The sequence below is a fragment of the Alligator mississippiensis genome, chromosome 2 (assembly GCF_030867095.1).
Source record: "Alligator mississippiensis isolate rAllMis1 chromosome 2, rAllMis1, whole genome shotgun sequence".
In the NCBI taxonomy this organism is placed as follows: domain Eukaryota; kingdom Metazoa; phylum Chordata; order Crocodylia; family Alligatoridae; genus Alligator; species Alligator mississippiensis.
Genome location: NC_081825.1, coordinates 57,787,501 through 57,852,500, shown reverse-complemented (window position 1 = coordinate 57,852,500; position 65,000 = coordinate 57,787,501). Strand labels below are relative to the sequence as shown.

The 65,000-nt window shown below is 43.5% G+C and overlaps 3 protein-coding genes across 10 annotated transcripts in view; 1 reads left to right on the top strand and 2 right to left on the bottom strand.

Moving 5' to 3' along the window:
* Window positions 1-15,716, bottom strand: part of LOC132248548 (OCIA domain-containing protein 1-like) — a 35,488-nt gene extending 19,772 nt beyond the window's left edge. The window contains exons 1-7 of one of the 2 annotated variants that reach the window (XM_059721730.1): window positions 15,684-15,716; window positions 14,639-14,720; window positions 12,704-12,757; window positions 11,310-11,357; window positions 7,734-7,863; window positions 5,294-5,499; window positions 3,125-3,280 (exon numbers count right to left, since the gene is read on the bottom strand). In XM_059721730.1, coding sequence (XP_059577713.1) covers window positions 3,125-3,280; window positions 5,294-5,499; window positions 7,734-7,863; window positions 11,310-11,357; window positions 12,704-12,757; window positions 14,639-14,720; window positions 15,684-15,701 — 694 coding nt within the window. In that variant the 5' untranslated portion in view covers window positions 15,702-15,716. Of the gene's footprint in view, window positions 1-3,124; window positions 3,281-5,293; window positions 5,500-7,733; window positions 7,864-11,309; window positions 11,358-12,703; window positions 12,758-14,638; window positions 14,721-15,475; window positions 15,620-15,683 lie in introns of those variants that run through there. The other variant, XM_059721729.1, reaches the window with a different exon arrangement.
* Window positions 15,717-22,067: 6,351 nt separating this feature from the next.
* Window positions 22,068-57,561, top strand: LOC102569571 (OCIA domain-containing protein 2). Of its 6 annotated transcripts, none has more exons than XM_059721725.1 (8): window positions 22,073-22,222; window positions 43,898-44,005; window positions 46,213-46,309; window positions 47,209-47,262; window positions 50,907-50,954; window positions 54,544-54,649; window positions 55,187-55,274; window positions 57,377-57,561. In XM_059721725.1, the coding sequence occupies exons 2-7, from the start codon at window positions 43,946-43,948 to the stop codon at window positions 55,227-55,229; spliced, it is 408 nt and encodes a 135-aa protein (XP_059577708.1). In that variant the 5' UTR covers window positions 22,073-22,222; window positions 43,898-43,945; the 3' UTR covers window positions 55,230-55,274; window positions 57,377-57,561. The 6 variants fall into 6 exon arrangements, with proteins under 6 accessions (XP_059577703.1, XP_059577705.1, XP_059577708.1 ...); XM_059721724.1 differs by having other exon boundaries at window positions 22,074-22,222; window positions 57,422-57,561; XM_059721720.1 differs by lacking the exon at window positions 55,187-55,274 and having other exon boundaries at window positions 22,068-22,222.
* A 6,500-nt stretch (window positions 57,562-64,061) lies between these two features.
* LOC102562483 (OCIA domain-containing protein 1) overlaps window positions 64,062-65,000 on the bottom strand; it is a 33,548-nt gene continuing 32,609 nt past the window's right edge. For both annotated transcript variants that reach the window (XM_019481222.2, XM_014594911.3), the window contains exon 8: window positions 64,062-64,519. In XM_019481222.2, coding sequence (XP_019336767.1) covers window positions 64,482-64,519 — 38 coding nt within the window. In that variant the 3' untranslated portion in view covers window positions 64,062-64,481. The remainder of the gene's footprint in view (window positions 64,520-65,000) is intronic.

The following is a 65,000-nucleotide window of genomic DNA, read 5'->3' as shown; positions in this document are numbered from 1 at the left end:
ACACACAGACACAGCACAGACAGACAGAACACACAGAGCACACACAGACACAGCACACACACACATACAGACACAGCACAGACAGACAGACCACACACAGCACACAGACACAGCACACACACACATACAGACACAGCACAGACAGACAGACCACACACAGCACACAGACACAGCACACACACACATACAGACACAGCACAGACAGACAGACCACACACAGCACACAGACACAGCACACACACACATACAGACACAGCACACACACACAGCACACAGACACAGCACACACACACACAGACAGACAGCACACAGACACAGCACACAGACCACACACACAGACACAGCACACACAGACACAGCACACACAGACACAGACACACACAGCCAGACACACCGGCACACAGCACACACAGACACAGACACACACAGCCAGACACACCGGCACACAGCACACACACACCGGCACACAGACACAGCACACACTTACACATACACACAGCACACACTTACACACAGCACACACACAGCGCACGCACACACAGACACACAGCACACACACACAGACACAGCACACACAGACACACAGCGCACACATATAGACACAGCGCACACATATAGACACAGCGCACACATATAGACACAGCGCACATATACAGACACACAGCACAGACACACAGCACACACACACGTACAGACAGACACAGCACACACACACAGAGCACACATGCACACAGAGCACACATACAGAGCACACATACACAGACACACAGCACACATGCACACACAGACACAGACAGACAGCACACAGACACACAGCACACATAGCCCCACCCACACACCCCCACCCACACACATCCACCCACACACAGAAATTTTACACAGTGCTTTGTAATTGTGAGGTAGCATGTTGCAGCTTAAACTGTGACAGGGTCATTTATAAAACAAAACACACCAGAAGGATGAAACAAAAACCACCAGAGGAAATAAGTTAAGAATGTGAAGACAGCTACTGGTATGTGGCTGTACAGACTAGTTATCTGCACAAGTAAATGCCTTCAAGATAACAAAACAAACAAATCATATAAACGAGCAGTAATCCCTCCTGACCAGCCACCCCACCATTATCATTTGGCAATTTCCTTCAGTACAGAGGTGGACTTGAGACATCCAAGAGGACACATTACTGGCATTAGGGATTAGTTCAATAAGGATATACCATGTTTAATTGGACAGCACAGAACAAAATGAAAAAGGTGCTGGCTTGAAAGAAATGGAGAGAGGCAAGAAGATGGCAGGGTAGAGGATGAATTACAATACAGTACAAAACTGAAAATTACTAGAAGTATGCAATATCCACTGCAATTAGCAGTAGAGATCTCAAACAAAAAAAATAAAGTACTATTTATGCAGTGCTAGTAATTTAGCAGTCAGGTTCTAAGAAAGATTAAACACATGAATGGAATACAGGACTGGTGATCGCTATTAAACGGAACAGTCTGCAACATATCCTCTCATATCCCTAAGCCAAGGAGGGTACAACAGGGGATTGATTACTCTAGATGTGCCTTGTTCATATGCTCTCCCTGTAAAGCAGGGTTACTGATCCCCTGCCCAGATGCAGTTTACTGTGCCACATCATCCAACCTGCCTTGCTCCCCCACTGCCAGATTTCAGACCCGTGGGGAGCCCGTGGGACTTGTGTGCTGGGATTGGGTGCCAGGTCCTAGCATATAGGACCAGGCAAGGGTAGAGCTGGGCCTGAGGGCCTATTCCCAGGGTGGGAGGCAATCTCAGCATGCAGGGGCTGTGCCAGGCCCCAGTGGCCCAATCCAGGCACTCAGGGCAGGAAGGGGTGTCAGGTCCCCAGGACCAAATTTGAGCATGGGGCTAGATCTGGTCCATAGGCTGACACTGATCCCAGTGCTTGGGGTATGGAAGGAACAGAGTTCAAATTTCTATCATTTACTGTTGTGGTAAAAAGATTTAACAGGGAACACTGTGCAAATCAATGAAGGGGCAATCCTGCTGAAATAATAGCAGTTCCAAGCAATGTGAACTTTCCCACTCCATCTCAGTCATGGCACTGGACTCCACAATCCCAGTCACAGGATCTCATGATTCCATTTCATCCAGCATCTATGCAACAAATCTGATCATTTTGCTCAAGATATTATCTCAATGACCTGCTAAGATTAGCCTACAGCTTATTTACACTCTACAAAGGGAAGGTGACTTGAACTACAAACCCTATTGAGGTTACAGAAGAATCCTCTCTCTCTCTGAAAGTGACAGTTGTTTTAAATCATCACCCAAGCATTTTGTCATTGCTTCCCTGTGATGCAGAGTACCAGGGTGTTCTGAATATAAAGCCTGAAGATTCAAAGATTTATCCAGCAGTGCCTTCCATGGCAAAAGAATTGCCCTTTAATAGAACAAAGCAAAGAACATACTTGGTTCTCAAGGATGGCTTTATGCTGAGTGAATGGCACTTGTTTTTTTGCAGGTCACTTGATTATTGTTTTAAACTTTGTAAAGTTTTGTTTTTCACTGTGAAAACAAACAATAAGTTAGGTGCCAAGTACTGTTTCCTTCCTTTAGGTTTTAGCACCGAGAAGTAAATTTTGCAAACAACGACATCCATCAAAGGTCTGCGCACCAAAGAATCCCCTAATTCTACATGAAACAATTCACAAAAAAACAGATTTAAAAAACCCCAGACACATATTCTATTTTGAGAGAACAATGCTATCTAAAACATACATGCCCAAAGGAGCGAAATTTTGCCATGAGAAACTAACTACAGAGTTAAATTGCTGCTGTGTACTACAATTTCCCTAGGGGATTAGTCAGTTAAACACAAACCAAACTTTTCACCATTGGCCTCCACATGAACAAGACAGTTATGGGACAGTAATTATAATTTGCTACAGATACTTTATTGGTTTTTGAACAAATTGGGTATCGTGAAATAAGAAGCTTGTGTAGTGTTGCCATGTAAGAATCACGCCTCCATTAGTAAAATTCATAGAAATAAATCCTTATAGGTTAAGCAAAGTTAAACATACGTCTTTTAACCCTGTTATTGGTTTTTACCATATACTGTAATAATTCAGCATCAAATTACCTTCTTTTCTAAATGGTCTTTCCTGCGAATACTGGACTGGACTCTGTTTCTCTTTTAAGGCCTCCTTATAGGGCCATGCTTCTCTATTCTTGTTCCTCAGTTCCTCATAAGTGATAGTTTTTCTTTTAGGAGTTTCTTCTTGTAATAAAACAGGTTCTTTAAAAAAAATGTGAGAAGTAGAAGCAGCATTAGCCAACTGATTTGACTGTAGTTGCAATTACTCAAATGTTTTCCAGAATACCAATGAAATGCATCTCATAAAAATACAGCTCCGCATTCAGATTTCCAAAGGTTAAGCATACAAACCAAGTTTTAAAAAAGGTGTTCCATTGAATTAAGCATACCACAGTGAAAATATGTTCTCTCTGATGGCAATGATAGAGGCTATAAGAAACAGAAGTTGTTTATTCCTTCCATTTCAAACAAAGTAAAAAAAAAAGAACCTTTGGCCAAATCTTTTTGTTCTATTTTGTCCACAGATTGCACATTACAATCTACAATTTTTACTTGTAATTATCTTTTGAAGGCCTCTTCTACATGTTACAAGTGTCACAACCCAAGGGTGTGATTTTTGTTTGTGCGCGCTTCGGCACTGCTGAATTATTTCCCGCCACTCATAGCTTTCTTTGCAGGGTGCATTTCTTCGTTGCAACAGAGAAATGCACGTTGCAAGGAATTCCCGCCATTTGTATTCAGATTTGTCCCCCACTATTGCCCAGTTCTAAATTATTCCTACGTGGCGGCTAGCGATTGGCTTGCTAGCCGTATAAGAGGCTTGAGCGGTTTCCGCCCAAGTTGGAGGACTCCACGACTATCAGGAGGAGGAGAACTTCACGTCTCGTGGAGATCTCTAAGCGCTGCGGAGCCTATCGGACCCAGTGTGTATCTCAAGAAGGCTATAGGGGTCTGATCAACCTCTCGCCTCTTCCCATCACCGCCTGATCCCTCGACGTACCCTTCCCTGCGCGCAAGTTCCACGGAGCCTAGCAAACTTCACGCGAGTGAATCCAGAGCTCTACCTAGGTTCGAGTCCTGCAGTTTTTTTCTTCCCGTCGCTGAAACCCATGTTCTGCAGGTTCAAGTTTTGTTTTGTTTTGTTTTGTAACTGCAACTCAAGCAAGTTGTCCTGCCTGCACCGCGACCATCTTCGGTGTAACTAAAATAATCTTAAATCAACCACTAAGCGTCCGTGCCTAATTCTAGCGTGCCGCCTGTCTTCCCCGACCCAGCATGTCCGGGCTGCTGGCCACAGCCCGCCGCGAACCCCCCCCCCCCCCCCCCCCGAGGGCCTCGGCCCGCTCCCGGCCCGCACAACAAGTATTGTGCAATTACCTTGTTAATTGTGCAATTACCTTAAGACCAGCTACATGTGCAAAGTACACCTCATACTATAAAAAGCTCAACCAGCTATAAAGTCAGACCTTCAAAACATGTACCAACTTTATACCTCATTGCTATCAAACTTTAATTTGCACGTGTAGCAGGGTCTCCCCTGCATCTGGGAACCCCATCAGCTGACAGGACTCCTAGCTGCAGGGGTGCACAGTGCTCAGCATAAAATCCCCAGCCCCTGGAGATTATGGCTGCCCCCAATCCCTAGGGCCTGGCTGTTTCATGCACCCCCAAGCCTTAAGGATTGCAGCTACCATGATCCCCCAAGGCTAGGGGGCATATGGGGCATGCCCACTGCTGGGAATCCCTCAACTGAGGGGGCTCCCAGCTGTAGGAGCTCGCTTCTTGCCAGTGCCAGGGGGAGCTTGGGATCAGGCTCCCCGTGCATCAGCAGTAAGGCACAATGGGATCTAATGCACAATTCCACAATCACACCTCCTGTGATGCATATGTCATGGCAGGAAGTGCAATTATGTGGATTGCACATTCAATCCCACTGCACCTTTACCTAGACATCTAGAGGGGTTTGAAAAGATATACAAAAAATGCATAGTTGGTTTTAAAGATAAATGTTACAATAGAAACAGTGCAGATAAATGTACACTGTCAGCATACTTTTTGGATTCTCAACAGTTCCTCATCAAAACCCACTGTCAGGTACAAATATGCAAAATATCATGTATGTTCTGAAATAGAGCAAATTTGAAGACAAATGCATTTTAGATAGAGATAAAAACCACTGCACTAAATCCCTAGCCTTATTAAAACAAACCATACCTTGGTCACTACGATCAGTAATTCCCGTAGGTGAAGATTCATTCAGGGAAGCACTGAATGGAACTGGTTCATAATTAGAGAAGAATTGATCTGTTGAGCTATGTTCATCTGAATAGCTGGAAGGAAGTGTGACTTTGGTTGTTGGAGCAGGTCCAAAAGCTGACTGAGAAGGTTCATCTGCAAATTGTGATTTTTTAGCAGAATAGCTGGTAAAATAATATAATTCTGTTATAAAGAATGGATATGCTTTAAACCAAAGAAATGTAACATTAAGTAGCAAGGTTGGGGTTACTCAGAGGGTTTAATATGATTCATTTTAACAACTTAAAATATTTACAGATTTAAAAAGCCCTAAAGTAACTACAATTTGAAGTATACCCAAAAGAAATATGCCCAACATGCGCGCACACCCTCGCTCGCCTCTTTCTTCATGGGCATTAATCAGAAATATGAGTCATACTTGTTAATTACATGGACTAGAGAAACAGAGTACCAACCCTGTGTTTAGCACTTTACAGACAAAAAGGACAATCCTTGCTCCAAAGGAGAGCTCAGAGAGACAAAACACATCAGTCACAAATAGTACAGGGTGTGCCCATATAAGCTGGTGGTGGCAAAAGAATGCAGCTGTGGTTATTTTGAAAAGTTGTGTGAAAGAAGTTGTAATTTAAAACCGTTCATTAGAAGTTTCCATGCCTGATCAGTGATCAATACCAAAAAACAGGCACAAATCACTGTGTGGGTGAAGAAACATCATCCTGAAGAAATGGAAGTCTAATGTTCTCTCCTGCATGGATTCGCCTAGTTATTTTTTAGCCACAGAGTGAACGGGTAAAAAGAGCTATTAAAGGGATTAAGGGGGGGGGGGGGGGAGGAGAGAGAGAGAACGAGAGATCATCTGGCCTGATGCAAATATGCCTATACATATTACTACACAAATGTAAGCATTCTTAATACGGTATTAGCATATATTTCCAATGACCTTCTAGTCTACACTATCCCTTTCACAAACTCATCTTTCAAACAGAGTAAAGATTTGCTCTTATTTGATTGTGGCATTGTTTCATATTGACACTATGCATCTTGCCTGATCTGTGTATTTATCATAATATATTTGAATGAAATTTTTAAAAGAAATAAGATACCTTTCCTTGCCTATATCTTACCTACTGGCTTAAAAGCAGGGCAGCAGTGCATTTGGGCAATACTGTAGTTTGGATAAATGTGCTACTAGTGACTGTTTACCAGATGGAGCCGTAAAACTTGTCACTGTAGGTCAACTTAAATCCAGTTTATGAAAGCAAAAGGATCTGCCGTTAACTCACAGCATCATTAAGATCTAAGAACTTTTCTTTAAGCAACTTTTTCCTGCTTCTAGTTCTTAAGCCACTATTGACAAAGATAAAATCACTCCATACTTTTACTCTTCAAAAATTATTTGTGTGTACATGACTGCCCTCAACATCAACTGGCTTTAGAACATTAAGTTTAAGAGAACACTGGTTAGAAAGGTGTTATTGAAAACTCTGCAATTTAGTAATATATGCTTGAATCTTTCAAAGTGAAGATGTCTGGTGCAAAAAATTAATAAATATTGTTTTAGAACAATTAAGAGTTTAATCAAATCTTGCTAAATGTTTTTTAAAACAAAAGTGTGATTATTACTTGCTGCTACCCAAATGATATTTTCTGAGTGGTGAATCACATAAACTGATATTTACCAAGTCACAAAGGTCTTAAACTACCTTGCAAAAAAAAAATCACAATCAAACAGAAAACACTTCAGGAACAAAACAGGAAATATTTTTAAGAACTGATGACTTTCTCATATGTAGTACATGCTTTCAGGCTTCTACACCATCATGGATTTCAAAGTTATGAACAAAACACAGTAAGTTCGTCCATCATGCTTCTTCTTGAGCTAATACTGTTTACTGAACTCTTTCCTTTGATAAACATTGGAATTATTTCCATCCTTTTCCTACTTCAGTCAAACTAAACTACTGGCAACCATCCAACAAGGGAAGCCATTTTATTTCCATTTACTTCATATCAAGAGAAAACTTGTGAAGTCACATAACTGTAAGTTCCACAGGAAACTAGGGTCTCAGTTTAGACCCTAGTACATTCTGGTCACTCAAAGCACTTTTTGCTTTATTCCACAAGATGGTCAGTTATTTATAGAGCTTAAAATACATGTTTTTAGCTGCTAAAAGAAGCTTATAATTCACAAAAAAAAAAAAAAATACAGATTTCCCTGGTGATAGCAAGTTGCTGGGAGAGAGGAGAAACTATAACTCTCAAAACCATGGCAAGATGCAAATGAAGCCCTGATCAGTCTCCGTTGCTTGCAGAGGGGCTGTAGGGGGAAGGGCAAAGGTGGGCAATGGGATGGGACAAGACAGGACACTTTAAAAGAAAAGAATGAATAGAGGCTTACTCATCTGAAAAACACCTGGGGCCTTTCTGCACCAACTCAGTTAGCGGGGAAGTCTTCAGTCTCTTAAATTTCTCCCTGCAGGCTGGCATGTAGGATACTTTTCCAGCAAAATATCCAATAATACCAACAACTTTAAGAAGGAAAGAAAAAACTCTGATGTCATTTGTATCATATCAGCATACTCTACAGAAAACTACAATAGTTGAAAAATGAAGCACACTGGGCTCCAATCCAATTAAAACCAATCAATTTTAAGTTTCAATTTAAAGAACAAAAGGCACAATTCTTAGCATCTCTGCTGTACTTTTGGCCAGAGGAAGTGCTAAATAGCTAACATGACAGCTGAACAGATGCTTCAGTGCTTCAGACAAGAAGGCAAGTATCAAATATTTTCTGTTGGCACCTGAGGGATGAATGTGGCTAAGAAAAGAAAAACAAACAAACAAAAATACCCCCTCTAATTAATATTCTGAAGGGCATCAGATAGGTCATGGATATTATATTTAATTTTATGAAGAACTGACTAGCAATAATTATAAAATAGCTATGGGAAAATTGTGCTGGAAATTATAAGGTTTCAGCCCATCAGGGGAGTAAGGTTCTGGAACAGCATTACAGTGGCTGTTAAAGACTGTGGCAGCCTTAACTAGTGTCAAGATCAAGGCCCTGGCAGACATTAAAATAATGGTGTTACGGAAGCTGCTCCTCTGGGTTGTAGCGAGCCCTGAAGCTCACCATGACTGGCACCTCAACATGCTTTGCCTTGCTGTTCCCTCGGGCAGTCCGCAGCAGGTTTCTCATTAGGCTGCACCATTAATTACCCGAACGTGTGGGGAAATTACAACTTATGGTGTGATTAACAGGTTAGCCATGTCAAGTATAATACTTGACAAGGGCCCAAGTCTGATTATTTTCTGAATGGAATTAGATGATGCAATTGCCTGCAACAACTGATAACTAGGGGCACCTATACATAAGCAGTGTGGCCAACCTAACACACTGTAATTACAGTGCATCGGAGCAGACTCAATTAATCAAGTCCGCTGTAGCATGGTAATTACTACACTCCAGCATCTCATGTATCAGCATCCCTGTGCTTAAAAATGGTGGTGGGGGCGCATTATCTAAACTTGTTAAGTGAGCTTTAGCTAAAGCACCCCCACTGCCATTTTTAAGGACAGGAATGCTGATACACAAGAAGCTCCAGGCACTTTAACTAGAGTGGCTCTCTAAAATAAATCACTTCTGGTCTTCAAACTGAAAGGTGATTTTTCAGGCAAATACAAGAGGTTTTTTTGCAGGAGGTCAGACCAAATATACTGTTCACTCTAGCCTTAAATCTATTAAAAGCTGAAGTTCTTCATTTAATCCGTTTAGAATTATAAATAGTTACAGGTTTAGTAAGTAAAACAAACTTTTCCGCTACCCTATAGCAAGAAGTCCAAGCTGCTATCATAAGGCCCAATCCTGCTTCTAGTGAAATCACTGAAGTTCTGCTGTGGACTTCAATGAAAATAGGAACGGATCCCTAGCTTATAGTATAGCAAGTATTTTCCACATGCGTGTCTAATGAAGACTTACTTTTAAGGCTGAGAAATATTACAAGGAGCATTAGTTCCCTGGGACCATTTATACTTCTAGGATTTGTCACTGAACTTTAGAAAGCTCTGTGTATCAACAGGGGAGTAGGAAGGTGATTTTCCTTTGCCTATGGGACTTGTGGGACTGCTATTTGAATCAAAGCCAGAGTTGTCCAATTTCTGAATGGTTGGGGACTGCATATGCACAGGCTATTCAACCTGAGCCACGCAGCAAGCAAACCCTCAGTCCTGACATCAACACTCCACTGCGCTAGGCCAGTGTCCCATGCTCTGCACACTGTGTCGCATGCCTTCTGCCACACCATGGCATGCTGCACAACACGCTTGCCACCTCGACCCAGGTGCAATGTTGCGTGGGCTTCCTGGGTTTCCTTGAGTCTCCTGGCCATGGACTCCCACTGGGCACACTGCCCCACCCCCCGGGGCAGAAGCAGACATTGGAAACAGAAGGAACCTGACTATGGCGACAGCAGTAGCTAGAGCAGGGAGGGAAGGAACCAGGAGCCTGAGGGCCACAGGTTAACTCTTTGGGGGCTGGATTCAGCCCACCACTTCAAGAATCCTGACGTACCCTATTCTAATCCCCATGTTTAAAAATGGATATTGAAAACAGAGAGGGTACAGAGAAGAGCCACAAAATGATCTGAAGGCTGGAAAAAGATTGTTGACAAACCTGGGGTTCCCTCTCTTTAGCATACCAGTAAGAAACCAAGGTAACTTGGTTCAATTGTGAACTTACCTCTAGACGGAGAAAATACCAGGTAATCAAGGTCTTTAAAATAGTGGAGTAAAGCGTGACAGTCAATGGATGGAAGTTGGCGACCACACTGTTTACAAACATGACTTTAAAAAATCAGTTCTGTTGTGCAACACTTGTGCAAATCCCTATTCTTCTGAAAGGTTTCCAGAGCTAGCTGACACCAAGGGAAAAATGACACACCTGAGAAAAACTAAGTGTAAAGCCGTTCCCTTGAAGTACAACTTTAACATGTATTTAAAAAGCATGTGTAGTAATGTGATCAGTTTACAAAAAATAAAAATAAAGTGGAATTTGCCTTAAACATCTGACAATGCCAATTTCTACCATTTATTTATCTGCTTAAGCATAACGTCCTCCATCATAAATTGTAAACTTGGCCTCCTCCCACTGAAGTCAGTGGGATTAGGACCTGGTTGTATGAAAGCAGACTGGTAAAATATCAATTTCCTGTTTTCCTGCCATTTAAGATTTTTTACTTTTTAAAAAAGGTAATTTTTTTCTAGTTACACAGAATGCAAAATCTATTACACGAATATTCAGTTTTCCTATAATTGTTCATGCATGGTGTCTACGAAAACAAATATTAAAACAGCTTGAACGGGACAGTGAGACACATGATTAATGACCTTCAAATTAGGAAGAGAAGGGTGGAAAGTTCTTTAGACAGATTTCACTCCAACAGGAATATGCAGTTATTACAGGAAACTGCACTTGGAATTGTAACTTTAAAACAACAGTAAGAAGTCAAAAGAAATTTAAAGGGACTCCCCGTCAATTAGAAGAATAGTAAATTGTCAAAAAGAGAAAATAATTTGTAGAAGCCTAATAAAATTCTTTGCAAAAGTGACAACACACAAACTTATCAGCTGGCAAATAAAGCTAAAAAAAATACAGAAAAACATTTTTCTTTACTCCTTTTTAGTTAAACTAACTTAAGTGATACTGTAAAAACACTAGGTAACAAAAATAAAAAGTGTGGTTTTAAATTCAGAGTCCCTATGCATCTTAGCCAAATCCTATAAACGCCTGAATACCAAATTATTATGTAGTCATTTTCTGATCTTAGTTGCATCAATACAAGATCCAAAGCAAAATCACTGAATTAAATCTGGAAAGACTCCGTGAGCTTAAGTAGTGCTGCTTTGGTTTTATATCAGGGTAAGTGATATCAGATATTCATGAAACTCAAGTTGAACTCAGGTGGTTGATACTTACATAAAAGTCTGGCAACAACACCAAATCTTGAATTAGCTGTGATAACTCCTGAAAATGAGGGAACAAAGTTATTACTTAATATATGACAAACAAGAATTAAGGTGATAAAGGAAATAAAGTGACCCATTTAACATTTAAGTTTTCATATAGCTCTAGCAGGTTAGATCTCTTGCATTACATTTCAAGCTATTCACCTATAATTATTAGGTTCCATAAGGTTAAAAATAAATTTTTATGGATTATATTCAAAGCCACTATATTTCTGACTTGCCAAGAAAACTAGAACGTTTTAAGAACCCAATCTCTCAGCTTACCCCACACAAGTATGACCTGTACTAGATACCTCAAAAAAAGATGCAAGAAACCACAGAACATGTCAAATAAAGTCTTTGAGGAAGTTACCCTCTCGATTCCTAATAGCTAAAATTTGGCTTAAACTTGAATCATAAAGTTTTACAATCCCTTCTAAATTTGTTTCAAATATTTACCTGTTTTATCTTTAAATATTCTTGATTTCCACAAGACCTCCAAATACTAGTCTTAGGCTCAACAACATTCCATGGTCTAATTGGCCACCATGTAACATACACTGTATTTTCTTACATAACATTACCTCTCCCCATCCGCAGTAGGATGTACACCTGGCTTTCAGAAGGTTGTACACCTTGCTTTCAGAAGGTGAAACGAAAACAAAAAAAATCTTTCCTTGCAAACGCATTAAAGTATTTTCACAGGGAAAATGCATGCTGCTGCTGTTGGGGAAGAGAAAGAGTAGGAAGCAAAAAACTGTGGCTGCTGTGTGAACCAGCTAGCTACAGAAAGCAGTGCCCAAACCCAAGAAGCTGCCTGGGCAATCCAGCTCCAGCAGGATCAGGACCTCTGCTCCTCACATTTCTGCACTTCAGACACACCCCCCTATGTCCAGCAGCTACTTTTCGGGGTGAAAGGTGCATGTCATATGTAAGTAAATACAGCATCTTTCTTCATCTGACTCTTTCTTCATACACAAGTTTTACTACTTTTCTGATCATTTTTGTCACCTAACCCTATAATTCTACAATGTCTTTTTTGCCATGGCAGGATCATTACTGAACACTATTTCAGATGAGGGCAAATGACATTTTTTCCATTATATTGCTTTCCTTTTCAATCCCATTCCATAACCTGCTTGATTTCTTTCCACACAACTGCTTTGTAGGATTCTCTTTATCACGTAAATCCCCATCCCCCTATATTCAACAGCTTGCATTTCTCCAATTCCCCAATTCTTCCAACTTGGAATTTCTAACCTACTTTGGTACTGTCATTTAATAAGGTCATTTAATAAGGTAACCATTTTAAGTACAAAAGTAAAACTTATTTGAGCAAAACCAAGAAAATGCTTTATAATTTACCTTTCTTCATCAAGTGCGAAGTGAGAAGCATGCTTATGAAAGAATATGGCGCAGCTGTGGAAGACATTGAGAGGAGAAAAACAAAGGAATGTATCAATTTGGAGAGAAAAAGAAATAGCATAATTTGCCGTCTTTTCAAACATGTTTAACAAAGTATAAAAATCGTCATGAAAGTGGCTAATTCTCATGAAGGCTTCATTAAGGTGGCACACTTCTATATAAATTATTCAGCACTCTTACCCCAACTTCTGTGGCAGGCCTGAGTTGTGATACTGGTTAATGGACTCACTAAGTCACTCATTAGGCTCTGTGATTCCTAAAATGGGGAAGAGAGTGGCAGACGGGAATGTATGAAGGGAGCGCTGTAGGTTAGCTACTAGAGATGGCTTCCAGCCAGGACTGCTATGCCATAAGAATATAAAATTTCACACCTCAGGGATTAGAAATTGTATAGCTAAGGGGAAAAAACCTACCTGATGTTAAGCCTTATAGGAATTAAGTTCCACTCCTACATAACTAACAAGCCAGGGGATGATAGCCACCTCCACCTATTCCTTTTCAGAAAGGGTGTAGGGACCATTCTGCCTCAGGTTGCTGAAGTCACAGTTTACTAGTACCACACAAGTTAGTGAAAGCTTTATTATAAGAGTTGAGGGTAGGAGATGCCTCGTTTCCCAGGCAACTATGCGGCTCCAATCACTGTGAATAGCTGAAGTAAAGAATGTACATGTGCTGGAAAATGGCCTGCCATTCCCCCCTTTTTACCTATAGTAAGAGCTTATTTATATTACAAAAATACAGTTGTACAGAAATTACTGGCTATGTGTAAGGATCTCTCAGATCAAGATATCTTACTCAGGAGTATACTATCTAAAAAATAATCTCTACTACAAGACACCTCATCCTTTTTGACATTAGGACCGAGCGGGAAACCCCACAACAGCACTGTTAAAATTTTAAGGGTAACTATGCTGGAAATATACATTGCAACTGCTTTACCAAAGCAGTTTAAAATACTTCAGACTTTTTCTGAATAAATTAAGGGTGCTATACCACCTTGCAGTTAGTGCAATGTATAAAAATGTCTGTCATGAAATTATAAAAACAAAGCATGACTCACAAGTGTTTGCTACGTGAGCCATATTTCATGCAATTGCTGAAGGCCAATGGGTATTAAGGCACCCAACATTGAATTCCTTGCCCCAACTGAAATAATTAACCCTGCACTGTAATTTGCAAGTAGTAAATAGGAATTCAAGAATTTTTGCCCACTGAAGCCTTTCCTTTATGAAGAACGAATACATAGGTAGTAAACAGTGAGTGAGCAATAAATAAGCAAGTAATAAATAGTCAATAATTAGTTAAAAAGGCAATTACTATTATAATTGTGTTGAGGGAAGAAACAAGAAAACATCTAGATATAGTCATGTGACCCATACACTTGTTTAGGTTATAAGGATGTTAGGGCAGGGTCTGCCTGGCCCTGCGTTTGTCCTAAATGTGGCATAGTCAAGACCTATTCCTGGTTGCTCTTTGAACACTATTTAAAAACATGATCGACAACATTACATAACTGTTATTGTGCAGACTTAAAACAAATAAGCACAAACATGCATCTGAACTTCAACACAGGATTTTAATTATACTAATTTTAAAAGGATGCTAAAAGACTAGGCCATGAGTAACTATTAATACATATACACAAAGCATCAATTTGACATTAAGGTTACAAACAGGCTTAACAGCATGTTTTGTCTGAATTTCACCATATGAATTAATTTGCTACTGAGAAAATAAGGACAAAATATTATACATATACACACACATTTATCTATATAATATTTTGTCCTTATTCACCTTGTTTTATATATCCGGAGGGAGAAAGGGGAGATTAATAAAATGGAGACAAACAGATTCTTAGGAAATTGGCCTTACATCTATAACAGAAACTCTCGAGAGTGCATTCACGCAGGAGTCTTCTTTCATCCTCGGTTGGTATATATCTCAACCACTCCTCCTATTGGAAAAACAAAATAAGGATTTAAGAAAATATTACCAGGGTGAAGTTTTCCAAAGAAAACACATTTCCATTAACTTTGAACTTCCTTAGCAGCTCTGGTTTAAGAAGCTGGTGTGTTATTCCCTCACAAAGAGCAAGCTAGACATCAAGCCTGTCTACAAAATAGACTTGAAAGCCTTTGCCAAAACCAAGAGAAGCCCATATCAGCACCCATCCTTCACAGTTGTCTGGCATGCAAGGCTGAGTAAGGAAACAGGCCTTGCAACTGGCCTTCAAAGTCAACAGATGTTGCTTACACACTGGGCAGTAGAAGCAGTAGGCTGTAGCCCGTGTGCATGACACCAGTAGCAACATTTAGCTTCATAAAACAATTCAGCCAAGGGTGAGCAATGCACTTGGTGGGAGGTGCCTCCCACTGTGAAACCTGCAAGGGGCCACTGCTGCGAGAGGAGGCAGCACTGCTGTTAGAGATCAGGTCGCAGTTTGGTACCAGCTTCTCTTCAGAAAGAGCTGCAGGGCTGCAAGCATGGTGCCAAGGGGCAGCCAAAGGGCGGGCACGCTCCGTGCGGAGCTGGCCTCCACGCTCTCCATCGAAGCGACTGCCCCACCCTGCTTGGGTTGGCCTATGTCATGGTTCCGAGACGCGGCACGGTGCGGGGGCAAATCTAGGCTGTGACAAGGGGGATGGGATCCGAGCTGCGTCTGCGGCGGCCCCACCCCGCCGGCCAAGGGCACTGCCGCAGCGGCAGTACCGGGGCTGCGTGGCTGGGCGGCTCAACGCCGGATTCCTCCATGGGGCTGGGGCTGCAGCCAGGCAGCGCGGCTCGCAGTGCGCCAGCCCTTGGCTCGGGAGCTAGACACCGGAACCCGGACCCCGGAAGAACCCTAAGGACACAGCACAAAGCGTAATGACACCGGCGTGACCCGGATGCACATGGGGCGCGGTCGGAAACCACTCACGCCCCGCTCAGTGCGCATGCACGGGGAAGCCTGTCTGGTCCGAGGCCGAACGCTGTGCGGGGTGTGCGCAGGCGCAGTGCGGGGGAGGAAATTGCTGGGACTGCGCAGGCGCAGTGGCTTCCTGCAGGGGTAGTTCCTGTTGCGCTGCGTGTGGGGAACTCCGGGCACGGGTGTTTATTAAATACTCGCTGCTGGTGCTCCTTATAGTCGCTGTTTGTGGAGCTGTTTCTGCTTGGCTGGAATGCACCATTCCCCCGGAGCCTTTCCCAGGCTAGGCCTGTCTCAGTTCTGGGATTTAAGGGAGGAGGCCTTCACAAAACCCAAACTCCTCTTCTCCGGTGACTGCACGGAGGCTTGAGAAATACTAACTCACTGCCCCTTTAAGTCAGTGTAGAGGGGCACTGGCTGAGGGAACAAACAGGCTGCATTTCCCAAAACGATCTCTCTCTCCCACCCCCCATCATCATAGAAAATTAGGGTTGGAAGGGATCTCAGGTGGTCATTTTAGTCCACTCCTCTGCTCAAAGCAGGACCAGCCCCAGTTCGATTGTTTTAGTCAGGGCTTTGTCAAGCCGGGCCTTAAAAACCTCCAGGATGGAGATTGCACCGCCTCTCTGGGTAACTGGCTAAAGATAGAGTTATAGAAAATGAGGGTTGGAAGTTACCATGAAAGAGAGAGCTGGTAGGTTTGCTTGTATTAGATGGGTAGGAAGAGAAAAGAGGCGAAAACAGATTCTGGAGTATCAGGAATTTCTGAAATTAGTGTCGAGGACAGGCTAGGAGGAGGAATATGTAGAGGCTTAGCATTCATGTTTGTCAACATTACGTGACAATGTGGGAGTGTTGCATTTTCATTTGCAGAAGACATACGTTTGTGTAGAATACTGCTCCGTAATACAAGAGACTCTAGTACCTTCCAACTCTCTTATCTGCCTATCATCCAGATCCAAGCTAATTGCACACCACCTTATATTCTTACAACAGTTATTTTTGTGCGCAGATGCCGCTTACTAACTGCCCTATTCAGTTCCAAGCCAGTTAACTTTATGCTACCCCACATTACTTAGCACATCTTTGTTTCTATATGTAGCCATCACTGCGTTTTGTACAGAGTCTGTTCTGGTAGGAATGCAGTGAGTGTTTTTACGCCGGCCAGAAGCATCAGTGCTCAAGGAGGAGTACCTTGTTTGTGGATCTGAACAGAGTTTAATCGTGAGATCGGTGCTGAGGTCCTTCTAGGTGCTGCAAAAGCAGAACTTCAGGCACCTAGGGAACTTGAGTGTTGAAAAAGGTGGCACGTCTAGAGTTTGGGTGCCTCCACAGTTAAGCAGTAACATAGGGGTTTTGAAGGTCACAGTTGTAGACTTAGATGTCTGCATTTCACCTATGGCATGTAAAGCATGGCATACTCTCTTTCTGGCTTTGGACCAGCATTTCCAGGATCTCCATCAGTTTTATTCTCTTGGATGTCCATGTGTAAATCATATTGAAACTCTTCTTACTCTATAATGTTTCCAAGCTCTGACCTTTTTGTATTTTCCACCAAAAAAAATAAAATATTAACCAGGTCCTTATCACCTAGCACTTGACTTACTACAACTTTATCTCTGACCTTCACAATAACTATCTTAACATTTTTAGGTCTATTCAAAACTTCAGTAAAAAATAACCTTCCTGTGACCATCTTCCTTTTTCTTCATCTTTCTCTTTTCTTTTTCCAACCTTCCTTTTTCTTCATCTAATGCAACATATAACAACTTCTTAACTTTAAGTGTAAGAGGGAGGTTGTAGCCATGATGGTCCAAAAAAATATGCAAGAGGCAAGGATTTCTTAGGGTGATGTCTTTTATTGGACCAACTACATAGTTGGGATACAGTTAGACAAGCTTTCCAATGAAAGACATTCTTCATTAGGTCTCTGATCAGTCACAGGTAACCAGGCACAGCATGAGAAAAACCAGCAGAGAGGGGCTAAGAGAAATTCTCAGAAGTAGCAGACACAATTAACAGTTTACAATTCTCTGTTTATCACCTACATAGTTGCCATGAGGGCATTGATGCATTGGATCGGGTATATTACATTTTGGAAAAGGCATATATAGGAACCATGTACTCTGATGTTTTGTTTTGTTTTTTTAATGGGAGGTGTTGATTGTAGTGGTAGCTGCTTTTCTTCTGTTAACTATGTTACCCCTGAGAACTTCTCTTAGCTCCTTCCCTCTGCTATTTTTGACTATGTTGTGCCTGGCTTCCTGTGATCAGAGACCTGATGAAGAAGAAAGCTTATTTAACTTTATCCCACCTACAGACTTGTGCTCTCTCTATATCAATTAGTCAGCCTCTGAATGTTCATATCTACTCTGCCTTCTGACTGTTAAGCATTAGCCAGACTGTCTGCTGAACTGTTCATAAACTGCCCTGATTAATTATCCACTTTATACTTAATATATTTACTATTTTTACCTATAAAACTTCAAGTGCATAACATGGTCTCTCCCTCCTTGGTCCCTTATTTCCAAGTTCTATTGACATCTCCCTTGTCATAGCTTCCCAGTGACTCCCTAAAATCTGCAGGAGTGAAACCTATAGTAAGTTTCAAAAGATTGTTGGATCCTTGATCCTTAGATCCTATAGACCTTGCATACCAAAACTTCTTATGTATTTGGGATTTGTTTAAAAAACTGCAAAAATAGAAGTGTTGCAAAAACCAAAAACTTTGTCTAAAACAAAATTAGCTGTGAACACCAAAAATATTATAGTAATATAATTACTTTACTCCACTTCTACTAATAAATAAAAAGTACAGGATTATCCAGTTCCCCTCCGCAACGTACTCCTTCATCACTTGCTATCATTACTTCTGATTTCTGATGACCGTCTAGCCTAAACTTTCAGGTATTCTATATTCTTTATAGTCACAAGATGCCTATCTCAACATTAAAATATTTGTATCTGATATGAATATTATATACTTGCTTTGGAGTTAGTATGCCTATCTGGTTTGTCTGTGGACTGGATTATGTAGAGTAGTAATGAGACGATGGGGTAATCAAGAGTAGAGTACCAACAAGTGGACAGGAAAACATGGAAATTCTGTCAGAAACAGGACACTATCACTAATGGTAATCAAATCTCTAACATGATGCTCATTGCTTCAAACAATGAAATATAATTCTGCAGTGCAATAATGAATGAGAAGCTGTATCTGTCAAATTTCAGTGAATTTCAGATTCTCTCTGTATGTAAAAAATGTATAGTAGTCTGGAGATTTTTATAAATCTTTATTTTCATTACTTTGAAACACTATATTTTTAGATTATGCTTCCATGTTTGAGCTGCTTGGGGAGGAGACTTAAGACATGATCAAATAAGTAGTTGAAAAAAATGAGGGGGTAGAGTTGAAGAATATGCTTATCTAGTAAGGAAAATGGCTAAAAGTTAGGGTGAATCATGTGATCTAGTACAGTAATGAGAATGTTTAGTTTTTTTAGCATGGTTCTCTGAACAGCAGCAATAGTAAAATGGAGCAGCTGAGAGTGCAACCATCTGCTTCTGTTTGTTTTGCTGCTGCCAAGAGTTAACAGGAATTAATTTGGAAGATGGATCTCTTCCGTAATGCAGAAAGAACAGAGTTTCATGCCAAAAAGAGCATATTAGAACTATCATAACAGGTGGGCAATCAGAGAAGCAGTCATTGGCCTGCAGCTCTATAGCAGCTCAATAAGAAACAGGTGTCGCTGTCTTGGTACAGTTGTGGCTCCAGACAGCAATTAGTAAAGACTTTATTACCCATATTATCAGAACTAATAATAATAATAGAAGAAGGATTTTGCATGTTCAAACTGCCTTACAAATTAACCAATCAGCTACCAAGAATATCTTGTGAAATAGGTAGGCAGGTAAGCAGCACCACCCCCTTGTCACTTGTCAGGCCCTAATTGATTTGCCACTCTGGAAAGTGGGCCAAAGCCCACTAAGTAGATCTATAAGCCCCCGCCCCTGCCCCCTTATGAGGGGGGACACTGAGGGCACATCACTAATGGCTTGGGTCAACTAAAGAACAAAATAGTCAGGAGTTAAGGTTAAAAGTTCAAAATGAGTGCACCAATGGGAGACACCAAAGCTGAATACACCAGACAGTGCCCTCAAATGAGTACAAAGAGCCAGTGGACACCACCCAGTGAAACTCAGCCTGGAGATATGAATGGATGAGGAACTGGAAAACGGCCTTGCAGACACCACTCTAGGGGGAGTAGTAGATATGCTGGAGGGTATCAAATGGAATGCCCCAGGGGTCAGTCCTGGCGCTGGGTTTGTTCAATGTCTTCATCAGTGACCTGGAAAATGACATAGAGTGCTCCCTCAGCAAGTCTGCAGATGACACTGAGCTGTGGGGAGTAGTAGATACACTGGAGGCTAGGGCTAGGATTCAGAGGGACCTAGGCAAATTGGAAGACTGGGCCAAAAAGAATCTCATGAGGTTCAACAAGGACTTAGGATGGAACAATCCCCCTGCACCAGTACAGACTGGGGGCTGACTGGCTTTGCAGAAAAGGACCTGGGAGTTACAGTGGACAATAAGCTGAATATGAGCTAGCAGTGCACCCTTGTTGCCAAGAAAGCTAATGGCATACTAGACTGCATTGGTAGGAATGTTGCAAGTAGGTCAAGACAAGTGATTCTTCCCCTCTGTTCTGCACTGGTGAGGCCACTTCTGGAGTACTGCGTTCAGTTTTTGGCCCCCCACTACAGAAAGGATGTAGACAAGTTGAGAGTCCATCAGAGGGCAACAAAAACGGTGAGGGGGCTGAGGCACATGACTTATGAGGAAAGACTGGGGGAACTGGGCTTAGTTAGTCTAGAGAAGGGAAGGCTGAGAGGGGATTTAATAGCAGCCTTCAAGTACCTGAAGGGGGTTTGAAAGAGGATGGAGCTAGACTGTTCTCAGTGGTGGCAGATGACAGAACAAGGAGCAATGGTCTCAAACTGAGGCAAGGAAGGTTTAGGTTAGATGTTAGGAATTTTCTCACAAGGAGGGTAGTAAAACACTGGAACAGGTTACCCAGAGAGGTTGTGGACTCTCCATCCTTGGAGATTTTTAGGACCCAGCTAGACCAAGCCTTGGTTGGGATGATCTAGTTGGGGATGGTCCTGTTTTGAGCAGGGGGTTGGACTAGAGGACCTCCTGAGGTCCCTTTCAACCCTAACTTTCTATGATTTCAGGCCGGAGTCTCCTTCCTGGTCAGGTACATTCCCAGCTTGGCTGGGGCCAGGGGGAGGTTGACCAGGAGGTCTCAGGACTTGGTGGGGCCATGGATGGGGAGCACAGAAACCAAAAGGTGTGGGGAGTAGCGCAGCAAGAGACTCAGTAGGAGATTTTGGAGGAGGCAGCCATGGGTGACTGGTGCCTCTTGAGTTGGGGGGGCCACATGCTCCCCCTGACACGTCAGTGACTGGGGAGGGGGTCCCCTGCAGCCGATTGCGCTGGGGAGGGGGAGACACCTGTCTCCTGGCCACTGATGTTGCTGACCAAAGAGTGGCCGTGCCGCTTCCGGAAGTCCTCCGGCCACTTCCCTTGGAGCTGGTCACCTGCTAGGATTGACGTTTTTCCCTCTTAAAAGATCAATAAAAGGCCAAGTGAAGCCACTTCTGCCAGGCTTGACCTAGGCAGCTTGCCCAGGGCCATGTGTGGGGTCTTGTCAGCCATCTCCTGACTTCCCCTCCAGGCCTCGGTGCCCGGGAGCGCAGGAGAGCCGCCCTGCAGGGACCCTGCCGCGGGGGGCGGGAGGATGCTCCCTCGTGCTGGAGACAAGGCCCCCAGGCAGCGTCTCTCTGCTGTCTGGCCCCGCTCCCTGCCCCTGGAGCCCGTATCCACGCGGGGAGAGTCTCGTGCCCGCCCCTCGCCGGAGAAGCGGGATTAGAATCGTGGATGATCCCTAACATGTCGGAAGCGATTTAAAAGGGAAGGCGCTTGGTCTCGCCAGAGCCCGACCTGCCCCCACAGCGAGCCCAGCGCAGTCGGAGCGCTCCGGAGAACTGGGTGGGTGGCTCCTGTGAATGACTTCTGTTGTGGCCAATCGACCGCAAAGGAAGCTGAGCGGAAGAACCAATAGGAAGGGCAATCCCGCCAGAGGGCTGATTGATTGGTTGAAACAATTGGCCGCCGAGGAGGCGGGGCGCTCCGGGCGGGGCGGGCGCCAGGAAGCCAACGGTAATAACTCGGGGGGGGGCGGAGCCACGCGACTGCCACCCGCCTCCGCCAATCGGCGTTTGTTCCTGGTTGAGGGCTGCGTCCCAATGGGGAGGGTGAGGGGGCGGGAGGGACGCGGCGGACAGGCGGGTGCCCGGGAGCGGAGCGGTGGGGCCGGCGGGGACCGGGGGGCGGCGGCGGCGGCGGCGGCGTCGGAGATTTAAATCGCTCGTCGGGTCCCGGCGCCTTCGCTCTTAAAGGGGCTGCAGCCGCTGGGCGAGGCGGGGCCGTGCTAGGAGCGCAGCCGGCGGCGGCCGCGGGAGGACGCGCTGGAGCCGCGGGGAAAGAGGTGAGGGAGGCAGCGCCGGGGCCTGGCCCGCTCGGTGCTGGGGCGGCGGCCGCGGCTCCCAGCGGAAATGGGGCGGAGAGGCGGCTCCAGCGGCCTCGGCCCGGCCGCTTTGTTTACTGCCGGGAGGGCGGCGGCGTCCCGAGGCCGAGGCCGGGAGCCCGAGCGGCCCCGCCGGGGCTTTGTTCTCTTCGGCGGCGCCCCCGCAGCGCAGCCGGGCCCGGCGTGGGGGGGGCTGCCCCGTACTCAGGCCTGGCCTGGAGGCTGCCCCGGCTCGGACGCGGCCGCTTTGCCCCGGCGATGCCCGTCCTGCTCTGCAGTTTTGCAGACTGACAAGGCGTCTGCAAGCTCCTTGGAAGGGGCCCTGGCAGGGGAGCAGGCACCTCGGCCCCTGGCCTTCCTGGCCTTGAACCTGCTGGGGGGGGAAGAAGCCTGCCCTGAAGGGTATTGTGCCTGGGGATAACATCCTGCCTTCAGCTGTAGAGCTGCATGCTCTGGGGTTCGTGCGTGTCCGGCGCCTTCATGCAGAAGAGCCACTTGAGCTCAGTGGGGGATTCGGGGCCCTTGTGAGCCCCCCCCCCCTTTGTCCCTGTAACAATGACATGAAATAAAAGAAGCAACTTCCTCAGTATATTGTTACAACATCTTTGTAACTATGTTGGCTTGGAGCAGGGGAGTGTCACTTTTTGAATATATTTCTTTGGGAGAGCAGAGAGCAAGTGCTGGAAAGCCACAGGTTGATTTTTATCTTGTCCTGCAGTCACAGGAAGGAAACAGCGCTCTGCTGAGCTCACTTTGCAGGTTAGTAAGTGAGGAGTTCTAGGTCAGGAGCTATTGTCTAGGCCCGTTGAAGTTCAGCTCTGTCTGAGAGTGATCTCAGCTTATCAGGGTTTGTTGTGCACTTTGAATCAACTTATCCCGCAAATTGCAACCATAACTGGCTTCCAAGTTATGCAGACAAGCCTGAGTCTGTTCTTGCTTTTGATCTCTGGAAATGGTCTTTTGGGAGCGGAATAGAGGCACAATGTACCAGGGTGGTGCTGAAGAACGGTGAATTGTTGTCGCTCACTGAACTTGTTCAGAGTTTTTACGAAACCTTTTAAAGAGGTTGGTGGCTTTTCATAGATCTTGCCTGGGGCTCACTTAAATTAAAATGGAAACAAATGTAAGAAATTAGTGTTGCCCATTACTTTAATTCAAACACAGTCTCTGTAATCTTGAAGAGTCAAGTAAGTTTGGTTTGGTTCTTGTCGTAGGTTGATGCAATTGTGCCTTTGTTTCTAGAACTGCACTTTTGCATTTAATATTAGGCTTACCCCATATTCCACGCTCCATCCGGTTAATTGCTGTTGCACTTTGGAGTAGTTCAAATGTTGGGTCTCAGCAGTCTGATAATAATGGTTCTTAAACATGATATTCACTATGAGCATACTTTATCTATCTGGGTAAAGTCAATAGCTTGCATATTCATATAACTTGATCAAAAAGCCCATTCGGTCCCAATAGCGTGACAGATATTCCATGTATCTATAGGCTGCACATGGTATAGGAAGGTTTGTTGTTGTTTTTGTGTGCGTTTAGGGCACGGGTGAGCAAAACATGGCTCATGGGCTGTATCCAGCCAGCGGGGCCCCTAAAAAATTTAGAAAAGAAATATTTATCTGCCCTAGTCAAAGATGACAGGACCCAGGGGAAGCCACAGCAGGCTTCTGCAACAGTAGGGCCTGCCCAGCCCTGCCCCAGCTGGAAGTCCGTGCCTAGCAGGGGCATCTTGCCTGGGGCCATGGGGCTGTTTGTGGCTGCACTGGTGCAGGAAATTCAGGTAAGGAGGGGAGCGGGGAGGCAAGGAAGGACCGCGGGGATTGCTCTAGTCCTCGGGGCCAGGCCAGCTCCTGCTGAGTCCCAGTCTAGCCAGAGCAGGGGGGAGTGGGAGCACGGGGCCCAGAGCGGAGCAGTAGGAGCATGGGGTGCGGGCTGGCAGGTGTCTGTGGAGCCAGTCTTGGCTGAATCAGCAGGGAGAAGGGGGAGCTGACCTGGCCCTATAGAACCCCTGCTGGCTGGGACCCCATGCTCCTGCTGTAGGCCCCGCCAGTGCTGGCCCAGGGACACTGGTGCGGGTCCCTCACTCCCGCCCGACTGCCGCTGGCTTCGGTGTGCCCACTTGCTCCCAGTGCCCCTGCCCCAGCCCCATGGTATAGGTGGGGACGAGCGTGCAGCTCTGACCCCACGCATCCCATGGTTGCCTGTATAGACAGAGCAGCAGCGGGGAACAAAATGATTCTCAACAAAGGGGGGGGAAGCAGCCCCCCTGCCCTGCTGCTAGTACTCCATACTACAGTTGGCCAGAGCCCAAGCAGGGGCCATCCTGCCTCTCCATTGTGTCACCCCAATGGAGAGCAGGCACAGACAGCCCCATGCGGGCTTCAAGCGGCTGCAGCATGGGGCACTAGCCACAGGGAGGGGGAGGCCACTTTTCACCTGCGCTGAGCACTGGTTCATTCCCTGCAACTGCTCAGTCCAGACGGGCATGCACAGGGTGTGCAGGGTCAGGGCTATGTGCTCACCCCTGCCTGTACCACAGGGCTGGGGCTGGGGCGCTGGGAGTGAGCCGGCATGCCAGAGCCAGCAGCAGCCAGGTGGAAGTGTGGGGCCCACACCCGTGTCCCTGGGCCAACATCAGTGGGGCCCAGAGTGGGGCAGCAAGAGTGCGGGATCCCAGCTGGCAAGGGCTCTATGGAGCTGGGTCAGCTCCCCCTCTCCCTGCTGGTGCAGCCCAGCCCAGCTTCACATACCCCTGCCAGCCTGCGCTCCTACTGTCCCACTCTGGGCCCCGCCAGCACTGGTCCCAGAACACCGGTGCAAGCCCTGCACTCCCGCTCACTTCCGCTCCCCTCACCCCCTACCCGCTGCTTTCCCCACTTCCTTGCCCATGCGCCAGTTGGTTCCTCTACCCTACATGACTCCCATACCCACACATACACATATCCCCACAAACCCCCATATGCAATCACTTCTGCATAATATAGCACAAATGCACACACATCAGGACAAAAATATTTAAAAAAATTAAATTAAAATATTATTAGCAGGTGTTTTGATTTTTAGTATGTAACTTATGGGTTTTTTTCCCCTGAGATGGCAAACCCTCTTCCCCAAAGGAGTACTTCAGGGGCAAGGGGAGGGACCTTCGGTGGTAAAGTTCAGAGGTTGGGGCGGGACTTCTGGCCCCGAGATGACAGGTGCCCTGCCCCCTGGTTGCCAAGTGGCAGGGCTACCCATGCGGCCCTCGCCAGCTTGCCAAAACTTGGTAAGCGGCCCTCTGCTTGAAGTAATTGCCCACTCCTGGTTTAAGGTCATAGCTCTAGTTGATTATCAAGGGAAGTGAGTTGCAAAGCAGTGTACTCCTTGTTGTGAGAAATTAGCTTGATCCCTAACCATTTAAATAGGGGTTGTTAACTGAGCACTTTATCTGATCACGACTATTGTAGTATTACACCAGGAGAAACAGTGATCTGTCAACTAGCCATTTAGGAGTAGAAAGAACAACGCCAATACTTTACATTTCACTTCGCCATCCATGTGTAGACAGAGCAGACTGTAGAACATAGTATAGCTATACTCGCTATAGGAAAGAACCCCAGCAACTAATTCATGTTTCTTGCTAGGTTTAACTCCCGGAATAGTACCTTTTTCTTTCTTTTTTTTAAATATTCTTGTCCTGACACGAGAGAGGCATGGATTACCATGGTAAAATTGTTCATCCAAAAGAAAAGCTCAAAACCTTCCCAAGTATAAATGATAGGGGGCTCAGGAAAGTGGAATTGCCCAGAGCATTCAGAGGCAACTGAGATTCCACATAATCCTTCCTTCCTGTCTTCCTTCTTCTGCTCTTCCACTTGGGAACCTAAGCAGTATATATCAGCCAGATTTACTCAGCTGAGTTGTTGGCGCTTCTGCAATTTTAACTGTTTGTTTCTCATATCCTTATAAGAATTTTCTCAGTCTTCTGTGAGTTGAATCTCATGAAGAATCTGTGTTGCACCAGATGAATTTGAATAAAGGAGTCTATAGAGCTAAGTGTTGGTTGGTTTTGTGGGTTTTTTCCCAGGTATCAAAAGTCCTAGTCCCTGCTAATGCTGTGAACACTGAACAGGAGGAGCCACAGACTACAGCCCCATAGAGCCTTGCATGAGAAAACAGAGCAGTTACTCAGTGCTGCCCACTGGAATCAGTCAAAAAAAAAAAAAAAAAGGTCAGAACCACTCGAGCAACTCTGTCCACTCCAGCTGGACTGTGCAGTCATACTAACTGCTATGGCTGCAGTCTCTTTAAACAATTAATCTTTATTCTTTACTTGTTTAAAAAATGCATGACAGCCATTGTATTAAAAATTGTATGCCTACAGTTAGGATCCTAAATTCATACTCAAGTGCTTTAAACAAATCGTTTTACTGAAAAAGTGCCAAGCACTCAGTAACATCAGTTGATTTTTCAGTGGAAGCTGCTGGTAGCCTATAGCTCTTGAAAAACAACTTTTTAAAACATCCTCTTTTAAAACTGTAGCAGTGATGCTTAAGAAAATTCAGTGACTTTTAAACTGCACTTAGAATTGTGTTACAAGAGAGATTTGTGTTCAACATGATTTTTGTCTTGTGGATGAAATCTGTAAGAACGTCAGTAAATCAATCTGCTTCTGAAGCTGAGGCTACAGCGGATCAAAGTAGGTGCCTTTTCTCGGGTAAAACCATACGGCAAGAGACCTCTTGAATCTTGTCCTGGTAAAGTGTTCATGTTTTCTCATCCTCTTTTTAGTGAAGAAACAACAGTGAATTAAAGATTCCAACCCCCACTTCTATCCCAGCCTTTTAAAAAAAAAATAAGATGGGAAGGGATGTTCTGTGCCATTGTCGCCAACCGCATCAAATAATAACGTTCTTAAACTGATTTGTCACAACTCAGAGTTGTGGTTTTTGTTTGTGTGTGCTTTGGCACCACTGAATTATTTCCCGCCAAATTGCAGCTTCTTTGCACGGTAGAGTTTTCCGCTGCAAAGGAGAACCCCGGGTGCAAAAGAAGTTCCTGCCGTTTTGTAGCTTTCTTTGCAGGGTGCATTTCTTTGTTGCAGCACAGAAATGCTCGTTGCAAGGAGTTCCTGCCATTCGTATTCAAATTTGTGCCCCACCATTGGCTAGTTCTAAATTATGCACATGTGGCAGCTATTGATTGGCTTGCTAGCAGTATAAAAAGCTTGTGTGGTTTCCGCCCAAGTTGGAGGACTCCACGAACACCAGGAGGAGGAGACTTCACCCAGTGTGAAGATCTCTAAGCGCTGCGGATCCTCACGGACCCAACGCGTCTCAAGCAGGCAATAGAGGCTTAATAATCGAACCCACGGAGCTCTAACTACTCCGGAGGGAAAAAGGAAAAAGAACGAACTGCCTCTAGCCTCTCTCCGTTGCCGAGCGCAATCCCAGACGTCCCTTTCCTGTAAACCCAATTTTCGAACCCACGGAGCCTTAACAACTCTGGGGGACCAGGGAACCAAACCGAGCCCACGGAGCTTCAACAACTCCTTGGGAAAGAATTGCCGAACCCGCGGAGCCTAAACAACTCCGTGGGAAGGAATTTGTCGTAGTCCTCCAGCGAGGATTTAAGCAGAGCTGCACCTGGAAAGCTGTCCAGCCTACACCACTACCATCTTTGGGTGTAAGTAAATAATCTTTTCAATCAACCACTACGCGTTTGTGACCGATTCTAGCTCGCTGCCGGTTTTCTCCAACCCCGCGTGCCTGGGCTGCTGGCCACAGCCCGCGTGCGCAAAAGACGGGCCGCGGATCGCCCCTCCCGACTCGCACTTGGCGGCGGGATTGGGGCCCGGCCCACACATAATTAAGCTTAAACGTTCTTAAACAAATTCTTTGCCTCCATTTTCCTGTGCAGGGACCGGGACACCCCCCCCCCCCCCTGTTTCCTGGGGAAACTGTTTGAGAAGATCATCAAGGAGCACATCTGTGATGGGCCAGCAGCAGGGGTGATGCTCAAGGGCAACCAGCACAGTTTCATTAGGGGCAGGTCCTGTCAAACCAATGTGATTGCCTTCTATGATCAGGTCACAAAAGCATTGGACACAGGTGTTGCTGTGGATGTAGTCTTTCTGGATTTCAGCAAGGCCTTTGACACTGTCTCCCACCCCATCCTCATTAAAAAACTAGGCGACTGTGGCACTGATGCTTACGCAGTCGGATGGAGTGCAAATTGGCTGAAGGGTTGTGCTCAGAGGGTAGTGGTGGATGGGTCTTTTCCCACCTGGAGGAAAGTGGGCAGTGGAGTCCCCCAGGGCTCGGTCTTCGGGCCCGCATTGTTCAATTTCTTTATTAGTGACTTGGACGACAGGGTAAAAAGCAGCCTGTTTAAATTTGCTGATGATACCAAGATTTGGGGTGAGGTGGGCATGCTAGTAGGGAAGGACAGATTACAGCAGGACCTGGACAGGTTACAGGGGTGGGCTAATGAAAATAGGATGGTTTTCAATACTGACAAGTGCAGGGTGCTGCACTTGGGCAGTAGGAACCAGCAGCACACTTATAAGCTGGGAAACTCCCTTCTTGAGAGCACGGTGGCAGAAAGAGATCTTGGAGTCGTTACCGACTCCGAGATGAACATGGGCAGACAATGCAAGGTCATGGTCAGTAGGGCTAACTCTACCTTGTGCATCCACAGATGCATCTCAAGCAGGGCCAAGGAGGTGATCCTCCCCCTCTGTGCGATACTGGTCAGGCCTCAGCTGGAGTACTGTGTTCAGTTCTGGGCGCCACACTTCAGGAGGGGTGTGGACAGCATTGAGAGAGTCCAGAGGAGGGCCCACCCCACCCTCATGATCTGGGGACAGTAGGGCAGACCCTACGAAGAGAGGTTATGGGACTTTAACTTGTTCAGCCTTTGCAAGAGAAGGCTGGGGGGGACCCAGAGGCCATCTATAAACTCACTAGGGGGGACCAGCAGGGTTTGGGAGAGACCCTATTTCCCCTAGTGAGTTTGTAGATGAGTATACCCCACCCCCCAGGGTAACAAGGAATAATAGCCACAAATTAGTGTAAACCTACTCTCTAACAGACATCTGAAGGCACTACTTCACAGTCAGGGTGGCTAGAATCTGGAACCAACTTCCAAGGGAAGTGGTGATGGCTCCTACCCTGGGGGTCTTTAAGAGGATGCTTGACGTCTACCTGGCTGGGGGGTCATTTGAGCCCGGTTTTCTCTCCTGCCCAGGGCAGGGGGTCAGACTTGATGATCTACAAGGTCCCTTCCCACCCTACTTCTGTGAATCTCTGACTCCATGAAGCTCCTTAAAATCAGTTAGGTTATTTTACTCTGCTACCTCTGTTTTAAAACTATATTCTTCTGATGCTTAGAAATCTTTCTCTAAATGTATTCCTGCCAGTTCATACCCATTTGTTCTTGTGTCAGCATTGGTCTTGGCTTAACTAGCTTTTTCTGTTTCTTCCTTTACTCTTTTTGTTTTCTGTCCTCCCCTTCTCTCCCCACCCCCCCAATCCTCCATGTTTCCCCTTACCTAGTGAATTTATAGTTATGTTTTTGTTGAGCCAAACAATCAACCCCTTTTAGTTTCCTTCTGTATGGTAGATGCTCAGTTTGTCTGATTATTTTAGTAGCCTTTCTTTGTACTTATTCTACTTTAATCTTTCTTGAACATGTGTGTCCAGAATTTTACATAGTATTCCAGATCAGCTATTAGTAGGGCACAGTAGCATTAATTATCCCTTGTACTTTTGCAAGTATTTTGCTTGATACAGCCAAGGATTAAATTTTGTTTATTTTATTTTTTTATTTCATGGCCGTATTGCATTGGAGATCTGTAGTTGTTTTATGATTGAGAGGGGCCTGAGTGTATCATTTGGCTTTGCTGTTTCCAACTCATAAGCCCCCCAACTTTTTCAGGAGGTTTTACTGTTAGTGTCTGAGTGCATGACCCTGTATTCCATGCTATTCAGTTTCATCTTCCTTCTGTTACACCACTTCTCAAGGTCTCTCTTTCCTTCTTTAATATTATCTGTTTCTCAACTATAAGTGAGTCATCTTTATTTTCTAGTGGTGAAATCCACTAGAAAAGTAAAAAGACTTGGTTATTGTCACAATGGCAGTTGTCCTATGTACACACTTGTACTGTATGAATCATTGTAGTATAAATATAGTCTTCTTAGAGCAAGTTAAATGGAATGAGCAGCATTCTTTGTACCTCTGTGCCTTTGAAATTTCTATAATGTTTTGTTTGTAGTCACCTCTACTGCTAGTACCTGTTTGTCCCACCATTGAGCTGAGCCCTGTGGCTGCAGTACCAATGCTTAGCCAGCCAGCAGGTCTTACTGGTGCTTGTGGTTCTTTCCTCTTGGAATCAAGCCTGGATGGCCTTCTTGAAACCAAAGTATTATTTTTGATGTTTTCCTGTTTGGTTTGAATGGGGAGGAGGAAGGGGTGGTAGTGGAGGGATTGGGAAAGTTTACAATAACAGGGAATCTACATGCACATCTCCCCTATCAATAGACTTTCCAATCCTTGTTGGTAATCCAGGCAGGCCTACTTCTACACAAGCCTATGGGGAGCTGTTCAGACTGACAGGCACTTGACAAGCGCCACCTCCTCTTTTGAAAACACAGGTCTCTTAGCCAGCCAGAGCTTCCATGTTCTTGGCAGTTTGTGGGCTTTTTGCTTTGTTCAGCTGAACCAGTTGAGGATATGAAGCCATAGTTCAGAAGGTCAAGCCATAGTTTGGGAGAACTGTCCTTCCTAAGTGCTTACTGTTAGGTGACTTTACAAGCAGTAGAGGAATGCAGTAGCTCAAGGTTTTTTGCAATAGCGCTCTCTCTTTTACCCAATAACTAAGACAAACACAATTATTCCTGAAGTATGACTAAGTTGTTTCTGTCGCACCTCTAACCTTCAAGGGAGATTTACTGCCATATATTATTTTTATTCCTTTGTTTTTCTTTCTTTCTGTCTTTGCCTTATTCCTACTAAGGGGTCACAATCTGTTACTAGTCCAGTTTAGAGAAATACTGAATGTGATGTTGGGTATGTATAAAGCAATAAGAGACAAAGCAACTGAAGAAACATAGATACTCCTGTGTCCTACAGGCAAAGCCTTGGTGATCTGGAGGCAGGAGAATCCTAGATGAGTCCTTTTTATTTTGCATTTTCTGTTCATTTTGGGAATGAACAGAAACCAACAGAGTTAGTGGGGGATGGGAGAGAGGGGAGTGTGGAAGGCTAGGCAGTGTGCAATGGTAGCCCCAGAGAAACCCTTCCATACTTGAAGCAGACATAGATTCTTAGATGCTAAGGTCAGAAGCGACCTCAACAGATCATCAAGTCTGACCCCCTGCCTAGGCAGGAAAGAGTGCCGGGGTCTGATGACCCCAGCCAGTTGCTTATCCATCCTTCTCTTAAAGACCCCCAAGGTAGGGGGCAGCACCACCTCCCTTGGAAGCCCATTCCAAATTTTGGCTACCCTTACTGTGAAGAAGTTTTTCCTAATATCTAGCCAGATTCGTTCTGTCAGTTTGTGACCGTTGTTCCTTGTTACCCTTGTTAGTGTAATGTCTAATTTCTCAGTGGTACTCTTTCATATTGAAGAACTTGGTAGTATTGCCATTCTCTTTACAAAAGACCTAGGAGTAGAAGGTAGGGGTTGCTTGAAGATGAGGATGGTATCTATGTGGAAAGAAATTAATGTGTGGTCTGTTTGCCAAGCCAGTCTTGGTGCTGTCTTTCACACACATCTAGCTATTGAAAAGATAGTGGATTACTGCTTAATTCAACTCTTGTTGGTACCCAGTAGATATGCTAGAGTCTTCTCATTTCATACTATTAACAACAAACTGACCTGACCTGCCTTGTCTCTTGTACAAATCAGTTTATTAAAGAATGAACAGATTTCTACTTTTTATGTTAAACTGCAATGGTATCACTTCCTTCACCCCTGATCATGAGTTAGTATTAAAACCAATGACTACAGATCCTTTAAACAGGACATCAACCTGACATTGACTGACTATCTGTATCATACGAGCATAAACAATTGTGCTTATACATAGAATAGATTTTGTTTTCAGTTGTATTCAATCTCACAAGCTCTCAGAAGCTTTACAGTGTTGCATGCTAGAAAAGGTGTTGGAGACTGATACTCTTTGCAATCATGAGTATAAATATTCTTAATGATTGTTTTATAAGGAATTTTGTGGTCCTGGTTCTTCTTCCTCACTTTTATAAAATGTGATCAAACTGTATGAGACTCAACTTTTCTTAATTCACTGTAAATTCATGAATCAGTGTTCCTTACTGTTGCATCATTCAGTTCTAAATGTCCTCATATGTGTTCATAATTTGGCAGAAGGTCATTTGGAAAATGCAGATTTTATCTTGAAGGACTTTGGGGTGGGTTGGGGTGAATGATGAAAGGAGGGGCTTCTTACTTTCCCATTAGCAATGTTATTGCCATAGAAATTTGGAGAATATTTCAGCAATTCATTAGTAGCCTACTACAGTTATGTTTGAGAGTGCCAAAGTTTTCTAGATCTCTTTGACAACCAAACTGTCAGGCTTGCACAGTTTTGAGTCAACCTGCATGTGGATTTTTAAGTCAAAAGTTCCCATCAGTTAGTATCCTTTGGGTCCGACCCTGGAGCTATTTCCCCAGCCATTGGACTGTGAGATGGATGGTTGAGGCCACAGTTCCCTGGCTTGGTCGTGAGGACATCGTGGGAGACCAGGTCAAATGATTTCTTGAAGTCCAGATAAATAACATCAACTTAGTCTCCCTTGTTCAGGCAATGTGTCATCTGGTCATAGAAGGAGATGAGGTTGGTCAGGCAAGACCTTCCACTAAAAAAACCATGTCGGCTGGCATTCACTAGGTTGCCTTCAATTAGCCTGTTGCAGATGGATCCCTTGATAATTTTCTCCAAGACCTTTCCAGGGACAGACATAAGACTGATAGATCTGTAATTCCCTGGATCTTTTTTCATCCCTTTCTTGAACATTGGGACCACATTGGCTCTTTTCCAGTCTTCAGGTATATTACCTAAGTGCCACAAGCTTTCAAATATCTTGGCCACTGGGCATGGTATGATGTCCGCCAGCTCATTTAAGACTCTTGGGTGTAATCCATCTGGGCCCGTGGATTTGTGGATGTCAAGCCTCTCGAGATGTTCTGCCACTTGATCTACATCAATTGTGGGCCCATCTCCCGAGCCCTGGTTGCTTTGCATATTGTCTGACTGCATGAGCCCCTTGGGTGAGTGGAAAACTGACTCAAGGTAATGGCTTAGGAGATTGGCCTTTTCTTGGACATCAGATGTCAGCTGCCCCATTTGATCTCACAGGAGGCCAGTGTTGCTTTTGTTCTTCCTCCAACTTCCCACATATCTGAAGAATGGGTTTCTTGGGTTTGTAATCCTAAATTTAGGATTCCTGTGCCTTACTTATAGTGAAAATACCAGCACATAACCTCATCATTAACTCCATTTTTTAAAATGATTATTTTTGTCTTCAGAAGGAAAACTCTTTCATTTACACAGACTTGTATCTTATGCTTAGGAGCAGCCCAACAACACTGAAATAAATGTTCTTCCTTACAGTTCAAATGTATTATTCTGATATGGTCTAGTTACACTTAATCCTACAGTTGCCAGGGTCTGTTTACCAACAAATCCCTCAAACAAACAAATGAACAAAACCCCCAGAGCATATTGAGTCACCATTCTTTTTTCCTCTCAATTTTTAATTTCTCCAGTGTCAAGGAGTAGTTATTTTCAGCTGCAGTCACAGCTGCCAAGAGTCTCAACATGACTGCTGAGATGCCTTTTTTCTTTAGTGAGATGAGAAGTCAAATTTTGAATGTTCAATTCAGTTTACTTTCTAGAAAAACTTCTATTTTTGACAGTAAGTGAAACACTGAGCAGAAGATTTCAGACTCACCTCTGCCCACCACTAAAATGCTGTCCAGAACTCCACGTGTAGTTATATAGCCTGAAGTTAATCCTATTTATTGTTCATTAGCTCTGTGAGCATAGAGACATGATTTTTAGAAGAGCTGGGTTTTGTCAAGCTTATTTGTTTTCCTTTTCCCCTTCAGCATATTGACAGCTGTCTGAGAACTTCAGCCATTTTGTCTTAATGCTCTTTCTATAGAATCATAGAAGTAGGGTCGGAAGGGACCTTGTAGATCTTCAGGTCTGACCCCCTGCCTGGGCAGGAAGAAAACTGGGCTCAAATGACCCCAGCCAGGTAGGCATCAAGCCGCTTCTTAAAGACCCCCAGGGTAGGAGCCAGCACCACTTCCCTTGGAAGTCGGTTCCAGATCCTAGCCGCCCTAACTGTGAAGTAGTTCCTATGGATGTCTAATCTAAACCTACTCTCCAACAACTTGTGGCCGTTATTCCTTGTTATCCCGGGGGGGTGCTAGGGGAAACAAGGTCTCCCCCAAACCCTTCTGGTCCCCCCCAGTGAGTTTATAGATGGTCACCAGGTCCCCCCTCAGCCTTCTCTTGTGAAGGCTGAACAGGTTCAGGTCCCGTAGCCTCTCATTGTAGGGTCTGTCCTGCTGTCCCCGGATCACGCGGGTGGCCCTCCTCTGGACCCTCTCAATGTTGTCCACATCCCTCTTGAAGTGGGGTGCCCAGAACTGGACACAGTACTCCAGCTGCGGCCTGACCAGTGTTGCGTAGACGGGGAGGATCACCTCCTTGGCCCTACTTGAGATGCACCTGTGGATACACGATGAGGTCTGGTTAGCCCTGCCAACCGTGACCTCGCATTGTCGGCCCATGTTCATCTCGGAATCAGTGATGACTCCAAGATCCCTTTCTGCCTCTGTGCTCTCAAGAAGGGAGTTTCCCATCTTAGAAGTGTGCTGCTGGTTACTACTGCCCAAGTGCAGCACCCTGCACTTGTCAGTTTTGAAACGCATCCTGTTTTTGTTAGCCCACCCCTGCAACCTATCCAGGTCTTGCTGCAGTCTTTCCCTCCCTGCTAACATGCCCACCTCACCCCAAATTTTGGTATCATCAGCAAATTTGAACAGGTTGCTTTTCACCCTGTTGTCCAAATCGCTGATAAAGAAATTGAACAGCGCGGGCCCAAGGACCCAGCCCTGGGGGACTCCTCTGCCCGCTTCCCCCCAGGTCGAATATGACCCATCCACCACCACCCTCTGAGTACGACTCTTCATCCAATTCCCAATCTGTCTGACCGTGTAGGCATCGATGCCACAGTCGCCTAGTTTTTTAATGAGGATGGGGTGGGAGACCGTGTCAAAGGCCTTGCTGAAGTCCAGAAAGACTGCATCCACGGCGACACCTGCATCCAATGCTTTTGTGACCTGATCGTAAAAGGCAATCAGGTTGGTCTGACATGATCTGCCCCTAATGAAATCGTGCTGGTTGCCCCTGAGCATCATCCCCGATGCCAGCCCATCACAGATGTGCTCCTTGATGATCTTCTCAAAGTAGAAGCTACAGTACTGTTGTGCCATGGAAGGAAAATTTGGGGCAAACCAATTTTTTTGTACTGTAGCAAGCATCCCTCCTTTGCTCGTATGGGCCACAGAGTGGGTTAAACGAGCAAGATGTGGCAAAAGCTCTCTAGGCGCCACCAGGCGGCCATCCGGGGAGCACCAGAGAGAGTTGGGGTGTAGTGAACATCCTGCATGCAGCCAGTTATTTATTTTTTTGCGGGGGGGCCTGATTTTGAAGAAGGGCCAGACTTTAAAGGCTAGCCAAAGGAGACTGGTCTGCTGAAAAACAAACAAAAACAGAGTTAGGAGCCTGTGGGCCAGAAAGGGCCGCATTTCTGGCAGAACGGTCTGCCAGATCATTTTTTTGTGTGACATCATCAAAGGGTTTCTCATGAGCTTTACATTTAACAATAGCAATAGTAAGAGGCAATTGAACAGCTTCTAAGAGCGCTTTTATATAACAACCATGACTGATTTGGGTTCCTGATGAAGTGAGGAACCCTTTTTGTTTCCAGATTTGTTCAAAATTATGAACAACACCAAAAGCTTACTTAGAGTCAGTATAAATGGTTGTGGTTTGATTTTTTGCAAAAATGCAAGCATGTGTTAAAGCAATGAGTTCAGCAACTTGAGCAGAACGAGCTTGGGGTAAAGAATAGGCTTTCAAAACAGCATACTGAGTGCATACTGCATATCCCGCAACTAATTTGCCTGCATCATTTTTAAGACAGGAACCATCAACAAACAAAACAAGGTCAGAGTTTGGGATAGGAATGTCCCTGAGGTTAGTTCGAGGGGTTAACAATTGAGTTGTGACAGACAGGCAATCATGAGGCTCACCATCAGAGGCAATAGGCAGAAGTGACGCAGGATTCAGAATTGAACAGCGATTTAAGGTTACATTTGCAGCTGACAGTAGAAGTTTTTTATATTTAGTAAGACGGGAATTGGAAATGTGTTGAGTTTTGCCCTTGAGCAGAAGGGCCATCACAGCATGTGGAACTGCAACGGTTAAAGAGTGTCCCAAAACTAGAGAATCTGCCTTTTTAACCAACAAGGCAGCAGCTGCAACTGAACGGAGGCAAGGAGGAAGTTCCGCAGCTATGGGATCAAGGGCAGAGCTATAATATGTAATTGGGCGATGCTTTTTACCATGCAGCTGAGTGAGTACTCCTAAAGCGATTCCTTTCCGTTTATGACAAAACAAGGTAAAGGGTTTTTTATAATTAGGAAGTTCAAGAGCGGGAGCAAGAGTGAGGGCTTGCTTAAGGGCCACAAATGCTTGTTCGGCTTTGGGAATTTAAGGGAGGGGTTTTGGGGTGGTATCATGAGTGAATGTTTGCAAGGGTTTTGTAAAAGCAGCATAACCCAGGATCCACTGTCTATAATAACCCGTTGCACCTAAGAATCCCCTCATCTGTTTTCTAGTCATAGGTTTGGGAATGTTGAGGATAGCTTTAACTCTATTAGGGGAAAGGTGTCGTTTTCCTGCTGAGATATCATGCCCTAAATAATGTATCTTAGACTTGCAGAGTTGCAATTTAGATTTTGAGGCCTTGTGGCCTTTTTGAGCCAAAGCTGTGAGGAGTGTTAAAGTATCTTGCTTATAGGCCTCCAAAGTGGGTGAGGCTAACAATAGATCATCAACGTACTGAACAAGGGTGGACCCCCCTTTGAACATGATAGGATCCAAATCTTTTTTTAGGATCTGGGAAAACAGGGTTGGGGACTCCGTATATCCCTGAGGGAGTCTTGTCCAGGTATATTGAAATCCCTGATAAGTAAATGTAAACAGATACTGGCTATCCTCATGAACGAGGATAGAGAAAAAAGCAGAACAAAGATCCACTACTGTGAAATATGTAGCATCTGAAGGGATACAGGAAAGAATAGTGGCAGGGTTAGGGACCACAGGGAAAGCGGGTAAAACAGCGGCATTTACAGCTCGAAGATTTTGCACAAAGCGATACGTATCTTTACCAGGTTTTTTGACAGGTAGGATAGATGCGTTGCAAGGGGAGCGTATTGGGACAATAATCCCTTGCTTAAGGAGTGAGGAAACGACAGGCTTGATCCCTTCCTCAGCTTCCTTTGAGATGGGGTACTGTGGGACACGAGGAAGTGGCTTGGCAGGGTTCAGGATGATACGCATTGGTTTAGCACTCAGCATGTGCCCCACTTCATTCGCATGGGTGGATCACAGCTGTGGAGGTACTCGTGCCAACAGTTCCTCTTGTAAGTAGGAAGTGTTAGGATCAGAGTACTCCTGGGTTAGCAAAGCCACAAGCTCGGTTTCCCTATGTTCCGGTACCTTAAGGTAAACACCATCTGGGCTATAATAAATCACGCATCCCAGTTTACACAGCAAATTCTTACCAAGAAGGTTGACAGGTGCACAGGGGCTAAGAAGAAAGGCATGATTTTCAGACAAAGGGCCAATAGAGATGGAGACAGGTTCAGAGACGGGATGTGGGATAGGTTGTTCGCCTATACCGACAGCATTTATAGTTTTAGGAGAATAAGGTAGAAAAGGAAACTTAGCAGCCTTTAGCGTGGAGCGGGACGCTCCAGTGTTGACAAGACAGGAGACAGGTTTATCAGAAATAAGGCATTCAACAAACGGACCAGATTGGTCAGTAGCAAGCAAAGGAGCAATGATGTCACTGTCCCTCAGGCTGTTTTATTTAACACTGGGAAAATTGACAGGAAGTGGAGGTGGGGGCTGGGGGCTGGGTCCTTGGCCGGGGCAGTTGGGGCATTTTGATTTCCAATGTCCTTCTTGCTTGCAATAATGACATTGGTTCCTATAGCCTGGGTTTTGTGGGCTCAAGGATCTATCTCTTCCCCTGAATCTACCCGGGCCTCCCCTTCCCCGTCCTCGTCCCCTTCCTCTACCTGGACCCTGTAACTGAGAAATCTGTAAGGCCATTAACTTAAACTCGGCATTGTTTTTAGACCGTTTTAATTTGTTATGAAAATGGTTAGCCGCAGCAAGGACTTCGGTCAAATCTTTAGTTTCTCAGCCAGCAATTACTGTTTGAATTTTCTCAGCAATTTTAGGGTTAAGTCCCTGGACGAATGCTGCCACTATTGCTTGTTTAGCATTTTTGACTGGGTTATCCATTCCTGAGTATAGTTTAAATGCCTGTTTGAGGCGTTTTAAATAGTCACTGGGGTGTTCATTTTTGTTTTGTTTACAGGTATTTATTTTGGTCCAGTCTGCCTTTTTTGGGTAAATTGTGAGAATTGCCTGAACCAAAGCATTTCTCTTGTTAATAAAGTTTTGGCCAATCCCTGGGTTTTGATCTAGCCAAGTGCAGGCAGCGTACAGACGTAGCATCGTTTTCTTGGGCAAAATAGATCGCATGAGCTGATTAATGTCAGCCCATGTTGGATTATAACAATTTATAACAGTCTGCAATTCTTCCTGAAATTTTTTGGGGTCTTCCCTGATTTTTGGGAACTTTTGAGTTAAATTGTAGAGATCACCTGGAGTCCAGGGTGCATGCACAGTTGTTATATTTTGTCCATCGGTGCCAATGCCTGGCATTTGTCTTAGGGGGTAAACTTGTGCAGTTTGGGATCTCAGATTGATGGGAGATTTTTTTATGCCTATTCCCATTCTTCTAAATACACCTGTGGTGGGTTGTGACCCAGGAGTAAATTGCCACAATGGTGATGATTGAGTGGCAGATATGGTGGATGAGTCCGGACTATTAAGCTCCGTGGATGGATTTATTGAAGGAGCTTTAGCTAATGGGTCACTAGCCTGGGCTGCAGCCTGATGTTGAGCCGGTTGTTGCTGATGTGGGAGTTTTAGGAGAGCAGGGTTCGAACAAAGGTTAAGGATATCCTCGGCTGGCTCCGGTGGTGGGGGCACCCCGGGCAATGCTGGATACATTGGAGCGGTGGCCGGCGTGTAATTTGGGGGAGCAGCCAATTTCTCCTGAACAGCTTTTAACTGTTGTTTTAATTTTTTTTGAGAGTTTTTTAGGCTTCTAGTTTGAGATTCTGTCCGCCTTTTGGACATTTCATCATACCAATAAAAGAACGCGTCCCACTGATTTTGTGGTGTTTTGGATCCATGGGACTCTAAAGCCCCTCTCAAGTGCACTATTTTATCCTGATCAAATGTTCCTTCCTGTGGAAAATGCTTCACAGGATCATCCCTAGTATACCAGTTCCACTTATCCAGGTACTTGCAAGTCTCGGGAGAATAGTGTGTGTACATAAAGTATGCTGGAGTCCCCTTAGAGGGGACAGGAACTTGTTTAGACTGACTTGTTTCCATTTTCAGTCACACAGGGAGACGTAGGAGAGGCTTATTTAGGATGTCCGGGTCGCTCAGTGCCTTGCCCCACAGTTTTTCACTGCCCAGACAAAAGGCTTCTGACCTGACACCGGCTCATAAAATGGAAATGGGGAGGGAAACACTAGAGGGATCCTTTCACTCCTGCTCTCGGCAGAAGCTACTGGGACAAGGGGTTTGGAAAAGACAAAATCACTCAGACGCCCTGTCCACTGGGTCACAAGGTTCCAGTTGGGCCCCCTTGCTTTCAAAACTGCCCTGTCAGGCAGAATTGGGGCGGCTGAACCCAACCGTAGTCTCAGTCCTGGTCAGTGGCTCATATTTCTAAATACACACACACACACATTCATTCAATAAGCCCTGTCCACTGGGTCACGAGGTTCCAGTTGGGCCCTCTTGCTTTCAAAACTGCCCTGTTAGGCAGAATTGGGGCGGCTGAGCCCAACCGTAGTCTCAGTCCTGGTCAGTGGCTCATATTTCTAAATACACACACATGCACATTTATTCAGTCAGCCAGACCTCCTACCCCACACCGCCTTAGTTAATTAACTACAAGCCCGATGTGCTGTTGGATGAAGGTGCCTCAAACAGTTTCTCCCTAAATAAAACGTACATTACCAGACACAATTGGGATCCTTTACCAGACAGAAAATTTTAGCCGGCAGTAAGGTTCAGACTGACCTGTTTTAACAAGGTTCAGATCCAGTTACCACGGCCAAGTTGGGAGCCTACAGGCAGTCCTCCTCCGAAACCCCAATAGAGGTTTTGAATTAGGTCTCTTACCTCTCAAGTTTGGCGCCTCGGGGTTCGGGGGGGGCAGCCTGCGGTCCTCCTTCCTCAGCCTGTGTTCTGGATCCGAGTCACGGCACCAGGAATTGTCGTGGAAACACACGCAGCATACTTCTGGGTCAGGTCAGCAGAAGCTTTTATTTAAAAGAAACTACAGCTGTAGGGGGAGTTCCAAAGTGACATGGATTTCCCAAGCACTTGGAAGGGGTCCCCCCCCAAGAGCAAAATCAGGAGGCTTATATATTTTTTAACAGTCGCTTATAACTCACGTGATCATATAGTGAAATTAGCAAGAAAAGCGGCTATAATATTATTTTATTATTTCTTTGCTGTAATCAGGATGGGAACTAATGGGGGAGGCGAAATTAGTTCACAAACCTCCTTGCACCTGGAAATTAACTTTGTACATACTTTTTTTTGCTACCTTCAAGGCCGCGGTGAGCAAAGCAGTTGCAGAAGAGTTACAAAGAACAAACACTTGCCCTTATCTGTTCTACTGTACAGAGCCAGCAATTCTCTACAAAGCGGTTATGTCATCTTATAACTAAAATAATCAAAGTTTAAGGCATATATTTTTTTTGATTCCACAATAGGAACCAGGAAGCTATTTAAGGCCTACACATAGCTTGGATTTTTCATGAGGTTGCAACTGAAGTGCAGCAGCTTTAGGAATACTGGCTGGGTAAGAGAGGGAGAGAGGAAAAAGAGAGATTAGCTCCAGTTTATATTACTTTAAAAAAAGTCTTGCTTCTTGTTTACTTTCCCTGACTGTATTAAAGAAAAAAATACATAAAGAATGTAGAACTTCAAAATGGCTGCAGGGATAAAGGATGCAGGTGATATTCTACTGTAGTTTCTAGTGATAATCTTTATACAACCTCCTACGAATAATAAGCTGGAAAAAAAATGCATTCTAAATTTTAGAAAGTTTGACTGACAAACTTTTATAAAATCTGTGCCCCCCCTCCCCCCCAATCTGGCACAATTCTCCTTCCCCAATCTGGCACACTTTATGTTATCTGCTTTTTCACATTGTCTGACAAGAGGCTGACTGACGGACAAATTAAATTACTTCAAAGTTAGTCAAAATATGACTGAAAAGAAGAGCTGTCAGATTTCCCAAACTTCCATAGATCTTCAAAATTATATTTTTTGAAAGAAGCCATATTCATCAGTGCTTTTAAAACAGCACAGAGTGTGGTAAAATTGAGCATTTAGATAAGTTACTATGACTATAGATTTGTTTTAATACAATGGTCTGAGATTTTGGGGGAAATAGAATGAGGTTAGATTGCTTTTGCCCTGTCATTTAAAAAAATTGTCTGTTATTTGAACTCTTGCAGGGATCATAAAAAATGCTGGACTTCTCTTAAATGTTTTAATTTTGAAATTGTCCCAGAACTGGTCCCACAAAGCGTTGGAACACTTCATTAACCATTAACCAGCAATGGTGAATAAGTTTTGAAAATGTTTCCTGTTTTGCCTGTGTCAAGGAAGAAACCCTTGCCTCCTTCATCTCATTATTTTGAAAAAAGTGCTTTCCCCAACAGCAGCACTGCTTTGTATAGTAACAAATAATCTATCAGGCTGCCTGACAAAATGATGCCCAAAATTCACAATTAAGGCATTTATTCTTCTCCAGGAACAAGAAATATTAGGGTTTGTGTCCCTTTTCCTTTCACCTCTGTCCATTCTATTTAATCTCTCCCTTCCCCACAAAGAAAATTAAAGTAAAAAATTGTGGAGTTGAGCTAACACCTGCTGGTGTTGTGTTTTTACATTTCTTATCTGCTATGCACTGTCAGTCTTGTCTGTTTAGATTGCAATCTCTTTTTGGATAGGGAACATACTCTGCTGTATATATATATATATACCCCACGTTTGGGGCCTGTACTACCCAAATAAACATGATTAAAAATAAACAGCATGATTTTGAGGTGTGGACAGCTGAATTTCTAAAATATAATTTTAGAAAGTGTAGTATCACCTTCTCCCTTAAAATCCTCTATCAGTGGGATTATGTTAGATATTGATCTGATGTATGGCTTTGGTTCAGGAGTAGCAGGGGGAGGTAATTTCTATGGAAAAACAGGTACCAAGTAACAGGGTTGAGGTTAGGGCTAAAAGGGGTGGTGGTGGCACTATATGGAGATTCTGGACAGCAGTACTTAAAGCTGGCTTCTAAAACCTGGGGCAACTTCCTGGCCCACCCAATTTGTGCCAGTGGCCATTCTGACCCGCGCTGCAGTCAGGACTCAGGAAAGCTCCAGATCACTAAAGTCGCATCTGTCCTTGCTTCTCCACTGCTGAGTTTTCTGTGCTGTAATCAACGGGCAACTGGCCAGAATTTATCCCCACCCTCAGCTATTAATTCAGACTCAAATCAAGCCAGGAAAAGGTGCCCTGGAGTCAAACAGGATTAGCATGGTCAAGACATGCCAGTTTCTGTAGCCAGTGTCACACAAGGGAGTGGTGCAGCTATCATCGTGTCCAGGCTTGCTTTGACACCCCAACCTGTGGTACCACAGTGTTGCCAACTCTCATGTTTTTTGGCATTGTTCTTAAAGTCTCCTCTTTGGGAATGTGAAAAACTTAGCTCTTTCTTTTTTCACATTCCCAAAGTGTAGACTTTAGGAACAACCTAAAAAATCATGAGAGCTGGTAATACTGGTGGGTACCACTTACATTTGAGTTCACTGGGGTGGACTTCAGAATGACAGCTGAAACCCCTGCAGCCATAGCAAGATGTCTCAAGTGGTCCGTCACCATTCCCTAGCAATTCAAACTCAATATGTACCCTCTACTTCTAGAAACAGCAAAGGGAACATCCAAATACAAGTATAGTAACAGTCTCAGCAGAGTTATCCTATTACCTGGTTATTTGTATGGTATCTGGTATAAGAACAACACTCCTTGCAGAAGTGGGCATTACCATCTCTTGATAAACACTAAGTTTACTATAACGATGTAATGCTTTTATTTTTTTGATCTTCGTACCAAGAAGCAAGGGTAGAATCAGCTATAAGTTTCTGTCTCTCTTATTACCCAGAATTGTTATAAAAAGAAGAGGAAAGAGGGAGGGGACAGATAGACAGTCATGTCTTCTGAAGCAACCCAGGATAAGGTTCAGACATCTACGCTACAGCAAAATGAACAGGTAAGTTGTGGTTGCTTCCATTTTCTGTTTAATGATATCACTAGCCAGTGACTGGGATTGTTGTGCTGTCACTAGCTCATGAAAAGGTGAACAGCTGTTTGTTAACGGATGATGTTGCAGGAAAAAATGCAGGACAGGAGGGGCTTGTTACTATTCCTTTATGGAGTGTGTCCTGATCTACTTCAGGGTGGAGAGGATAGTAGGTAGCAGGGAGCCTTCCGATTACTAGGCTGCCTCAGCCCCATTCTGAGCCATAACTCCAGGCAGGCTGCCCTAACATATGCCATCTAGCCTTGATCCAACAGAGACCTTAGTCCAGTTATGAACTGGCAGACCACAGGTGTTCCCTGACCCATCCTTTTCTACCACCAGATCAGATTTTGAGGTTAATTTGGCAAAAGAGCCTGTACACTGCTTTAAGGCAGTTGAGAGCTACCAAATACCTGGGGGAAATCAGTCATCCCACTTTGGCTATCTTGCACCATTCTGTCTGTGGATAGGTGACTATTTAACTAAGAGTAATTTTGATATGGTGAAGCCATAACTGTTCACATCCTTACCTTTTACTTGGACTCCTTTATAGACCTTATCGTATTTGACTTAGCTATGAACAACACAAACTTCATTCCCTATGCTACGACCTTGCTGTGAAACTCAGTTTGGGGTCAATTTTGTAGACCTTATTCAAGTGAAATCTCAATAATCTTAATGGGAGCAGTAATTGAATAAGGAGCAGGGCATCATTAAGTTAACATTTAAAACTTAACTATAATCAGTAAATTATTTCAGCACTCTACAGAATTATGTATCAGAATAGTTCAGATTGAGGCAGTACTTGACAGCATGGCATATCTGTACAGCCACCTGCACAGCCACCAGGGTTTTCCATGTGCTACATAATCTAGTCTTTAAAAAAAAAAAAAGGTTTATTTTTGCTGTTCTTGTTGCAACGAAAACCTGGAAAACTCTGAAGTGTGAACTTCTCTATTTGCCTCAGCAAGATAACTCACATGCCCCAGTGATGACCAGCATTCCCTCTAAGCTGTGCAGTGTGCACGGTTGCACAGGCTTGTCTGGCAGCGCAGCATGAGTGTGCCTGTGTGGCCACGCAGCTTAAAGGGAATGCTAGAGATGACACTATACATGCCAACATTATTAATTATGTCAATGATCAGTAAAAAGAGGGGCATACAATCTGCTATGAATAACATTTTGGTGCCATGAATGCATGGGCTTGAGAGAATGTCACCACTTCTCACAAGCAAAAAAAAAGCTACACCCAAGACAGCAAACAGAATTCAGTAGTCCAGCTCAGTCCTACTGAGGAGGAGCCAGCTCCAAAAACCCCAGCAGAATGTATGAGTCACACAGAATTGGGAAGATAAGCTGGAGAGGCCGACAGAATCTGTGATCATCCTGAAATACCTGCACAATCTAGAGAGAGTGGCATATTAATTGGATAAAGTTTATTTTGTGGAAGGACCTTTGGGCCAGAACTACTTCACCTATTTGGCAAGTAAGTGGCGTGTAGCTCTCTTGAGGGCCAAAACCTACCACTCTGCTCGAGGCCCTGAAAAAACATTATGTTTGAAATATGCTTTTAGACTGAGCCACAGAAAGCAGTGATTTGAGGCAGAAGACCCAATTGTTCATCAGAGATGGACCAGGGTAATCAGTGAAATAGGATCCAATGATGACCTGCTTGAGTCCTTGAAAATGGTAATGCACATGTTGTGTGGATTCCCTTCCTTCTCTTTGCTGCTTTTTGGGATTTGTCTTCAGGCTAGGATGAAGGGAGGTTACAAAAACATGTTGACAGTTGGAATGAGATTGCATTTAGATGCCTAATTCAGTGTTGAAAAACAGCTAAAGTGTGGTTGATCAGAATAAAATAATAAGAGGAACACAACAATTTACAGCCTGTGTTAAACTAACAAATGAACTGTTTCAGAAAAATGTGGGCCGGGGGTACATGTCTTAACTCTAAAGCCCTACAAAAAACTTCATATATTGGCACCAGGGCTATTAAATATTTGATGCTGTACTTGCAGCAGAATAGAGGCAGGGTTGATTTGTTTTTTTTAGTTATTTATGAAAAGAAAATCCCTCCTAACGTGTTAGTAATTATGCAAAATTAATCTTTAATTTTATTCTTAGTACTCTTGTAAGGTGAACAACCATACAATTTTAACTGATTGCCCTTTTAGGGTATGTTGCAGTGCCCTATTTCAAATGCTCATGGAAATAGAGATGAAATTGCAAGGATCAATCAAGAGTGTAAAAGAGAGAGTTTTTGGTACAGAGGTAAGTGACCCAAATTCATTCTGCACTTGATTTTTTTTTCAGCTAAGCAGTGTTTAAAATGCTTCTGTGTGCTTTGCTAGGTAATGCTCAGGTGTGTTTTCTTGACTGTTAGTCTTAGGACTTCATTTTGTCATCCTTACTTATATTGAGTAGGACCTTAGTATAAAGGAAATGGGATTATTTGCACAGTATGGCAGTATTCAGTGTAAATCAAAATGGTAAAACAGGATCCTTAACTGTTAATCATTATTATGATTAGACTTATCACTAGCCTTGACATCTCTTATTAAACTAACTTAAAGGGTGCTCATCATTGTTTTCACATCCATGTCCTCAATTTTCAACTTATTCAAGAAATAACAAAGATTCTGTTTAATTTCAAGAATAAAACAGATGTTATAGCCAGATTTGCACTTGGTCTGTTGGGTGGTAACCCTAATGGCTAGATTAGCTAGGGAAATATAGGCACCTAAATGCCTCTTTAGGTACTCGAGTCCAACATTTAGGCACTATTAGCATTAAACAAAATGCCTGCTTAAACTCCTGCTGCTGGACAGATGCACAGCCTCCTAGGCATTGAGCAGTTCAGTGCTGCCAAGACTTCTCACACACAAACCCAAACAAGATTTGCAAAGTAGGTATTTATTCTCCTGCGTGTCTTACTTGGAAGACCTGGTCTGTCAAGTTCGCTTTGAACATGACTAATCTCACATTTAAAAACGGGCTGAAGTGCTATCACTCCCCCTCTTCATATTAATCCAGTAGTGTCATGGTTAAAGCACTCACTTTGGAGGGAAGGGGCCAAGAGTATGAAATACTCAGGGGTGAGACTCCTCATTCCTTCTGCTGAAGTTGTTTCTCTTTTCAATCAAATAATTTTCATGTCTGTTTTTTCCCAGCTCTTCCTTTGTCTCTAGGAAGCATGCTTGTCACTGAGAGGCTGATTTCTAAAGGTAAATGGAAAAATACATAAATACTAGAGATGGCCCAAGTCATCAAGTTCAAATCCAGAACTGATACTACATCAAAAGTTTCCCAGAGCTTGCTGCTTTTCAAATTCAGGGTTCTTTTCATTCAGTACTATTGCTTTTGTGATTTGAAAATTAATTATTCTTTGCCACAACCCATTCTGAATGTTTCTTTTTAAAATTATATCCTTCCAGCTCTATTCTAGCACTGTTAGGGTGCATCTAGACAAGCATGGACATTTGTTTCCCTGGGAACAAGTAGCAGTGACACACCGTGTACCGCTGCTACTCGTCACCAGGGAATGCCCATGCCATGCACACTCTGATGCACAGCAGGTTACCCCAAATGGGGTAGGGGAGGTGGAGGCCAGCAACTTTGCTGGGCTCCTAGGGGTCTCCCAGGGCTGCAGCAGGACACCTGGCTGGCAGCCAGAGCATGGCTCTAGCCAGCCAGGCTCTGGTTTTGGGTAGTACACGTTGCTGCCACATGTGCCACCCCGCTTTTTTTCAGCATGGGCTTTTTGACCCCAGGATCTCCCAGGGTCAACCAACCCCTCCCGCCGCGCCCCCCCCCCCCCCCGTGCTGCAAGGTAGCAGCACAGGGAACACCTGCATGCGTGGTGTGTAGCACTGCAGGCAGGTCTCTGGCACCACATATCACACATCTGCACTTGTCTGGACATAGCCTTAGAGTCTATACACGGATAGCATTGTTGTCTTCATCAGGATTCTGTATGGAGCAGGGAACTGTTGTTATTGGCAGCCCCTAGATAGAACTGTTCAGCATGGGTAAGAGTATCAGTCTGGCATGGTAGCTCCAAATTCTGGCTTCTGGAAAGCATCGGTGGGGTTTTTATAATGCCACTTATTCCTTAATACAAAGAGGCAAAGAATACTGTACTGCCAAAGTTGGAAAGCAGGGAGCTATTATAGAGATGCTTTGTGATCTGCAAGATGAGAAACCAGAGTATTGTGTTCCATTTCTATAGCAATTGAGTCCAGCTAGACTTTGAATACCCCTTAAAGAGGTACAGATTCTTTTCTGTGGGTCTGACTCCTTAGTAGGGGGAAAATGGGGCTTGACAGTAGTACTCTACAAAGTCTACCCCTTTTTCCATGGCAGCTGGGTGTTAATGATCACTCAGTAGTGAAATAACTGAGACTATTATTATTTTTAAATTATTATTTTTATTAATGCCTTTGCTCAGTTTAAATGATGGGGCAGTTCAAGAACAAATGCTGAACCTCTTATCAAAGGTCAAATGAAGAGGCATTGCATCATTCAACCCTGAAAAAGAAAATTGCTTACCTTAAAGCTTAGTACATGGCCTTGTATGGTTACATGGCCACACCATTGCAACTTCTACAGCTCAGTGGCTTTAGAAGCAGCTGAGGCTTTTGTGTTGAGTCATCCCCCCTCTACATTGTGTGAATCCACAAAGTGGCAAATCTGCTATACACTTCTCTATCTTGCCTCTGCCACCAAACTTGTCTGTGTAGAACTTTTCTGCTTAGCCTGGCCCCACAGACCTCTCAGATGCACTGTTTCATTTATGCTTAGGGCTTTCTATTACCCTTGAAGGAGGATCATCATTTGGCCTTCAGAGCTATTGTTGCAGTCACTCTGCAAACTCAGCCATGCACTGGTTCATTCTCATAGTAGCTTTTGAAGCGTATGAGCTACCAATGTGATTTTTTTTTTTTTTTTTTTTTTTTTTTTTAGGGATGCAGCAATAGAGATTTTGCGGGCCAATACCGATACCTAATATTTAAAGAGGCCTACCGGCCAATACCAATCCAAGTTTCCACCAGCTGGTAAGTTCGTGTGGTGAAAGGGGCGGAGGGAGGGGGCAAGGGTATGTGCTGTCCAACTTGGGTTTGGCAGGTGTGGGACAGAGCCACAGCTAATGCCCCTGCCAATGCTTGCACCCCAGGAGGGCGGGGGGGGGGATGCCCTCAGATCTGGACAGGGCAGGATGTAGCTGGAGCTGCACAGGGCTCTTATCAGGGACTGGGCTTGGAGCAGGTGCCAGTGGCACTGGGAGGGCGCTGTAACTGCCCCAAATTTTGCCACAGCTCCGCTCCTAGTGCTGCTGCTGCCAGCTGCCCGGTGCAGCCCCGGCTCAATCCCCCACCTCCATCCATGCTCCGGGAAGAGCTGGGGCTGCTGGTGGTGATGGCATTGAGAGTGGAGCTGCAGTGAAATTTGGGGTGGCTGCAGCCCCCTTCTAGTGCTGCCAGCACCCACTCCAAGCCCAGCCCCCAGTTAGAGCCCAATCCAGCTCCAGCCCACAGCTGCAACACACCTTCCCTGCCCCACGCAGATCCAGAGGCATATAACCCCCATGCCCTCCCAGGGTACTCCCCCCACCTACCAAGTAAGCTGCGTCTTTGTCCCATGCCCGCCCTGCCCCAGCTGGCCAGTGCCTGCCCCTGCCCCCCCCACCACAGGAGGCGTTAATCTGCCCCTTCCCCCCACTTCCACCACATGGTGTTACCAGCTGGAGGCAGCTGTCCAAGCTGCTGACTCTGCTCCTTGCTGCCTGAGTGCTGCACTGTGGCTGCGTGCAGCATGGGCATTTATTGGCCAAATTATTGGCCCCATTGGGCCAATTTCCAATACAGTCAATTTTCTTTATATCAGTACCAATCCAATGTCAGACAAATGTATTGGTGCACCTTGAAATTTTTTTAATGAAAGTTTAATTATTGCAAATAAGTTGGGGGGGGGGAAGACTGGTTCATTCTCCCCCCCACCCCTCTCTGGAATTGGCTGCAGTTTGCTATGGCAGTCACATCACATGGTTGTGGCCACATGGTTATGACCACGCATGCTGATTATAGAGTGTCATTAACAGGTCTTGCAAAAGATCCACTCCTTGGCTTTTAACCTGCTGCCTGCAATTTGAGAGCTCCAAAGCAAAGGCAGGATATAAATGGAAAGATTAGAGGGAGTGATAGGTATCTGGAGGATTGAGGGGAAAATTCCTGATGCTGCATTTGGTTTGTTGCCTGAAGGTATTAAGTGAACCTGGGGAGGTAAAGGTATGTCATGACATCCTCCTACAAAACTGAGATGAGAAATAAGCCATTATTGTCACATGACTTGAGAGGAGGGGGATTTTGTGGGAATCTTTCCATTTTCTTTTCTGTGCATGAATTCCATCTTAGCCTCTCTAAAGTCAAAATGTCATAGTGACATTTCTTCTCCAATGGAAGAGGGTAAACATGGTTCTCCCTCTTGACAGTTAACACTAGTATGATCACTGGCCAAAGCAGGTTAATGAAGAGCATTGGCAGCCTTCTCATTGTTATCTCCCAGATCCAGCTGCTCTAGGAGGTAGAAATTGAAAGAGAAGTGGATTCCAGCTCCCTATGTTGTGGAATAAGGCATTTTCCCTCCTGACACTTGTGAGCCATCACACAAGTAGCCTCATTGTGAATTACCAGAATGCATTGTAAAGGGTAATTTAGGTTACTCTGTTTTCAAGTATTATATAGTCTTCTCTTAGAAATGAGAGAGGCTTGCTAGAAAAAGCCCATTTTCTGTTATTCAGTGGTGGCAGCTTTCTGGAGTGGGAAGTATATTCTTAACTATTACTTTTTTTTTTTTTTTTTTTTTTTAAAAGGTGTTTTCACTTCAAGCCCAAGATTTGGATCATTACCTAAGATTGCATGTAAGTTAAAGATCAATTAAAAAAAAAAGGACAGAGCAATTGGGGTAAGCTAATTTACAGTAGAATAGTAATTCTTCAAACCTCTACTATCCAGACTTCTCTTGCAAACTATCAGGGTACTTCCCTGTTCTCTTAAGTCTTAGTTACCAGACTCATTACTTATTTGCCCGTATGAAGCATTACCAGAGCAGTTCAGGTAACAGGAATTCTACTGTGGTTCAGATTGATTTAGTAAGTAAAATTTGTTTAAGGTAGACTTTTTCCAGAAAGGCCTTGGACAAACATTCACTAGGAGCGGTTACAGAGGGGGCAGGAGAGCTGATGCTCAGGAGTGTATAGCAGCTGTTATGCTTGCACTACTACAAGCCTTTACTGATACAAGTAAGCTAAACAGTTAACCCTGGATGAAGTAGGGTTAAAGTTGGAGCAATGTATCATAGCAATTCAGAGTAGTAGCTCCCTCTTCCCTCCTTGAAACTGTTCCAAGTGAACATTCATCCCTGCCCCAAGTATGTATTATCAGTTGACCAATCTGTGCTATAGTATAACAGCCTCTGCCTTTGTTCTTCAAATAATAGCAGCCTTGATGATCTGCTTGTCTGCCATCTCCTATGCCATCCCTAACTTTTGGGAAAAACTCCCAGTCAAGAATCTAGAAAGCAAGTGCCTATTTTATCCTTGTTAAATCTTACCTTCGCCATAATCCATATAAAAAAACCCCATCATCTGGTGGTGGCTAGGCAGCTGATGAAGTATGATCGCTACTGTGGATTACTTACAAATTGGGTCCAAAGCTAGCCTATGTCAAAACATTCTACTATTTTTATAGTCTCACCTCCTTGCCTTATCATTTTGCTTGTTTTAGCCAGTTGTTATACCTAGTCTTTTATATTTTAAATGTTATGGGGCCAGGGCTGTTATTTATGACATGGCAGTTCAGCAGCAAGGCCTTGACAGTATCATAAAATTACTTAAATGAGGCCCCAGTGCAATTAAGATCTTTAGGTACTGCTGCAGTATTATCAATAAAATAATAGCAGTGCAAACTCAAATTATTTACTGCAAATGTGTGATTCAGGACCATTTTTGTATAGATACTCCACTGCACTAAATTTATGTAACAGCCCAGCTAATTAAGCATCATCATCATGTTTTTCTCTTCCCAGAAGAGAAGTAGATTTCATTAGTGGTTCAGTGGGGAACTGAAACAGGTGGGCCTTCTCAGAGCCAATTTACTTGTGGCCCACCCACCTGTTTCTGGGCTAACCACCCACCATTCCTTGATGATAATTAGTTAGATGTTGTTAATTAAGCAGAAGGCTGCCCATTTCTTGCCCCGATGCCAGGGGGTGTTATCTGCAGCTCCATACCTCTCCTACACCACAGCCCATGCCTCACAGATGGCATCCTCTGTTCTTACCATCACCTGCCCCACTCTGGGCCCCAGAATCCTACTGTTTGAACCCCACCTGGATCCCTCCATTCAGGTAGCCTATTCCTCCTTTATTCTAGGCTACATAGCTCCCTGAGTTGCTTCCCCTTTATGGGTGTGGTCCCCCTAGGACCTTTGGCTACACGGGCCCTGGCCCCACCTCCAGGCCAGTCAGAACCCCAGGCCCTCAGCTCTGGGCGTCTCTCGTAGTGGGCCCCTGGCCCTTTGACCCTTCCATTCCTGGCCCCAGCATTGACCAGTCAGGGGATGTCAAGATAGGTTTCTGAGTCTATGGCCCCACTCTCTCGCTGGGGTCCACTTTCTGGACTCTACAAGGGGGTAACCCACCCAGTTGTGAGAGCGGGGGTTAAGGTGCCTGGACCTGCCTTTCACTGGGGTGGTAACTGGCCTGGCATTTCCTGGGAGCTCCTGCGCCACTAACAGGCCCAACCAGGCCACCCACTCCCAGCAGGGTGTAGTATTAGGTCATGCCCAGGACCAGGAGCCTCCTGACCATCCCCTACAGCTCCTCTCTTACCTCCAGAGTGTTCCATGAAGTTTCACAGCTAGGTGATATTGCAAAATGCCCTGTTTATATGAGCGGCCCCCTGCAATTAAGCACCTGCTGGCTGCTTGGCCCCAGGTCTTAAAGTGACAGGCACAAACAGTGCCCTGCCACAGGAACCTTCACTGTGTTGCTAAAAGGAGCATTTCTTTTTGGAGGAGAATTTAAGTAGTGCCCATTATAGGATGGCCATGGTGAAGCCCCAGCCATGGAAAAAAGTTATAGGGGATGAAAGGGTTGTAGGGGTGCATCGATAGAGGTTTTTGGAGCTGAAACTGATAGCTGATTTTTAAGGTGGCATATCAGCAGATACCAATCCGATTTCTGATATGCAGCCCAGCAGCTTGAAGAGCAGTGTCCAGCTAGTAAATCTGTTGTGGTGGGAAGGGGTGGGGGAAGGGAAGGGGTCTGAGGGGCAGATTGAGGCCCCTGAGGTGAGGGAGTCGGGCTGGGGCAGGGGCTGCCCAGCCGGGGTGGGGTGGGGTGAGGTGTGGGGAGAGGGGGGCAGCTCCTGCCCTGCATGCACCCTGGGAGAGTATGGGGGACGTACGCCCTGGATCTGTGCAGGGCGGGGCTGCGCCAAGCTCTACCTGGCAGGGGGCTGGGCTGGGCTGCACTTGGGGCAAGTGGCAGTGGCGCTGGGAGGGGTCCACAAGGGGGTGCCGCAGCCATCCTAAAATTTGTGGTAGCTCCTCCCAGCAACGCTGCCCACCCCAAGCACAGCCCGGCCCAGCCCCCACTGGGAAGAGCCTGGCGCAGCTCCAGCCCCAGCGCATAGCGGCAATCCGCCCCACCCAGTAGCAGATCCAGGCGCACATGCCCCCCATGTCCTCTCAGGGTGTGTGCAGGGCTGAAACCGCTGCCTTTCCCCCCGCTCCCCCGAGATGAGCCGTGGCTCTGCCCCATGCCACCCTACCCCAGCCCCACTCCCTCCCTCACTGTGGGGGCCTTGATCTGCCCCCTCACACCCCTCTCCTACCACAACATTCATACCAACTGGACGCAGCTCTCCAAACTGCCAGGCTGTGCTCCTCACTGCCTATGTGCTGCACTGCGGCTGTGCACATGCATGGGGCATTTATTGGCCGAATTACGAACCACATCAGGCAAAACAGCTGATTTCCAATACAGTCAGTTTTCTTTATATCGGTGCCGATCCGATGGTGGACCAGTGTATCATGTATCTCTAAAGGGTAGTCATTAAAAAAATACCATGGTGCATTTTGACAGCACAGGAGCAGTTACGGCTAACATCTTGGTCAAATATCACTTGTAGTTCTTCATGGAGTCTGCTTTTATATAAATCGCCCCTGTAATTCTAGTCAAATAGGGTTCAGTTTTTCACATCTGAACTGTTGCATTGTTTCAATCCTGAACAGCTATTATGTTTCATCAATGAGATGGTTGTAGTAGGTGAAAAGAATCCTATTACAGCATGGTCTTTGTACATGTTTATAAAATATTTTGGAAAACAGCATGCTACAGAGGTAGTTTATTTAAAAAAAATCCTGGGATTAAGATGTAGGCTTCTTGAGCTGGACTCCTGAGTTAAGACTCTTATACTAACTACATTGTGTGATGTATTTTTACAGTTGCTGGTGTTTTAGGTTTTGCCATTGGAACAATGTCATATATAGGCGTGTGCCAGAAAAAGTTTCAAAGCATAAGTGCTGCACCACTTGGTCCAGAAGATAAAAGGTTTGTTCTGACTGCATTAATAATTAATCTTAAATGTTGTTGAAAATTAATCTAATCATAGTTGTTGAAAACAAGAATGAAAAAAAAAAGGTGGTTACCACGTGAATTTAAGTTCTTACATCCTTTCCCAAGGTGTATATATCACGGTTATCTTGTTAGAAAGATAAAAATTAAATTAAATGCAAGGCATGCTTAACCAACCTGATTTCCATCTATTACAAAGGTAGTGGGATGGGGAGAGAGCAGTGGATGTAATATACCTCAGCTTTACCAAGGGTTTTGACACTCCCACAACATTCTCATTAATAAACTAAGGCAGCAGTTCTCAACCTTTTTGAGACTTGAGGCACCCCTTGGAAAATGCTAGTTCTTAGTTTTCACTTGATTCTTGACTATGGAAAAATCATAGAGCAATTATTCTGTTGCAAAGTACTGTGAAAGACCACAACAGGTCAAACTAGTTTTGACACTATGGATTCCTATTTGAAATCTCTGCGTTTTATTTTGCAAATTTTCAGTTTTTCTGTCTTATTTTAGCCATGGTAATCATACCTGCAAGGAGTGTGAAACAAACTCCTGATCTAATGAAAGGGAACACGAAAGGCCCACACCTTCTTAATCCCAGGTACACACACTTGAACTTGTATGAAGTTTTGATTTCCTTCTTTATTCTGAACGGAGTTCTCATTTAAAACACTTAGCACTGCACAATATAAATTCCATTAGAAATGAAACAAAACCTGAGAATCAGCAGAAGAAATGCTTTTTTTTAATACCTCTAAGTAAATTTGTTTCTGTTTAACAATATTCATTTTTAATCTCTATTTATGAGGAATTCTTAATTTAGATGCAAATTCTCAGGAAACAACACTATTTATTTTTAACCTAACTGGAAGTCATTTTTATATTCTGCCTACTGTATATTCTAAATAAACTAATGTAACCCTGCTGGCTTGAATACTATTTCTGTGTCTTGTTTTTGACTTGAACATTCACAGATTGCTCTGTTTGGATATGTTAAAATACAGCTGAAATATTATGCTTTGAAAGTATGGACAGTAAATAATCTTTACCAAGTTAGACTAAGGTATTAGATTCAAATGTAAAGCTATTACCCTGTAAGATTATTTGGCTAGCCTTTCATAGGAAACCCAGCTAGATGATTCATAAATGTTGCTTCTGAATCTAGGACCCCATGAATTATTATCCTAGCAGATCCTATTCATTGACCCTAGTCAGTTAGGATGGATTTGTGAAAGTATATTAACTATTAAATATTTTGAGCAAATATTTTGCTTTTGTAGAAACCATTATAAAAATCATTACTTCATTAGAGTATCCTATCTCCATTAATAATCTGGAGGATTTTTTTCACTTGCATCTGACCATGCACTTTCTAAAGCAGTTGAAGGAGTTAGCCAGACAATAAGTAGACAGCAAAGATTCATCTGAACCCATGCTCTGCTTATCACACTGAAGTCTGCAGTAATATTCAGCTAAGGGAGAATTCTTGAAATGCTTAAATAACTAAAGTTCAGTGGAATTTACAGTGCTAAATCATTTAAATATTTGTGAGAATTTTACTTTCCTTGAACATGAGTATTTCTAAATAAAGAACCCAAGCACGCTTGATTAAAGATTGCCATTGTTGCAGCCATATAAACAGGTGTTGTTGCATAAGAATTTAAGTCTTCTGCTCACTTGACACAGCCTTAAGTTTGAACTTTAGGACAGTGTTTCTCAACCTTTTAAGTAGCAAGTACCCCCTAACTTCTGAAAATTTCAGTAAGTACCACAACACTCAATTTTTGAAGGGATTTTATATTTACAGACTAATGTGTGCCATATGTTGGAAGAAGGGCTGTGTATACAAGGCCATGATATGACAGATGTCTGATCTGGTGTGCGTAGGGTTGCCACCTTTTACACCAGGGGTGCACAACTCAAATACGTACCTGGGCTAGACGTGATGTTGGCCAAAGCTAGGAGGTCTGAACCAAATTATTACTGGAGAATTTAAAGTGCCGCACAATGCACGGTGCACCAAATTTTTTGCCATAGTTTTGAGAGGAGGAAGGTGAGAGAGAGAGAGAGGAAAAGAGGGTGAGAGAGTGTTGGGGTACCCGCATACCCCCTGCCTATGTCTCACATACCCCCAGGTGTATGCATACCACAGGTTGAGAAACTATGCTTTAGGAGATGGCCCTTGTATTTAGATCTCTCTCAGGCTTGACAGAGGAATTTTGAGCTGAGATTATTCAATTATAGAGGTATTGGTTACCTTTAAAATATGTTCTGTGTATACCCAGAGCCAGTTGTGATGAGCAGGTTTTTCAGTTAGGAAAAATAAATGTAAGGGTTGGGTTATATTTCATATAATTAAAAATATTATTATGATGAATTACTTAACTATTTAACTGGACTACAGGAAGTTTTCTATGATTTGAGCACTAGTCTTTTTCCTCCTAAAACATATAATTAGTGAGTCAGGGGCATCACGGACAATAAATACTGCTTTTCACTACTTCTCATAACTAAGAGAGGCTTGCTCACGCTCTTGGAATATGTCAGGGTAAAATCATGGTCCTGCAGGCAAATTCCAGGACCAGACTCCTATCTTAGAGAGTCCTGCAGAGCTCCCACAGAAGTTACCAGGGAGCTACACAAGTACATCTAAGAAATCTGCTCTCAGCGCGAGGCTTTTTATAAAATGTGCATTTTTTTCAGATGTAATTTCTTTAAAAGTACTTCATCTTGGCATCTGTGTTGCAGACGTAACGAAGATGACAAAATACTGCAGAACCAGTTGTTTTCTGAAACAGCTTATTTTGGACAGATGAAATGAAGCCTCCCATCACCTGTTAAGCAGTTCACCTTGAGGCTTGATTTAATAAATTCTTGCTTATAACTAATTTCAAGTAATGCAGTTTTTATTTGTTATGCTGCTGTTCCTGCAATAGGATTTTCTTTCTTTCTTACATTCAGTGTAGCTAGTTCCTCAGATTTTGCAGTTCTTGCAGTTGTAAGTCAGTTGTAAGCAACAGGTTGCAGTTCATCACATTTGCCTCCTGCATCAAAAAACAGAAAAGTGGGAACATTTAAATTATTTTGCAGTGCCAAGACACATACTCTGGCCCCCACACTACTGGCCACCCTTACCATGAAGAAGCTTTTTCTGATATCTAGCCTAAATCTCCTGTCACTTTGTAACCATTGTTCCTTGTTACCCCAAGAGGCACCCTGGTGAACAGAGCACCCCCTGCTGTGTCCCCCTAAAGAATTTGTAGGTGGCCACAAGATCACCTCTCAGCCTTCTGTTGTGGAGGCTGAAGAAGTCCAGGTCTCTCAGTCTCTCCTCATAGGGCTTGTCCTGTAAGCCCCTAACCATACGAGTGGCCCTCCTCTGAACCCTCTTGAGTCTATCAAAATTCTTCTTGAAGTATGGTGCCCAAAACTAAACACAGTACTCCAACTGCAGTCTGACCAATGCTGCCTAGAGGGGAAGTATTACCTCCTTGGTTCTATTTGTCATGCATCTGCTGATGCATGATAAAGTGTGGTTAGCTTTGGTGCTGATATGTTTTAAACCTACCCTTGCTTGTTTTGGCCACACACAATTGCTATAATAGAGTTCTTCATATGCCAAGGTTGTTTATTAAAGGAAAAACCTCTCTCTTCAATAAAAGCAGCATTATAAATTCACTTGATTAACCAGCTGCTTTTTTTGTTCTTTTTTTCTGACTTAGCCTTGTGACTGCTCACACTATCAAAAATGATCATTCTTGAAGTAGTATATCAGCACTGAGTTTGTGGCACATAAGAGAAAAAATTATCAAAAGCTAAGTAGTACCTTTATGCAGGATAAACTATCCTTAAAAGGTTTTTAAAGTGTTAGACTACATTTCATGGAATTTACGGCAACATTATTCTAAAAACTTTAAGTAGCAGCTTCCAGACACTGATCTCTGAGTTGCTAAGTAATGAGCCTATATTTCCTGGCAAAAGTTATTTAATATTGTTAAAAAGCAGTTCCCCATATTCCTATCACCAATAAATTGTTTCAAGTAAAGCCCATAATTGGGGAACAACCATTTAAAATTAGATAGTAAATAATGTTGAAATACTTCTTTAATACTTTAAATAAACTAAAACAGATTAATGGACTGAATATCTCAAATTGTAATAAGTATGAGGGACATTCAGGACTTTCATGTGCCATTTATTTGTGGGCAATTCTGGAGAATTAAAACTACCAACTCCCATGATATTGTTAGTCATAGCTGTCAAGGACTTGCCCAGCAACATACATGTGGCTCATGGAACTGTCAGATAAATAACACCTAGAGCATCTGTATAAAGTGTGAAACACTTTGTTGGAAAGCAGATACTTAGAAGGTTAATTATACTTTACATATTATAACCCAGGGAGGACCAGTCAGTTCTGTCTCCATTACTTGGTTATAGGGTAAATGTTAAGAGCAATGGGAAAGCCAACAAGCCCTTACTTTGGCATAGATGACCTCATTAAGAGCCCAGGATCTCACAATAAGGTATCCATGAACTCATAAGTTGGCATGAACTGATGACAGGAGCCAAAAAATATTCACCAGCTGGATGGCCAGAACTCAGATGAATAAATGAAAGAAGGTGAATTAAGTATTTGAAATGCTCAGTTGCCTAAGTGAATGCCTCACATGTGAGTCAAGTAAAGATATTAAAGAGGAAACTTAAGGCTTTGACAACTTTCACCCTTTTTGGGTAATCTATAAAAGAGGTCCGAGACAAACCTCAGCACAGAAGGGAATTGGTGAGGTTTTATTCACCAAGGCGCCCCCGGGGGTTACAAGAAATAATGACCACAAGCTAGCAGAGAGCAGATTTAGACTGGACATTAGGAAGAACTTCTTCAGAGTGGCCAAGGTCTGGAACGGGCTCCCAAGGGAGGTGGTGCTCTCCCCTACCCTGGGGGTCTTCAAGTGGAGGTTAGATAGGCATCTAGCTGGGGTCATCTAGACCCAGCACTCTTTTCTGCCTATGCAGGGGGTCGGGCTCGATGATCTATTGAGGTCCCTTCCAACCCTAACATCCATGAAACAATTGGTTCTCCCTTTCTCAGTCACATTCCTTTTAGCATGGGAGGAAATCTGCAAGAGAACAGAGCCTGTGAAACATCAAGTATTATTGCATAGTACCAAGACACCTCATTTCCTGCACTAACAATGGGGACACATCTCCCCTTTGCTGGAAGAGCCTGCAGAGAGGTTAGAACAGTGAACAGGTAGGAATTTCTCTTTAGAATGTCTTGTCCTCTACTGAGATTAAAAAGTCAATTGTACCCTTGTGATTAAGGGTACAAGACCAGTTGACAATAGCAGCATCCACTGAAAACAGAAATGCATGTCTTTTCTGTAACTGAAAAAAATCAAAAGAAAAATAGCTTTTTTCCATAATATAACAGTTTGTATGGTAAGATAAATTTCTATGTGTTTTATGTAATCATGTAAATAAGGGTTAGAAGATGAGAGTTGGGCATCAATAAATTATCTGTTATAGGGACCTCTCTAGAAACTATTTAAAAAGCCCCTGGTTTCACTGGAGTTAAAAATATATACAATTACTGGGATAGCATAGTAGAATTTTGGGTCCAGAAAAAACACCTTCCTGTTGAAATCCTGACTGACAAGTTTGACTTTGGTCAATCCAATTGATCACTAATTTTCTTGTAAAACTAGAACATGAAAATAGAAAAGGCAGGAGCTTAGTAGGAACCACAGAGTGCAGCTATTGTTTATCCAGTTAGATAAACAGCAAATGAAAAACGCTTGGCTTCTGCACCATTTAATTCAGGTATATGAACTTTGTCTGATTCTGCAAGTAGCCAAGAATCTTTAACAACTGACCTGTAAATAAAGTAATTTTTCTGGAATATTTTCTGAGAAAAAGGTCAGTTTTAAATATTAATGCAACTTGATGCAACTTAATGCTTTTTTAACTAATTACTTAATGCTTATTTGATCACCCCAGGCACCTACAAAGTGGTCCAGCTTGTGCCAGCAGGAGCTGTGTTCGTTGGAAAGCTCTGAAAAAAATATCAGGCCATTTTTGTCAGTAGCTAGCTATAAACATTTCAGTAAGAATATTTTGGTCCAAGCACATAATATCAGTCTGAGCTTTCATTTGAACTCTAGCTTCACATTTTGTGCTGGCATGACACACTTCCACAAACATACCCAGATGAGAAATCTTGAAATGCCATCAACTTCTGGAAAATATAGAATTAAATATCTTGCAAAATTAGTGATAATCAAGTTTAATGGAATACAATTCAAAATTACAAAAAGAAACTTCTAAAACCCTTTTCAGACTGAAGTCATGACATCATGGTGTCCCTCAAAAAACAGGAAAACACATCTTGGGGCATGAAGGAGATTGTTTTCCATTGGCTTTCCCTATCAGAAAGGTTTTCTATTAATGTATTCCCTGAGTGAACTTGAGGTCTTCAGTTAAAAAGGTCAATTGTATGGAAATGAATACATCATATTAAGTAATATGTTAGATATGTTCCCCTGAGCCCCCAGCAGCAATATTCATTAGAGTAAGCAGCATGACACTTCAGATCTTTCCAAATAACAAATAGCTGGAATGTCTTGTCTCAGATGCATGTTTCAGCAATATGCTTCACTAGCTTTAGCTATATATATACTTTGATCTCAGTGGCTAAATCAATACAAGCCCTCATGTAGCAAATGCTATATGCAGAATTGTCACATGTAGACATTGCAAAATACAGATCAGAAACTTTATCCTGCAGCAGATGCTTGTCATTAAACCACTTGCCTTGCACTTACTAGTTCCATGAATCACGTCAGTCATAAGAATCTCAATAGCTGCCTTAGTTCCATGCCGCGTACAAGTGTGCCCATCTAGCCAGGAGCAGCAAAACCTGCAGCTGAACAGTTAGCAACTCTAGTTTAAGAGCTGCCAAACAGCTTGCTCTCAAAGAACTGTGGCTGATTTCTCTTGCTTGCCTTTCTGTAATTTGAGCTTGCATGGCAAGACTGCTGCCTCTCCCTGCTTTGCTCCTCTTGTACTTCCGGCTTACTTACATAATAGGTAGTAGTCTACAGGTTTGGTTGACAGCTTGAGGAATGTTTTAATATGCAGAAGTTAGGAAGGCCCATAGAGAGGAATGAACACACATCAGCATTCATAAAATTTAGGGCAGGGCCTATGTTCCATGTTTGGTGTATCAAACATCAGCAGTATAAACTGACTACATAGCACCACATTTATTGCATCAAAAGGACTCTCATATACATATTTTAGGCAATTAAACAAGGACTCTTCATACCTGATCTATTAACAACTGGAAAACACTGCTATTCAAATATCAATAGCAAACAAACAATCCAGATAAACATGCCTGTGTTAACTCCCACTATAAGCTACCTCATTTTTATAAAATGCTAGTTATCCAGTGAGACTAACATTAGCTTTTGCATGTTCTGCATTACAAATTAATTCAATTAGCATAGTGCATTTTTATGCTATCTTAATTGGGTCAGGCTTCGGAGCACAGGACAGTAGGGCTGGAAGAAAGCCCGTGAGGTCATCTAAGCTAGCTACCTGCTCAAGGCAGGATCATCCCCAACTAAATCATCCCAGTCAAGTGTCCATCTAACCACCCCTTAAAAATAGCTAGGGATGAAGATTCTACCTCTTCTCCAGATACCTCATTCCAATGCTTAACCATCTTCCTAGTCAGAAAGTTCCTCCCAATTGCCTCTGCTGTAGTTCAAGGCCATTGCTCCTAGTCTTGCTCTTGACAGTCACAGAGAAAAGTCCATCCTCTCAATAGCTGCCCTTCAAGTATTTGAAGGCTGGATCAGGAATAGAATTGGGGAAATCTGAAGAGTCTAACACTTAGAATAGTTTTCTACTTTTCCATAACTGATTTTTAGCTCCATCTAGAGGTGTCTATTCAAAACGCACTAAAACTACACATCCCATTAAACAGTTGAGAACAAGCAGTAGGATACACTTGTATTGTACAAAGCACAATGAATGAATTTTAAATGAACTGTTCTTGGAACTAGTCCATGCCAAATACAAACTGACATGAAACACAGACTTTTAAAGCAACATCCCAGCAACAGAAAAATGTGATATGCTTCAAGATTTCAGTCTAGACAATATTTTGAGTCTTATCAATCTGCCTATTTACTGCTCCTTCAAGTATTTTAGATACTTCAAGGAAGACTGAAAATGACATTTTACAGGTTTTTTGTATCAGATGATAGTTCAACATTTCTTCCTCATTAAATATCTTCCTCATTCTTCCTTCATATGCTACACTGCAGGATCAGATAAATCATTCATATATGGTTTGGCAACCAAAAATCCCAGCTCATATGTGGTTTTGTACTTTTACAATTTTAGAAAATAGTAGCTGTAATAGAAGTCAAAATTACTGTCTACATATTTAATGCTCCTTTTCCCATTGTAGCCCCTGAAACAAGGTTAGAATTGTTCAATTTCTTCAAACAATTAATTTAATAGAAGCAGGATTTTAGATGCAATTTCAGGTATATACCAGTAATGGGATAAATTCAGTGTTGGACAAAAACAGGAATAGATTTATGGGCATTAGTATGTAGTTGTACAATAGCACAGTTAACTCTATTTTCATCTGATTTAAAAGTAGCTAGCTAGAATTATTTCTCTGTATGACTATAATTCCCCTGCACCCTTTCAGATTTCACAGAACAGCCAATACATGTTGCACAGAGCCAGCTCTTACACGTTGTAGTTACATTTTTCTAGTGCTTCAACCTTTTTTACAGCAGTTGTGTCAGATTATCTGCATTGTACTTATCTCTTTGTAGTTACAGGAATTTATTAAACATGCTTATAAACAAGAAATGTGCGCCCTAGGTATGGTCTCTTGTACAAAAAAAAACTTCCTAACATTCCGAGTACAGGTCCATAATTGGGGACAGTCTCCAGTGGATTGGAGAGCTTTTGTTTGACGCTATAAACGTGCTTCTAGCACTTAGGGCTGCAAAAAACCCCCAAACAATGAACACATGAATTTAGAGCCTATCCATACACAGACTTCGAGTGGCTGAGTTTAGCTAGTGCAAACCTACACAGACAGATTTGGATCTGTTTCAAACTTACGACAATGCAGTTGGTGTATAGGGATAACAATTCAGTTCATGTATTTGGTGTCTGGCTAGTACCTCATCCCTGCTTTTTTGGTTTATTGCAAATTAGAAAGACTTATCTTTTAAATTATGCAAAAGAGATGGGATAAATTAAATTCCATTTTAAGTTTAAATAATCTAATGTAGTTAAAAAAAAAAAAAAAAAATCAATGATTTCCTAGCACACCACTTCCAGAAGAAATACAAAAGGTGAGAGAATATTTTATTGAGGAAATTTTAATGCAAGTCTTTAATAGTTTTAACATGTTACACCGTTTCCCCCCCACAAATAGGAGCACAACTGATTGAGCCTGTTTTACAAATCCCATTGTTTTCATCCTATTTCTAGGAATTCACAGAATTAAATCTAGTTAACTTTTGTACATTCTTTTAAAATATCACATACATTTCAAAACCATGCAATCAATTGTTTGGTTCCCCAAATGTGAAAAGTTACATAATACTAAGCTTAAATCCATAATTTTTAACCCTCTAGCAAGCGAAAAAAAAACCCCAATCTCCTTTTAACAGGGTATTCCATAATGCACAAGTGATGACCAACATTAATGAAGCAGAAGTTAACTGACTGCAAATAACTTCCCTCAGTAGGTGCAGATATCCAGTTCTTACTCCTCACAAGGATCTCCATACTTGTTTACTTCAGCTGGAGGGGGGAGAAAAAAAGAAAAATAACACACACTATATATATATGCACATACACACACACACACACATACACACTTACACACACTTAAACACACACATACACACACACACACTTACACATACACACACACACTTACACACACTTACACACACATACACATACACACACACTTACACACACATAGACACACATACACACATACACACTTACACACATACACACACACTCACACTTACACACTTACACACACATATACACGCATACACACTTACACACATACACATACATATACACACACACATATACATATACACACATATACACACTTACACATATACATATACACACATACACACTTACACACATACACATACATATACACACACACATATACATATACACACACATATACACACTTACACATATACATATACACACATACACACTTACACACATACACATACATATACACACACAC

Excerpts from the sequence above, each read along its gene's own strand:
- LOC102569571 (XM_059721720.1), top strand. The coding sequence starts at position 43,946 with ATGTCTTCTGAAGCAACCCAGGATAAGGTTCAGACATCTACGCTACAG. Across the intron at positions 46,310-47,208 it reads AGAGAGTTTTTGGTACAGAG|CTCTTCCTTTGTCTCTAGGA; the intron begins GTAAGTGACCCA and ends GTTTTTTCCCAG. Across the intron at positions 50,955-54,543 it reads ATCATTACCTAAGATTGCAT|TTGCTGGTGTTTTAGGTTTT; the intron begins GTAAGTTAAAGA and ends GTATTTTTACAG.